This window comes from Ursus americanus, chromosome 29 (genome assembly GCF_024610735.1).
Source record: "Ursus americanus isolate L20-20 chromosome 29, mUrsAme1.1.p, whole genome shotgun sequence".
In the NCBI taxonomy this organism is placed as follows: domain Eukaryota; kingdom Metazoa; phylum Chordata; class Mammalia; order Carnivora; family Ursidae; genus Ursus; species Ursus americanus.
In genome coordinates, this window is record NC_142155.1 from 36,832,862 (window position 1) to 36,904,950 (window position 72,089).

At 38.1% G+C, this 72,089-nt stretch overlaps 1 long non-coding RNA gene across 1 annotated transcript; it reads right to left on the reverse strand.

Moving 5' to 3' along the window:
• Positions 1-25,971: 25,971 nt before the first annotated feature.
• On the reverse strand, positions 25,972-45,638 carry LOC148107532 (uncharacterized). Its single transcript, XR_015722210.1, has 2 exons — positions 45,572-45,638; positions 25,972-27,030 (listed from the first exon to the last, which is right to left on the reverse strand). It is a non-coding gene; the product is annotated as an uncharacterized LOC148107532 (long non-coding RNA).
• Between the last annotated feature and the right edge of the window lie 26,451 nt (positions 45,639-72,089).

Genomic DNA, 72,089 nt, shown 5'->3' on the forward strand with positions numbered 1-72,089 from the left:
ACCAATTATTTCTTTGGGGGACATGGTAAAATTTCTGCTTCAGTAAATGTTTTCACTTTCTTCATGCACTAGTTTTCCCTTCTTCTTCTTCTAGCTCTGTCTCAGTGGGCAGAGAGAGCAAGAAATGCTAGCTATCATAATGCAAGCACGGCAGAAGGGGACACAAAATTTCCCCTTGCAACAAAGCAAGCTTTGATACTCAATTCTAATATTTGCTGAATGGTTATAAATGCACCCATTATCTTTTTTTCTGGTATCCTATAGAGTATGTGCCCTCAAACAGTCAGGAAATGAAGGCATTACTGACTTTCTGTTCATGGTGCTAGGAATACAGGATTGCACTCTGTGGACAACCACTTATGTCTGCCCCCCTCAGCTCCTAGGAATCTGCAGATTTACCCCTTTCTTGATGCACTCAGTACTTCTACAAAGTCCTGGACAGGATCTTAGATGAAACTCAGACAAGCACACTATCTCTCTTCCCCTCTCCTCTGCCACATCTTGAGTCAAGATGAAGTGGTGATCACTGGTGAGGACTTCAAAAGCAAATCAAAGAACAAGGGCTATGATCAGAAAGAACGACTACCCAACATTTGCAGCAACATGGACGGAACTGGAGGAGATAATGCTAAGTGCAATAAGTCAAGCAGAGAAAGACAATTATCATATGGTTTCACTCATTTGTAGAACATAAGGAATAGCAGGGAGATCGGTAGGAGAAGGAAGGGAAGAATGAAGGGGGGTTAAACAGAGGGGGAATGAACCACGAGAGACTATGAACTCTGGGAAACAAACTGAGGGCTTTAGAGGGGAGGGGGGTGGGGCATTGGGCTAGGCCGGTGATGAGTATTAAGGAGGGCACATATTGCATGGAGCACCGGGTGTTATACACAATGAATCATGGAACAGTACATCAAAAACTAAGGATGTACTGTATGGTGATTAACATAATAAATTTAAAAAATAAATTAAAAAATTCAAAAAATTAAAAATAACCCCCCCCCAAAAAAACAAAAGCAAAAATAAACAAACAAAAAGAACAATGGCTATGGGCTCTAGGGACAGATGTCAGCAAGTTACAGCCAAGGATTAAATGTGACCAGTGGACATCCTCCAGAGTAGGTACTGACTATGCACAAATATTCATGACTTCCCAAAATTCATATGTTGAAGTCTTAATCCACAATACGATGATTTTTGGAGATGGGGACTTTGGGCGATAACTAGGTTTGGATGAGGGTCTAGGAGTGGTACCTCCATGATAGGATTGGTATAAGAGATTTTCATCTCTTAAGAGATGAAAAGACCTCAGTTCCTTTCCCTCTCACTCTACCATGTGAAGATTCAGCAAGAAGGCACTGTCTGTAAACCAGGAAGGATGTCCTCCCCAGACATCAAATCTGCTCACACCTTGATCTCAGATTTCCCAGCTTCTAGTTTGCTGTATAAGCCACCCAGTCTCCAGTACCTTGTTAAAGCAGCTCAAAGAGAACATCCAGGACTCTGGACTAATCCAAGGAGCCACCTACCTCCTGACATAGACGTCGAGTGGATCCATCCTATGTATCTTTGGCCCTCAAAAAATTCCTCAAAGCACAGTAGTGAGACAAGAGCATTCCAACATCTCTTCTTAAAAAAAAAAAAATCCTTTCTAATATTCTCTCCAACATTTTTAAAAGAATAGAGGCAGGTAGTCTTCTAAAGTTCCTGAAAATTATGACAAGGTCTGCTTCAGTGAACTCATATCCTCTTTTGCAATGTGGGCATGACTGACCATTACTAGCTTGAGGCCTCAGCCAAAACTGAGAAAAGGGATACTCATGTTAACATACACTACAACTAAGGTATCCGCAGAAAACACAGTTGTTACTCTCTAGCATGGCCATGCTCTGCTTATGAGACCACCTTTCAGCAGGTGGCTAGATTTAGAATTGCCAGTTAATAGAGTTTCTTTCAGTCTGAATTGTCTCCCTTCACTTTAAATATTGAACATTTTAAAAATACAACTCCCTATTAGATTTTAAATGATTACAGTGGAATAACTGATGTTTTTGCTTTCTTAGGTAAAATATTTAATAGTTTGCTTTTTTTCCTCACTTCCCTTTTCTGCCCTAGGAGGGTATCTGTGTCCATGAGGCAAACTCTATGTCCGTGGCGTAGTGGGTCCTGGTATACACCCAGCATCTTTGCCGGGGGGTGGGGGGGAGGGTGTTTACTCTTGAGTTACTACATTGGTATCATTTAATCCTTTGCTGTGATGTACAGGCATTTGCCCCAGGAGCTCACGGCCATACGTTCTTTTTTTTCCACATACATTTTAAGTTATTGCCAGTAGCATCTCTTCATCTTGACCCCAGGCCTTTGCTGGTTCAACCATGTGCTCATCAGGTCTGTATCCTTCAGGGGGACATCTGCGATTTTTTGAGACATTTAATATTTACCATCTTAACCATTTTTAAATGTGCGATTCAGTAGTGTTAAGTTTATTCACAGTGTTGTGAGGCAGATCGCCAGAACTTTTTCATCTTGTAAAACCAAACCAAACCAAATGAAAAACAAAACCAAAAACAAACCAAACAAAAATGCTCTATACTCCTTAGATAACAACAGTTTCCCCTTTCCTCCCTGACCCCTAGCCTCTGGTAACTACCATTCTACCTTCTGTTTCTAGAACTGGACTACTTCAGATACCCTGGATCAGCGGATCGTCCAGTAACTGTGTCGTTGTGAACGGCCTGTTTCACTCAGCACAATGCCTTCAAGGTGCATCCATGTTGTGCATGTAACAGGCTTTCTTTTTTGAGGCTGAAAAATATTCTGGTGTTATGTATACACTACATTTTTAAAATCCATTTATCTGCTGATAGACATTTAGGTTGATTCCACCTCTTGTTTATTGTGACTAGTGCTGCAATGAATGTGGGCATGCAAATCTCTCTTCAAGATCCTGTTTTCACTTTTTGTTTTATTTCTTGGATGAATACCCAGAAGTGGCATTGCTGGATCATACTGTGTTTCTATTTTTTAATTTTCTTGAGGAACCTACGTTGTTTTCATATGCATTATTTTACATTCCCATTAACAGTACACAGAGATTCTAATTTGTCTGCAGCCGTGCTGACACTTGTAATTCCCGGGGGTTTTGTCTTTTCCTTTTTTTTTTTAATAGTAGCCATTTTATTGGGTGTGAGGTGATATCTCAGTGTGGTTTTGATTTGAATTTCTCTGATGATTAATGATGTTGAGCATTTTTTATATGCTCATTGGTCAAGTGTAAGAATTTTTTCATTGTACGACAGATACCATTGCATTGGCAAAATTCCACACTGTGTGTAATTTCCTCTAAAACCAAACCAAAACAAACTGAAATCTAACTCCAAGTTGTCAGAATTACTGGTTTACATCCCAGTTCTTTATAAATCTCTGGAATTAATTGTGTCCAAGCTTTCTTTTCCTTCAAGTTGACCACTCTCCTCACATTGGTAGCCTCTTTCTTCACTTTGTTAGAGGCTAAGGTTTCAACTGAGATATGAAATTATGTCACAGGCTTTCCCTTGGAGTTGAATTCCTTAATTCACAAATAGAAATACGAGCGGGCACCCAAGAGGTGAGAGGAAAGAATTCTATTTCTAGAGCACTAGAATGTGGAATCTGTTAATATATGAATTGGGACAACAAACATCCTGTCAATCTCAGTTGTTGTAATATTTAAAAAAGGAATAATCAAAGTCCTACAATAACAAATAAGAATAACAAATAACAAATATATCACAAGTTTCTTTAAATCGCTGGTAAAATATGTGGAGTGCCTTCAAAATCTTGTAAAAATCCCATGGTGTTTTATAATTTACAAAGAACCTTCACATGCAGATTGCTCGTATGATTTTTACAATAATGTTTTCAGGTAGGCAGAATGAGAAATTATATTTACAAAGTACCTATGCATATATCAATAGTGGTAACTGATATCCTCATTTTACATTTAAAATTATGACTTTTCCTAGATCTCAGAGTTTGTAAGTGAGCCCATATCATCGTATAAGTGTTTTGCTTTCTTGTCTGGTGTGCCTCACTATTTCCTTGGTCTTTCTATACATTTTTTTAGTTCTTATCATTTGTTATTCAAGTAGAAAGGTACTGCTGGGGTCACAGGGAATATAAAACTTAGTTTCATCTCACTGAAATATATATATTTTTAAATCTGCTTTAAAATAATCAGCATTATCTGAATTATTTTTGTCCTTTTTCATTTTCCTGTTACCAACTTTTTATTAAGCAATAGGTCTGTGGTAGGCAGAATAATGGCCCCAAGGATGCCCACATCTTAATCCCTGGGATGTATGAATACGATACTCTATATGGCAGAAGGAACTTTCAGAGATAATTAAAGTTATGGACCTTGAGATAGGAAGATTATCTTGGATTATTTGGGTGAGCCCAATGTAACCACATGGGCTCTTAAATGTATAAGGAGGCAGAAGACAGAGTCAGAGGGAAATGTGGCCATTTGAGAATGGCCAGAAAGATACAACATTGGTGGCTTTTAAGATGGAAAAAGAGGGCCAGGAGCCAAGGAATGTTGGTGGCCTCTAGAAACTGGAAAATGCAAGGAAATACTCAACCCTATAGTCTCCAGAAAGGAATACAGCCAAACTAACATGATGATTTTAACCCAGTGAGATCCTTGCTGACTTCTAACTTATAGAACTCTAAGATAATAAATTTTTGTTGATTTGAGCCACCAAGTTTGTGGTGATTTGTTATGGTAGCAATAGAAAACTGATAGAAGGACCACTCATGTAAATTTAATTATATACAGGAATACGTAATACATACGGGAATAATTATCTATTTCTCTTTTGCAGTCAAATCTTACTTCTAACTTCTCAGCACATCTTTTTGGTTTTTTTAGGGCTACTGTACCAATTCCCATAAACTCATTTTTCCCACCTGTTACCTCTCTCAGGAATCCGGAAAGAATTGTATGTGCTTTGAGACACATACCCTAAATGCACAACCCATAAAGTACAAAATACTTTTTAAAGCTGTCTAGATGAAATATTTTACAGGTAATATGAGCTATATGAAATGCTCTCTGGAAAACACTCTAGCGAGTGGGCACCACCAGGTTAGAAGACGCTCTGGTAATCAAAACTGCTAAATGTTTACCCACCAATAAAGGAAAATAACCTCTTGGGGATTCTAGACTTGTTACCACGGATGTTGTTTGCTAACACTGATTGTTTTCCTACCTGCTTATAGAAACTCCGTGCTGTCACCCATCTGTTCTCTCATCAAAGCAGCTTTGTGGTGGCAGTTATTTTAGACATTTTTTTTTATGATTTCAGATGTCTCTGCATTGAACTATACATTCTACTTGAGAACATGATGATCAGAGCTTTAATGCAGGTAGAAACACACAGCTCCTACTTTTCTCCATTTAGTAATAGGAGAGAAAGTTATAATATCTGAATTATTTAAAAATTGTTAGAAACCTTGATTTCCCCTTTGGGATACTCATCACACCAAAGGTTTCTTATTTAAAAATGTTATTCTTCATTATTAATTCCTCAATTTTATAGGTGACCTTTTAATTGCTACTTCCAACTGGCTGACACAATGTCTAGTACACAGTAGTCAGTGAATGTTGCTTGTAAATGTTTTAATGACATGCCTCTTATCACTGTCACTTATTTTAGTTTTAAAACTTAGAAAACATTCTTTTACCCTATACTGCTAAATAGTTAATCCTCGTCCTTGAAGACTATCTCCATTCTTCCACACATCACTGCCAATTGTTCCTCTGGCCTGAGAGAGATTACCATTCTTCCCTTCGTTCTTGGCTCAATCCCAACTCCTCCAAGCTGGATATTACATCCTGCTTCCTTCAGAAACTTGACTCGTTCATTATATTCTTTCTTCCAAATCTTCTATCTTTCCTTCATTGCTAGATTATCCTACTCAATAAAGAAAGATAATTTTTTAAATATAAAAATTTTGTCTTTCAACTTTTTACCTTACCAATTACAAACAAGCTGAAGAATAACCTGTGATGCCTCGCTTCCTCATTTTTCATTTAATCCAACTTCCAGTCACTTACAGGAAGTCCCCTTTCCAAGGTCACTGATATAATGTCCATCTATTCCAAAGAACATGTGGCAGTTTACATGCTACTCATTACATTTGATACTGTTTGTCACTCTTCTGAATACTCTCATCTTGTTTGACCTCCCAGATCCTTCTTTATGTTCCCTTTCCTTTGCCCATACTTGCAAAGTTTGATGTCCGGAATTTCTCCTCTGCTTATTCTATGCAATTCATCTAAATGGTTTCATCTGTTGCCATGGTTTCAACTACTGCTAACATGTTCATTACTCCCAACTGTCTTTCCATAGCCTCAGAGATTGAGCTGCTTTTTAGGGAATTGCCATCCGGTATCCCAGAGGCACTTCCATCTCAATAGATACAAACGGGATACCTTGTCCTTAGGTTATGATGCTGGCTCCTTCTTGTATATTTTCTAAATCAATAAATGATACCATCTCCTGTTCTGTTGTTGTAGGCAGAGTTGTGGTTGATTAATCTTTTCTTACTCCTCCATGTAAAAAGCACCATCTCTCATTCACCATCCCCCCTACCTACATCATAAATATCTTTCTAATAAATCATTTTGTCTTTTCTACCTGTCATTAACCATATGGTGTCCTACCTACTCTGGGGCACTGAGTAGGACAGGACTAGCTGGAGAGCACATACACGTCATTCAGAAGATAATGCGTATGGGGCAAAGACAAAGCCAGGAACCATGTGCAGCTAGGTCTGGGGAGAGATGCAGCAGCTGCGCATGAGCTAACAGAGAGAGACGGAACAGGCGGGGTGTGAGGGCAGGGCAAAGCACACTTACTTACAGGTCCAGAAAGCCCACATGCGCTGCTTTCGTGAAGTGCACAGCATGGCTATCATATATATCGAGGGAGTGTGGACACTTAGATATTTTTCATTCTCCACCTAGCTCCTGGATATCTGATGATGTTTACAACTTTTCTTCCTGCCTTCCTAATTGGTCTTAGCCTTTTGATACTCTCACTGTTCTCTGAATGACATTTCAAATACATTTCACTCAGTGCTGGTTTTACAATCAGACTTTTTTTTTTATAATGATTTTTTATTATATTATGTTAGTCACCATACAGTACATCCCCGGTTTCCGATGTAAGGCTCGATGATTCATTAGTTGTGTATAACACCCAGTGCACCATGCAATATGTGCCCTCCTTACTACCCATACCGGCCTGTCCCATTCCCCCACCCCCCTCCGCTCTGTAGCCCTCAGTTTGTTTCTCATAGTCCATAGTCCCTCATGTTTCATTCCCCCTTCTGATTACCCCCCCTTTCTTTATCCCTTTCTTCCCCTACTGATCATTCTAGTTCTTATGTTCCATAGATGAGAGAAATCATATGATAGTTGTCTTTCTCTGCTTGACTTATTTCACTTAGCATTATCTCCTCCAGTGCCGTCCATGTTGTAGCAAATGTTGAGAACTCGTTCTTTCTGATAGCTGAGTAATATTCCATTGTATATATGGACCACAACTTCTTAATCCAGTCATCTGTTGAAGGGCATCGCGGCTCCTTCCACAATTTAGCTATTGTGGACATTGCTGCTATGAACATTGGTGTGCATATGGCCCTTCTCTTCACTATGTCTGTATCTTTGGGGTAAACACCCAGTAGTGCAATGGCTGGATCATAGGGTAGCTCAATTTTTAACTTTCTAAGGGACCTCCACACTGTTTTCCAGAGTGGCTGTACCAACTTGCATTCCCACCAACAATGTAGGAGGGATCCCCTTTCTCCACATCCTCTCCAACATTTGTTGTTTCTTGCCTTGTCTATTTTTGCCATTCTAACTGGCGTAAGGTGGTATCTCAGTGTGGTTTTGATTTGAATTTCCTTGATGGCTAATGATTTTGAACATTTTTTCATGTGTCTGTTAGCCATTTGTATGTCTTCATTGGAAAAGTGTCTGTTCTCATCTTCTGCCCATTTTTTGATTTATTTGTTTCTCGTGTATTGAGTTTGAGAAGTTCTTTGTAGATCTTGGATACCAGTCCTTTATCTGTAGTGTCATTTGCAAATATCTTCTCCCATTCCGTGGGCTGCCTCTTAGTTTTTCTGACTGTTTCCTTGGCTGTGCAGAAACTTTTAATCTTGATGAAGTCCCATAAATTCATTTTATCTTTTGTTTCTCTTGCCTTTGGGGATGTATCATGAAAAAGGTTGCTTTGGCCGATGTCGTAGAGGTTGCTGCCTATGTTCTCCTCTAGAATTTTGATGGATTCCTGTCTCACATTGAGGTCTTTCATCCATTTGGAGTTTATTTTTGTGTATGGTGTGAGATAGTGGTCAAGTTTCATTCTTTTGCATGTAGCTGTCCAATTTTCCCAGCACCATTTATTGAAGAGACTGTCTTTTTCCCACGATGTTTTTTTCCTGCTTTATCAAATATTAGTTGCCCAAAGAGCCGAGGGTCCATTTCTGGGCTCTCTATTCTGTTCCATTGGTCTATGTGTCTGTTTTTGTGCCAGTACCATGCTGTCTTTGTGATCACAGCTTTGTAGTACAGCTCAAAATCCGGAATTGTGATGCCCCCAGCTTTGTTTTTCCTTTTCAACAGTTCTTGGAGATTCGGGGTCTTTTCTGGTTCCATACAAATTTAAGGACTATTTGTTCCAGTTCTTTGAAAAATGTCATCGGTATTTTGATTGGGATAGCATTGAAAGTGTAGATTGCTCTGGGTAGCATGGACATTTTAACTTTTTAAATGCCTTCAAAGGATCTCTAATTAGGTAGAGGTTAAGTCTTAAATCTTTGCAAGTCTTGCAAGGGAGTCTAAGATTGGCCCTTGACTTAATTTCCAACATGCTTTTCTCAAATCATTTTTGGAACTACCCTGAGCAACATTAAACACCTTTCAGTGCCTCTGCTGTACTGTATTTTCTCTACGTTTTTGTAATTTCCACCCTTTCTCTCTGCAATGCTGTTATCATCCTACGAACCTTGCTGGGATCAACTCTTCTAAAAGAAAGCCATACCCCATTCTCCCCGGGTCCCACCCCAACTGGGTTAGGTTCACTCTTCTGAGTTCTCATTCCTCATTCTATAATCTAATCTATTCTCTAGCCATATTGTACATTATTTGAGGACAAAGATTATATTCTGCTACCTATTTATCATCTATTATTATTTGTATTTCTATTGCCTTTTACAATGTGTAATGCACAAAAGGCACTCAATATATGTTGGTAAATGGTAATTAAATATCCTTAAAATTTTTCTATTTAGTTAGGTCTTCAGGGAATAGCAAGTTAAGTTTTTGGAAGGCAGGGATGGGTCTTCATTGCATTTTTCCTTCTTATAGAACTTAACAGGACTTCATGCGTAAAAATTACTAAATAAATAAAAATATTAAATGTAATGCTAGAATACGACAGCTATTAGAGTATAGGCTTCAGTGGCAGAAATCTGAGTTCAAATCCTTTTCTTCAATCTTTGGAAGATGAATCAGAGCCACAAATCCTCCATATAATAATCTCTATCTCTTTCTTCCATATAGGCTTCATTTTTCTTCTTTACTTCTACTTAGCTAAATGCTTTTTTCTGTTTCACTGCTTTTTGTTTTTGCTTTTGTTTTCATCACTTGTCTCCCCTTTCTCTCTCTTCCTCTGAGTACATGTGCAGATTCACATGTGCACCATGTGTGTTTGGGAGTACGTTAAGTGTGGGTGGTTTGCCAACCACAAGACCCTGTGAGTGTAACAGAAAAGCTATAAGCCAAAACTAAGAGTGAATACAAATGCAGACCAACAATGCAAACATAAATAAAACCATGCAAAGCATAAGAGCTGCACAGAGACAACACTAAGATTGTTATAATTTAACTTTTTCTTCTTTTAACCTTTGCACATTCTTATTGTCCTATTTTATTCTTTGCAGTTTCCTCTGCTCCCCCCTCTGCTTTTTCACCAAGGAGGAGAAAAGGAAAATGTGAAGAGCAACTTTCTTTAAAGAGGAAATACACTAAAGCCTTTTAACCTTAGAGGGAAATTCATTATTTAAATTGGGAACTACATGGACTCCCAATACCCTGTCTGCTCTTCAGCCAGTCACCTTATAGGTGAGACCACTATGATTACCCCTGCTCATTTACAGAGAGCGGCTACCATGGTCCTCATTCTGGGAAAGTCCTGTGAGGAAGCCAACCTCTACAGTAGCCAAGGAAACCTCTACCAGTTACATATACTGTAGATTTTAATCACCTGGTAGTAAATGTGACCAACTGGCCAGGAAACACCAAGTGCTTGAGAAAAACCAGTGGTATTAAAGAAAGAATCAATATTTTAAAAAATGGCACAGCACATAATCACCTAGGCGATTATTTCCTACCTTGAGTTGAAACTGAATAGTTTGATCTAAAAGCAGATTTCACATTCTAGGGAAAAATAACCACAACAGTTCAGTCAATCCCTTTTCTCTTAGGACTCCTCTGATGATTCTGATTATCAACTTAATTCCAACCAAGCCCCCAGACAAGGTGCCAGCTTCCTGGGGCACTTAATTGCATTCATAAGAGTTTATGAGCAAGGGGAATTTTCAGCCTAATGCCAAGTAATTGACAACTAAATTTTTTCCTGGTTTCAACCCAAATATTTATTCTTAACATGGCAAAAGTTTAGGATTTGTAGTATTTCCATAGCTTCCAATTATCTCCATTGCTGCAGGACATGGACCATATATAAGTCTCATGTGGTAATCACTAACATTTATCTTTGTTATTGTCACCTGGTATCTTCCTCAATGTCAAAAGAGTCTTAGAAAATGAAGCTCTGCAGTTTTACTGGCCCAACAACAGAGGTCTTACTGAAGAAACCCTATCTCTGTATGACAGAGAATGGGCAGCAGAAACATCTCTGACAGCTGTTGCATGATGGGGTACGATAAAGGTCATTTCCTGCAAATGTTAGGGGTTTTTAAGAATCCCACAGGCACTGGAGAAATAATTGGACTCAAGCAATCAATCATACTTGAAGCATGTGAAGTATATCTAAGGACCAAAGGTCAGGATTTAATGCCCAAATTCATCCAATTGTCTGGAAATAAAAAAAAAAAAAGATTTAACTTCACAGAAGGTTATATGGAGGAATTTAATTGAAGTTAAATATAAATTAATTAAATATAGATTTTTTTCTTTCTTTGAAAATCTTTGTTGATAAGGACTAATATGATAAATTAGAACCTAAGTGATCTCCCTGAAACTTTATTATTCAAGTAATTAATAAAAGCATACTGAAGTTTTTAACTGATTTTTCTTAAGAAGTGTTACTTTTGTCATAAACTAAAAGTAATTTAACATATTGGTTTTAATTGACATTAATAATTTTAAGAATGAAATTTAAGAATATAACTATGGTTTAACATCCTAAGATGTTTAGCTGGAAATTTAATTTTAAATCACCTGGTTCTCTTCTAGATTCATATGTTATTAAATGCGGTTTTGCTTAAGCTATGATAGTGTTAGGAAAATAATGAAATTTAAAAACTGTAATCCTGTTCAAGACCTTAAATCTTTTTATTGAGTGTGACAGACTTCTAATTGTCCCTAAATACCCAATTCCCTCTTCTTTCTTTTAAATGCAACTTTTTATTTTGAAATATGTTGGCTTCCTGAAGTTTCAAAATAGTAATGATCATTCTGGTATATTTTAAAGCAGCTTCACCCAATGATCATATCTTCCATAACCACAGTACATGGTCAAAAGCAGGAATCTCACATTGGTACAATACTCTTTTTTTTTAATTTTTCTTTTCAGAGAGAGTGCACATGCACGAGTTGGGGGAGGGGCAGAGAGAGAGAGGGAGAGAGAATCTCAAGCAGGCTCCACCCCCAGAGTGGAGCCCAATGCGGGGCTTGATCTTATGACGCTGAGATCACGACCTCAGCCTAAATCAAGAGCGAGACACTTAACCAACTGAGCCACCCGGGTGCCCCAACATTGGCACAATACCCTTAACTTGCAAATATACTTTATATAGATTTTAAATGCACTCTTCTTTTGCTCTCTTTTATGTGTATAGTTCTTTGAAATTTTATACCAAGTGTAAATTTGTTGAAGCATCACCACATGGTACATATTACCATTAGGGTACAGAACGGCTCCATCGGCACAAAGACACTCCCTTATGTTACCCATTAACAGTTCTGTCCTCCTCCCCAACCCTAACCTCCGGCAGCAACTGACTACTTATCACTATGATTTTGCCATTTCAAGAATGTTATAGAAACAGAATCATATCATATCCAATTTTTTCAGATTGGCTTTTGCACTCAGCATAAATCCTTGACATCCTTCTAAATCATTTTTTGTATCATTAGTTTGTTTCTTTGTATTTGTTGTATCACACTTTATTTACCAGTTGAATTTTGGGTGCTTTCCAGCTTTTGGCTACTATAAACTGACTGTGAACATACTTTAGTTCACTAGGATAGAAACCCAGGAGGGCTGGGCTGTATCGTGGTTGTTAACTTTAAGAAACAGCTGAGTTGCTTTCCAGAATGGCTATGACATTTTACGTTTTCATCAACAATGTTTGAGAAATCCAGTTGCCCTCTATCCTTGTCAACACTTGATACTGTATTTTTAAATTTTTTTGCCGTTTTAATAGGTATGCAATGGTATCTTACTGTAGCTTTAGTTTGCATTTCCCTAATGACTAATGATGGTGAACATCTTTTCTCTCGTGTGTATTTGCCATCTCTATACCCTTTTGGGAGAAATATGTTAAAATGATTTGCCTATTTTCTGATTTTTTTTTTAATTGCTGAGATTAGAGAATTCTTTATATATTCTGGATAAAAATTGTTTCTCAGATATGTGATTTGATAATATGTGTCAATGACAAACTTGATACTCTAAATAGACCTTGATCCTCTTAATAGGGATCACACAACAGAGCAAAAGTTTTTAAGTTTGATGGTCTATATTATTTTATTTCTTTTATGGATTGTACCTTTGGTGTCATGTCTAAGAGCTCCTTGTCTAACCTAAGCAAAGGAAAAATTTTTCCTGTGATTTCTTCTAGAAGTTTTATAGCGTTTTTTTAAATGTCTCATTTAGATCTATGATCCATTTTGAGTTAATTTTTATATAAGATGTTAAGTTTAGGTTTGGTTCTAGAGAGTTCTGTTTGGATATTGATGGGAGAAGGACAAATTTCAGAAGGAAGAATACTGATGACTGAAAAATGATGTCAGTGTGTACTGAACAAAGTTTCAAGATAGTGACAGAGGAATAAGGAAATTGGACAGTAGTCAAAATCAAACACACTAGAATACAGAAAGAAGAGTGAAGAGAATGACAGAGTTCTGAAAGAAAATGAAAAATTTAAGAGTAGGTTCAAAATATCAAAAAGCTTTCTAGTTCTTAGACTTGCCCACAGTTGGACTAGGCTATCTTGGTTGAGAGTTTATAAAGATGTTCCTATATATATTATCGATAATACTTGAATAATAGCATTCTGGCTATAAAACCTCTTACTTGCTCAAAAGAGTCATCCCGATGGTGAAATTTTAAATCTGTTAAGGAAGTTTATTATAACTTGAAAACAGCATAATAATTTAAGGTGTATTTCTATGCTTCTGAAATTCTTTTGTATGGCTTTTTGTTCAAGTGAGTATAACTCAAAAGCTAAAGAAGGACAACATTTTTCTGATATTCCGAAGATACTTAGTAGCATCAGAAAGGCAAAGGATAGCTTACAAAATAACAAGTCTTAAAATTGGGCTAAAAGGCAATCTTAAACAATGAAATTTAACAGAGAGGCCATGAAGAAGTCACATTTAAGAGGAAGATAAAGCACCACGTAAAACTTGGAATTTCTTAAAATAACAACAAATAGAAAAATGAAGTAAATATTTCATTTCAATTTTAAGATTTCCCAAGACCCATTAGCAACATGGCAAGTGTAAATTGAGAACTGGTTTTTATGGGAAAAATGATAATAATTTCTACTTTCACTATCTTTTCCCTAAGTAGATTTACAATGATGTGTGTATTTCCATGAAGAGTTGCTTAATCCAATAAGCTTTCCATTGACATCCCATGTCAGATAGGAACACCACTGTATCACTTACTGATTTCACCAGTATTAGCTTTTTCCTAGAAACTAAAACCAGATGTTACTGAAATTTACACACATGTACATGCACACAGAGTCTATTAAAAATCAATTATTCATCTTTCTGCCTATAATTTTCAGAAGGAAGAAAAGAAAGATGTGCTCAAAGACAAACTATTATTTATCAGAAAAAGCATAAAGATAACTCTCAACCTGAATATTTCCAGTAAGTGTCTTGCTGAAAATTACTGAGGTGATTCTACAAAAATATCTTAGTTTTTAGAGCACATAGAAAGCCATTTCCACAAATTTGATTTTTTTTAGTTTTATCAAGATAATTGGCATACAGAACCGTATAAATTACATAATGACTTGACCCACATATATTACAAAATGATTAGCACATAAAGCTTAGTTAACATCAGCTCACATAGATACACAAAGAAAAGAAAAAATGTTTTTATCCTTGTGATGGGGTCTTTTAGAATCTAGTCTTTTAGCAGCTTTCAAATATACCGTACAGCAGTATTAGCTATAGTCATCATGTTGTATATGTTACATTCCTAGTATTTATTTATCTTATAGCTGGAAGTTTGTTTCTTTTCATTAACTTCCTCCAATTCTCCTCATTCCAACCCCCCCATCCCCACCTCTGGTAACAGCAAATCTGATCTTTCTCTGTTTTGTTTTTGTTTTTGTTTTTGTTGTTGTTGTTTTTGCTGTTGTTTTAGATTCCACGAGTAAATGACATCATATAGTATTTGTCTTTCTCTGACTTATTTCACTTGTCATAATGCTCTCAATATTCACCTATGTTGCCACAAATGGCAGGATTTTCTTCTTTATGGCTGAATATTCCGTGTGTGTGTGTGTGTGTGTGTGTGTGTGTACATTTTCCAGATTTTGCTCATCCATTCACCTCTGATGGACATTCCATTATTTCCATGTCTTGGCTGTTACAAACAATGCTGCAATGAACATGAGGCAGATATCGCTTCTACAGTGATGTCATTTCCTTCAAATGTATACCGACAACTGGGATTTCTGGATCACATGGTAGTTCTAGTTTTGATTTTCTGAGGACATCCATACTGTGTTCCAGTGCCTGCACCAGTTTACATTCCCACTAACAGTGCACAGAGGTTGCCTTCTTTCCACATCTTCACCAGCCTTTGTTACTCGTCTTTCTGATGATGGCCATTCTAACAAGTATGAGGAGAAGATAGTTCACTGTGGGTTTGATTTGCTTTTCCCTCATGAGGAGTGATGTTGAGCACCTTTGCATGTGTCTATGGCCATCTGAATGTCTTCTTTGGAAAAAAAAGTCTATGTAGGTCTTTGGCCCTTTTTTAATTGGAGGATTTTTGTTATTATTGAATTGTATGAGTTCTTTATATACTTTGGATATAATTTGTAAATATTTTCCCCCATTCTGCAGACCGCCTTTTCATTTGGTTGATCATTTCTTTTGCTGTATGGAAACTTTTCGTTTCTATTTATTTATTTTTAAATATTTATTTTAGAGAAAGAGAGAGCATGACCCCGAGTGTGGGAGGGGGTGGAGGGAGAGAGAGAGTCCTCAAGCAGACTCCCCACTGAGCATGGAGCAGATCCCAAGACCCTGAGATCATGACCCAAGCCGAAACTAAGAGCTGGCCGCTTAACCAACTGAGCCACCCAGGCACCCCAGTGTGGAAGCTTTTTAATTTGATGTAGTCCCACTTCCTTATTTTTTATTTTGTTGCTTATGCTTTTGCTACCATATCCAAAAAAAATCATTGCCAAGATCCATGTCCAGGAGTTTTTTTCCGGTTTTCTTCTAGCAGTTTTATGGTTTCAGATCTTACATTTAAGTCTTTGATACATTTTGAGTTAGTTTGTGTGAGTGGTGTCCACAACTTTTTAATGTTCGTAATAAATTTGAACATACAACATATCATCCAAATTTATTAGACAGCTTGAAGTATAGTAGTCAAATATCTAGCATAGATTAGTTGAAATGGGTAGCTCTCTTAAGACTTTAAAATTTGTCCTTCTCATAGATCTGAACTCCTAAATGTGTAAAATGAAGCATTAATTAATGTTAGCAACACTTTTCAAAATACTATTTAAGTTCCAGAACAACCACAATGCTCAGAAATGGTCCCTTTCCAGGTTATTTCATGCTCTCTGTAAGATTCCTGGATTGGGTATGAGTTATGTCAAATATGAGTTAATATTGATATTATTTCTGTCTTTTTCACAAACCAAGAGCACACTTCTAAAGTTGTCAATAGTATGAAAAAAAATAAGCAAATTTTGGAATAGGTGACTTCCCTACATTAACTCAAGTTGACTTTGTTCTTCTGAATGATGACAAATACTATCTTGCAGTAGAATAACATGGAAATTCTGTAAACATGTTTAGTTGAAAGTATCCCAAAGATACACAATAATTCAATGGAAGATATAAAAGTAGATCTCAGAAACAGATTTTAGGTTCACTTCTATTTAATTATCTTAATTTTTCTAGTATAATTAAGATTCTGCCTTGACTATGGAAGTGGCTTATGAAAGAGTTATAAAAGTAATATGTAGGGACATTTGAAATATTTTCTTTTTGCTCACTTTGAAAAGATTTCCAGTTTGCTTCTAAATGCATATCAAATTTGAAAGGCCAAGTGATTTAAGGCAGGTATATCATTACTTTCCTCTATGGTTTGTTCAAGCAGGTAAAAAGTATGCAAGAATCTGAATGTTCCTTGCAACAGTAGCTTCAATTTTCATCAGCCAAGACCCAATTTGTGTCAGAGGGTAAAACTTGCCTGATTAGATCTGTTCAAAAAGCCATTAAACAACTTTCAATGTTCTTGCTCTCTCACATTTAGGACACTAAACTTTTACAGAGATAGGCTGTTTGAAGCCTTCCTAATTATTTCCATTATTATCCAAGAAGGATTACTGATGTTCAGCCTCCATTGGAATTCTCAAAAGTTCTCAGTGCAAATTATATGGCAATCTAAAATGCCTTTCTCTGGCTTTATGGCCTGATTATTATTTAGAGTCTCTCCAGCAGTGAACTTGAAGATCATGCAAATGTGCTCTTTGGGAAAGTCACTGTATAGCTGAATAATTTGTTTTGTAGGAAGCCAGCTCAAGTTTATCATCAACCACGAAAATTCTTTATCAATGCTTTTCTATAAAGTAGGCCTATTATTATACCGGTTCCACTTTAACTCTGACAGAAAGCTGATCGGGAATGCTATTATTAAGTCATAAATGCCTATTTTAAAATATGTTGCCTCATATTATTACACTGTATCGTTTCATTAATTCGTGTAATATTTCCTTTGGTTTTTAGTATCTTCTATGTCATAATCAAAACTAAAATAACTCTAAAAATGTAAAGTCTATAGCATAGATTTAGTCAAGAGTCCGTATGCGTCTACAACTTAATATGTATAAATACATACAAATTTAACTAGACAGAAGTGACCATGTTCACTCACTACATGCAATATTTACAATGCTGAATAACAACTGTATTTGCCAAGATATTCACAGTTCATAATATTGTGAGATAAAATGTAGCTATAAACATTAATCAATGGCATGTTTATTAAACCTATATTTCTTAGATCATAAGATATACTGATGAACAAATTTCACTGTGTAATAACAAGGAGCCTAGAGCCAAGTGGGAACAAAAATACCTAAGTAATTTTAATTTGTGAGATAAACTATCAGTATAGGGATTTATTCAGGATACCACTGGCACACCTTACACCCATTCAGGAAAGTTGTTAACAAGCGATATTCAAATAGGACCTAATTAGGCATGAGGTCCTAGAATAGAGAGAGTGTGCCAGTCAGGAGAAGACATGTCTACATGGACAGTAGGAATATGTTACAACAGAGGTTTAAAGTCATATTAAATCAGACTTAAAATGGAGTTTGGTCTTCATCTTGATGTTGAGATAGATCACTGAAGGAGAGTGATATAATCACATTTCAGTTTGGAAAGATCATCCTGGCTCAAGTATAACGAATGTTTTAGAGGGAATAATGGAATTAGACCAGTTCAGATAAGAAATGATACTGTCTTACCCTGTGGTAGTGATGGAAAAGAAAGAAAAAAAAAAACATAAAATAAACTTACTTCTCAACTTATTCTGTTATGACTATTGTTTTGTAATAGACTTTACAGATGTTACTTTTAAAATATTCTGTTAGTCTGAGGAGCCATTTATTTATAGATCTCCTTGTATTATTTGTAACAATATTGTATTTATTTTTTTAAAGGTTTTTTATTTTTATTTATTTGGCAGAGAGAGAGACAGCCAGCGAGAGGGAACACAAGCAGGGGGAGTAGGAGAGGAAGAAGCAGCCTCCCAGCAGAGGAGCCTGATGTGGGGCTTGATCTCAGGACCCCAGGATCATGCCCTGAGCTGAAGGCAGACGCTCAACGACTGAGCCACCCAGGTGCCCCTGTATTTATCTCTTAAGCACAGATTCTCTACACATCATCTCAAGTTCCCAGATTGTTTTATTAAAACATTTATCTTCAATCATCCAAATGTGACTAAACACTATCTGAAAAGTCCCATAGTATTCCATACCTGTGAACACATTTACATTTTTGTGCTGAAAGATACATAAAAACAGAGGCTTAGATAATTGATCTTACTGATTTGAAGAAATGATAACATGAAAAGAGAGGTAAACGGAGGCTAAGAAAATGTAAAGTGTGTATTGTGGAAACAGACATGTTATCTGAAAAGTGAATTGTCTGAGGGAAATATAGATCTAAGAGGCATGCATGAAAAATGCAAAAGGAGAGACGTGATTGCATACAAATCTAAACTATTTTAACTAGTGCCTACTCATAAAAACACCATCATTTGAATCATATTATGGATTTTTTTTTATAATTATTTTTTATTATGTTAGTCACCATACAGTACATCCCCGGTTTTCGATGTAAGGCTCGATGATTCATTAGTTGTGTATAACACCCAGTGCACCATGCAATATGTGCCCTCCTTACTACCCATCACCGGCCTGTCCCATTCCCCCACCCCCCTCCGCTCTGTAGCCCTCAGTTTGTTTCTCATAGTCCATAGTCTCTCATGTTTCATTCCCCCTTCTGATTACCCCCCCTTTCTTTATCCCTTTCTTCCCCTACTGATCATTCTAGTTCTTATGTTCCATAGATGAGAGAAATCATATGATAGTTGTCTTTCTCTGCTTGACTTATTTCACTTAGCATTATCTCCTCCAGTGCCGTCCATGTTGTAGCAAATGTTGAGAACTCGTTCTTTCTGATAGCTGAGTAATATTCCATTGTATATATGGACCACAACTTCTTAATCCAGTCATCTGTTGAAGGGCATCTCGGCTCCCTCCATGATTTAGCTATTGTGGACATTGCTGCTATGAACATTGGTGTGCATATGGCCCTTCTCTTTACTACATCTGTATCTTTGGGGTAAACACCCAGTAGTGCAATGGCTGGATCATAGGGTAGCTCAATTTTTAACTTTCTAAGGGACCTCCACACTGTTTTCCAGAGTGGCTGTACCAACTTGCATTCCCACCAACAATGTAGGAGGGATCCCCTTTCTCCACATCCTCTCCAACATTTGTTGTTTCTTGCCTTGTCTATTTTTGCCATTCTAACTGGCGTAAGGTGGTATCTCAGTGTGGTTTTGATTTGAATTTCCTTGATGGCTAATGATTTTGAACATTTTTTCATGTGTCTGTTAGCCATTTGTATGTCTTCATTGGAAAAGTGTCTGTTCATATCTTCTGCCCATTTTTTCATTTGTTTATTTGTTTCTCGTGTATTGAGTTTGAGAAGTTCTTTGTAGATCTTGGATACCAGTCCTTTATCTGTAGTGTCATTTGCAAATATCTTCTCCCATTCCGTGGGCTGCCTCTTAGTTTTTCTGACTGTTTCCTTGGCTGTGCAGAAACTTTTAATCTTGATGAAGTCCCATAAATTCATTTTATCTTTTGTTTCTCTTGCCTTTGGGGATGTATCATGAAAAAGGTTGCTTTGGCCGATGTCGTAGAGGTTGCTGCCTATGTTCTCCTCTAGAATTTTGATGGATTCCTGTCTCACATCGAGGTCTTTCATCCATTTGGAGTTTATTTTTGTGTATGGTGTGAGAGAGTGGTCAAGTTTCATTCTTTTGCATGTAGCTGTCCAATTTTCCCAGCACCATTTATTGAAGAGACTGTCTTTTTCCCACCGGATGTTTTTTCCTGCTTTATCAAATATTAGTTGCCCAAAGAGCTGAGGGTCCATTTCTGGGCTCTCTATTCTGTTCCATTGGTCTATGTGTCTGTTTTTGTGCCAGTACCATGCTGTCTTTGTGATCACAGCTTTGTAGTACAGCTCGAAATCCGGCATTGTGATGCCCCCAGCTTTGTTTTTCCTTTTCAACAGTTCCTTGGAGATTCGGGGCCTTTTCTGGTTCCATACAAATTTAAGGACTATTTGTTCCAGTTCTTTGAAAAACGTTCTCGGTATTTTGATCGGGATAGCATTGAAAGAGTATATTGCTCTGGGTAGCATGGACACTTTAACTATGTTAATTCTTCCGATCCATGAGCGTGGAATATCTTTCCATCTTTTTATGTCTTCCTCAATATCTTTCAAGAGTGATTTATAGTTTCTAGAATATAGGTCCTTTACGTCTCTGGTTAAGTTAATTCCAAGGTAACGTATGGTTTTTGGTGCTATTGTAAATGGGATGGATTCCCTTATTTCTCTTTCTTCGGTCTCGCTATTCGTGTACAGAAATGCAACTGATTTCTGAGCATTGATTTTGTATCCCGCCACGTTACTGAATTGCTCTATAACTTCTAATAGTTTGGGAGTGGCTTCTTTTGGGTTTTCCATATAGAGTATCATGTCATCTGCGAAGAGAGACATTTTGACTTCTTCTTTGCTGATTTGAATACCTTTGATCCCTTTTTGTTGTCTGATTGCTGTTGCAAGGACTTCTAGTACTATGTTGAATTATAGTGGTGAGAGTGGGCATCCTTGTCGTGTTCCTGATCTTAAGGGAAAGGCTTCCAGCTTTTCCCCATTGAGAATAATATTTGCAGTAGGCTTTTCATAGATGGCTTTTATGAGATTGAGAAATGTACCTTCTATTCCTACACTCTGAAGGGTTTTAATCAGGAAAGGATGCTGTATTTTGTCAAATGCTTTTTCGGCATCGATTGAGACGATCATATGGTTCCTGAGTCTTTTCTTGTTGATATGATGTATCACGCTGATTGATTTGCGAATATTGAACCACGCTTGCATCCCAGGTATGAATCCCACTTGATCGTGGTGGATAATCCTTTTAATGAACTATTGGATTCTATTAGCAAGTATCTTGTTGAGGATTTTGGCGTCCATATTCATTAGGGCAATCGGTCTATAATTCTCCTTTTTGAGGGGGTCTTTGCCTGGTTTGGGGATCAAGGTAATATTGGCCTCATAGAATGAGTTTGGTAGCTTTCCTTCTGTTTCTACTTTTTGAAATAGCTTTAGGAGAATAGGTATTATTTCTTCTTTGAATGTTTGGTAGAATTCCCCAGGAAAACCGTCCGGGCCTGGAGTTTTGTTATTTGGAAGGTTGTGTATCACTGACTCAATTTCTTCATCATTAATTGGCCTGTTTAAGAAATCAATTTCTTCCTGTTTCAATCTTAGTAGTTTATAGGTTTCCAGGAAGGATTCCATCTCTTCCAGATTGCTTAGTTTATTGGCATATAGCTGTTGATAAAAATTTCTAATAATCCTTCCAATTTCAATGGTGTTCGTCGTGACCTCTCCTTTTTCATTCATAGTTTTAATAATCTGGGTCCTTTCTCTTTTCTTTTGGATAGTCTTGCCAGTGGTCTGTCAATTTTATTGATTCTCTCAAAGAACCGGCTTCTAGTCCTGTTGATCTGCTCTACTGTACTTCTGGTTTATGCTTGATTGATTTCAGCTCTAAGTTTGGTCAACTGCTTCCTCGTGTGTGGATTAGGCCTGTCCCTCTGTTGCTGTTCTAGCTTCTTGAGGTCAGAATATAAAAACTGCATTTTAGATTTTTCTATTCTTTTGAGTGAGGCTTGGATGGCTATGTATTTCCCCCTTAGGACTGCGTTTGCAGTATCCCATAGGTTTTGGACTGTTGTATTTTCATTCTCATTGGTCTCCATAAATTGTTTAATTTGATTTTTGATTTCCTGGTTTATCAAGTCATTCCTGAGCAGGATGGTTCTTAGTCTCCAAGTGTTTGAGTTTCTTCCAAATTTTTCCTTGTGGTTGAGTTCCAATTCCAGAGCGTTGTGGTCTGAGAATATGCAGGGGATAATTTCAATCTTCTGGTATCGGCTGAGACCTGTTTTGTGTCCCAGAACGTGGTCTATTCTTGAAAATATTCCATTAGCATTAGAATAGAATGAGTATTCTTTGGTTCTGGGGTGTAGTGTTCTCTATATATCTATGAGGTCCAACTCGTCGAGTATGGCATTGAAAGCCTTTGATTCTTTGCTTAGTTTTTGCCAGGGTGTTCTGTCTATTTCTGATAGTGGAGTGTTGAGGTCCCCTACTATTAATGTATTTTTTTTTTATATGTCTCTTTATTCTGGTTAAGAGTTGCTTCTGTATCTTGCTGCTCCCCTGTTGGGGGCATATATATTTATAATTGTCATATCCACTTGTTGAATACTTCCTTTAAGAATAATATAGTGCCCTTCTGCGTCTCTAACTATAGTCTGTAGTTTAAAATCCAATTTATCTGATATGAGAATTGCTACCCCAGCTTTCTTTTGAGGTCCATTTGCGTGAACCATGGTACTCCATCCCCTTACTCTCAGTCTGAATGCATCTTTGGGTTCAAAATGAGTCTCTTGTAGACAGCAAATGGATGGGTCATTTCTTTTTATCCAATCTGCAACCCTGTGGTGTTGTAAGGGAGAATTTAAGCCATTAACATTAAGACTGAGTACTGAGAGATAGGCTTTTAATGATGCCATGTTGTCAGTAAAGTCTTTGTATTGGCTGTGACTTTCTGTTTTGTATCACTCTTGGGGCCTTTTTACTTTTATAGAACCCCCCGTAATACCTCCTGTAGGGCTGGTTTCGTGGTTACGAAATTGGCTAGTGACTGTTGATTCTGAAATGTCCTTATTTCTCCATCAATTCTGAATGACAGCCTTGCTGGATAAAGGATCCTTGGCTGCATGTTTTTCTCTGAAAGAGCTTTAAAAATGCTCCCCCAACCCTTTCTCTCATTCCAGGTCTGTGTAGACAGGTCTGACGTAATTCTGATGTGTTTTCCTTGGTACGTGAGAAATTTCTTTGCCCTGGCCGCTTTCAATACTGTATCCTTGGATCTAATATTTGCAAATTGGACCATGACGTGACGTGGTGTAGGTCTGTCATGGTTGAGCTTGGGAGGGGTCCTCTCTGCCTCTTGGACACGAATTTTTGTTTCCCTTGCTAGATTAGGGAAGTTTTCAGCTACAATTTGTTCAAATATCTCTTCTAGACCTCTGTTTTTCTCCACCCCCTCGGGGATGCCGATGATTCTAACATTGGATCGTTCCGTTGAGTCAGTAATCTCCCGTAGCCAACATTCGCGGGCATGGATTTTTTTAAGACCATCTTCTATTTTTATTTTTTCCTCTATTAACCCATCCTCCAATTCACTAACCCTTTCCTCTGCTTCGGTGACCCTGGCCGTCAAAGCCTCTAGTTTTGCCTGCATTTGGCTCATAGAATTTTTAATTTCTGTCAAATTCGCTCTCATTTCCGCCCTTAGGGATTCTATATTCTCAGTAACATTTTCCTTAATACTTTTTTCAAGTCTACTCATTATCTTGACCATTGTTACTCTGAATTCCATTTCTGATAATTTGGTTACATCCATGTCCGTTACTTCTGTGGCAGAGGCCACAGACTCACTGTCTTCTCTTTGCTGGGGGGGGGGGGCCTCTCCTTCTTGTCATTCTGATGAGGAGAGGTTGCGGGGTTGTCCAGAGCCCAAATTATTGACTGGGTCCCAGGCCATGCCCCTTGTTTTGTAGGGATCTTAGAGATGTAAGCTTCTTCTTTAAAGATTTTATTTATTTACTTATCTGAGAGAGGGAGACAGACAGTCAGCAAGAACGGAACAGAAGCAGGGGAGTGAGAGAGGAAGAAGCAGGCTCCCAGCGGAGGAGCCCGATGAGGTACTCCTTTCTGGAACGCTGGGATCATGCCCTAAGCCGCAGACAGGCGCTCAATGACTGCGCCACCCAGGCGCCTCAGGTTGTGGGCTTCTTGATTTTTCAGCCTGCCTTCTGTGTTCTGGGGGAGGGGCCTGCCACAATGATACTCAGGCAACCCTGTTTGGTTAGAGTCTCCGTGTCCCCTGCGAGGGAGGATGGGGATGGGCACTCTCTGAGCCGGTATTTCCAGGCTTTTGTTCTCTGGCGGCTTTCCCTGGCGCCCGGCTATGCCTCTTCTGAGAGTCAGAGCAGCAGAGGCTGCATTGTCACAGAACAGAGGGATTGCGGCCCGTTCTCCACTGATGTTCTGGCCACTTTAACTCTATTACTGTTGGTGCTGCTCAACCGTGCAGCGTCCCGGGATGTGCGCACCAACCCAGCGTCCTTGCCCTCACTTCCAGGGCCGGCGCGTCTCTGTCCTTTGTGTTTCTAATGCCGCCAGCCACCGGCCGCCCCGCACGCTCCCGGGTCTCCCGGTCTCAGTCTATGCCCGGTGAGCACACCTCAATTCCGGAGTTTCGTGAGAAGCCTGGTGGCGCGTGCACCCGGTTCAGGGTCTCAGTCTGCTGTTTCGCAGGTGCCGACCACGAGTCTGCCCGCTCCCCCGTGCAGGTGGCCCGCCAACCGCCAGCCGCCCTGCGCACGCTCCGGGAGCTCCCGGTCTCAGTCTGGATCCCGTGAGCACACGGGATTCCCGGGTTCCGCGAGATGCCTGGTGGCGCACGCTCCTGGCTCACCCTCACCGGTCTCAGTCCACTCTCTCGCGGGTGCCCTCTGTGAGTCCGCCCGCTCCCCCGTGCAGGTGGCTGCCGCTTCCCGGCACCCAAACGCGGCGGCTCCCTCCCCCTTCCGTTTATCTTCCGATATCTGTGCACGGTTTACAGCTCCCCTTTTCGTACCTCAATACTCAGCGCTGGAGATGTTCATTTGTAGAGATCCAGATGCATCATCCTGCGTCTCAGGCTGATTCTGTGGTTATTTAGGCTGGTCTGGTACCTATCCAGCTCGACTCAGGGGACCGGCTGAAAAAGGGGCCCCCTACTCTTCCGCCATCTTAACTCCGCCCCCCCGCATATTATGGATTTATGATCTTCCGAAACTGAAATGTGATACCGCTCTCCTTCAGTGGTATGTCTCAGCATCACGACGAAGGCCGTATATGTAGATACACACACATACACATTTATATACATACACAGATATATGAAAACTTATGATCTCATCACTGTAACACTATATGTATATGATGAGACTGTTATTCTAGAAAGCAATAGAACACAGACATTTTAGTCAATAGAAAAGAGAAAATGAGGTTCAGATACCAATTTCCGGGTTTCAGGCAAGACACGTAACCTCTTTGGGCATCAATGTCCTTATTTGTAAAATGACAAAACATACCCTACTATGTATCTCTTGTGTAAATGTATAAAAAGGAGATGGTAGTTTTGAAAGTGGTTTTGGAAAACATGTGCAAGGGGTTCGGTAATGATTCACTGTAGGGTGTGACATTTCTGAAGGAGTCAGAAAGATAGGGGTAACAAAATTCATTCAAACTTAATAGGAAAAGTAGTATTTACTAACTGGCAGGCTTTTAAGATTACGGAAAGAACCAATTTTACATGAATACTATATCTATTCCTCTGAAAATGCTACAAAAATATAGGAATCCATAATGTTAGATATGTTCAAGTTTTGTAGTCAAAATAACTTCCTTAATATTTCTTACACATTTCTCATACACATATGCTTCACACACGCTCCCTATTTTTCAGACAAGGTCAATGTTTTCACTACAATTCATTTACATTGTTATTAGAACTATTTTCTAGGTCTGTTGATAAAATTTGGCCTCACACATTGATAACACATTTTTTCTAATTACACTGTAATTTTCACTAGTAATTCTAGCTTTTTTGAATATACAAATCATTTCAACTTATTATATCATTGCTTTAACACTTCATACACATCTTGAGACATTTAGGCCACAAAAGATTATATTTAATATTAAAAGGATCAAATGTCAATAATTCTCAATTACTTATCCAAAGTGAAAACTTGAATAACGTGTATAGTCTAAATGTGCAAATAATCAGAAGATACAGATTTTTTACCCTCCTGCTACCGAATGTTTCCCTGAGTTGTTGTCAGAGACAATGTTTACAGTGTTGTGCTTTAATTCCTACTCTCTTGTCAAGACACCAATTGAAAGCAGAATGCTAAGAACTCAGTGAGAACTAAGAGTGATAAATGAAGTGCCAGCATAATTTGGAAATTGGAAAATGTGCCCTTGAAAACATATTAGTTCGCTCAGTTTGTAACGTGTAACAGCAGTATTGGTTTTCTCTCTTCACTGCTAGGTCAAGACACTGATGGAAGTAGGAGTCGGCCGAGCCAGAAACAGATCTTCAGCTGGGGTCCAGTAAAGAGTGTGGGAAGGCTTCCCCGAGGCTGGCAAATATCTCGCCCCAGTGGCTAACACCCCTTGCTCTGTCGTTCTGCCTGAGATTTCACCCAAAATGACATTCGCTTATGTGGTTAAGCTCAAGTATTTCCAGGAAGCTTAAGCAAGGTACGGTAGCCATTCCAACTTCCAGAAAGTCTCCCTCTTTGCTGTGATTGATAAAAAAAAAAAAAAGAGGTAATTTTTGGTGGAAAGCAGAAATGAATTTGGAGCACTGGGATATTTTTCAGAGAAGAGAGGCCTGGTAAATTTTAGTAGCCAACAGGAAACATGAAACATAGAAGTCAGGGGAGAATGAAAAAGGTGATACCAGGACATAAATAAACACAGAAATGGGCAGAGTAATAAAATAAATAAATAAATAAATAAATAAATAAATAAATAAATAAATAAATAAATAAATAAATAAAAACAACAATAAGAACAATTATAATAACAACTCTCATGTCTTAAACTTTGCCCAGAGCAGTCCCAAAATATTCTATGTGGAGAAAGTGTAGGAACATGTCCAATGTGTAACTAAGATCAGTGCTCCCCTTGTGCGATGCCATGATCTTGCCTGGCTTGTGGCCTAAACAACTGGGTGAATCCTGAAATCTGCTCCACTCAGGAGAAAAGCTGGAGTGGCACATCGAATGTGCACATCTTCACAGCCTGGAACCTCAGGGTGGTTCCAGAACACTTTTCTCCTTTGCTTCCACGTTGGTCCAGTTATGTAGTTCTATCAATACGGATAACAGAATGTACTCAGAGAATCAGATGAGAATGGACTCTCCACCAGGAAGGTAAGTCAACGTAACACAAAAACAGATATGGCTGTCAGAGTGGAACACGTGTCTTTTCCTAGCTGGGTATTTTGTCTCTCACAACACAACCTTGCAGACTATCAAGGATATAACAATTTTTGAAAGGGTCATGTTAGGAAAAGAAAATTATACACAGATGCAGCATTTTCCAATCTCTGTGCCATAGATAAGGTAGCTCTGAGAGTAACCAGGAAGGGGCTCGAATAGCGTGAGCCACTGGATCACTGTCACACACACTATAAGAAGCATGTCCTTTTACAGTAGGTTGTCTTACAAAAATGTCCATTTTCCGGGAGTGGCATAGTACCAACAAAAGATGTTTTTGTTCTCCATTCCCACACTGTTTAAGAAAAGGCGAGAAAACATGGGTTACTTAAATTATAGCACATCCATAGCACACCATGGAATACAAACAAGGACGAAAACATCCTTGAGGGGGCTTAACTAAAATATGTGTGCCAACAATGCTGCCATGCCTGTACAATAAGCACATAAAAATACCAAAACTAATTTATTAAATTAAAACACACAGAACTGTACACAGTACAGAACTTTTGCCAAAGTTCAAGGGTAACACACGTGAAGAGTTAACACCTTCCAGAGAGTCTTTCAGTAAATCCTGAAAATTCCTATCCTCAAGTCCCCTGCCTTTGAGAGTGCTTACTTCTAACTTCTGCCTTAGAATCTCCAGCCACCATTAGCACAATCTCCTCCTTACTAGCGAGGTTAGACCTTCCCTGACACAAATCCCTCTTGTCTTTAGGATGTAACACTAGGTCTGCATTATCAGTCTAGAAGGACCCTCTGGTGGCAGTTGTGGTGCAGGCTCCTAGTGGGTCATTTTGTGGTTATCTCTGGTCCTTCGCGTACCTCCAAATAATATTAGCCGTGAGGCGATGGGTTTGACACTGCTAATTTCACAGAAGCATCTAAGGCATGAAAGGCTTCTCTTTGAGTATAAGGGTAAGTTACAGACCTTTATCTTTTATTTATTGGTAACAGTTGAATCAGATGTACATGCATATATATTTACACACACACACACACACACACACACACACACACACACACACTCCTCTATGTCCCAAAGATTAACGCTGAGCCTTATCTTATCCTGAAGTCTCCAAACTGCTTACTGAAATCAGGCAGATGAGATGAGAAGAGATGAGAAGGGGAGGGGAGGGGAAAGAGAGGACAGGAGAGAGTGGAAAGGGAGAGAAGAGAAAGAGGAGAGGAGAGGAGAGAAAGAACACCACAAATCTCAGTGGAACAGGCCATGCGTAAGAAGCAAGCTATGTGGTGAGAATGAAGAAGTGAGCACTAAAATTCCATCAAGAAACGACTCTTCAGCTCCACTGCCTGCCGCCACATGGGAACGAGGACCAGGTTTCCAGAGCTTCCAGTTCTTACACAGAAGCCAGGAATCCTCATGTACAATTTCTTATATGTTGACTTAAAATAGTTAAGTCTTGTGCAGACCAAACAAAAAATTTCCGTGAGAAGGATTTAGTCAATGAGCAGTGAGCGTGACCCTCAGTCTAAACAAATAAGAAGATAGGGAAACATCTGCCTAACTTCTTGATCACTGGCCGTTATTTCTCAACACCCGAGTTAGTACTTCTGGATTCTAGAGCATTGTTTCTTCCCCTTCTTCAATCAGACACTTTCAAATCATGCTGCCTCCCCTACACACACACCCCAACACACAAAGTGAGACTAAGAAAGGAGTCTACTGCTGAGCCAGGAACATATCTCTAAAAGTTACCCTATCCCAGTTACAAAGAACCCTGGAGGAAACTTCCTCCACCTGACCTGTTCGGACTTTTTATCTTATCCAAGACCCATTTCCCTGCCAGGCTCACTGGGGAAGTAGAAGGAGGATTCCTCTATTAAGTGTGTACTAAAACTATTGTCTCCTCCCTCGATCTACTCTTTCGATAGGAGTTCAAGCTCTCATCACTTCTCATCCGGCCCACTTGTCAATTTACATGAAGTTCATCGCCGCCCTCTAATCCAAACTTCCCACTGTTGACAATATCCTTGCTTATGCCTTAGACACCATCAAAGACACACCAAAGTCACTGTGCATTGCCTTGGACTTTCTTATGGTTACCAACTGTGACCACAGGCTCTCATGTACGTTCTGTCCTCCTATTATACTCATCCCCAGACTTAAATCCCCCTTAACACTGATCCTTGAAATTGGTGTTTCAATCAAAATCCATTCAACCACAGTCAGGATTATTTAAATTGAAAATAATGTAATAATGACAATTTAGTGAAACATGTTAGAATCAGAGACTTGATGAAAGACAGAAGGTAAGATTTTTAAAATGAGAGATGACTCAACATTCTTCAAGCCACATTTCTTTATTTTTTATTCTCATTCACATAGGATTGATGTTATACCTAAGATAGTTGTAAAGATTAGAACTTAGAAGGAGGAATATATGCATGTATTCTTTTAGGAGTTATCTTCTGAAACCTTTGACTATCACCAATATTGAAGATAAAGAAATGTTTTGACAGGCTCTTGGATTTCTCATGTTGTATTTCTATCAAGAATTATGCTTAACTTGTATGCTCATGCTACAAGTTAACTGCCTTTTCAACATTCTTTACAGTCTTCTGCATGACAAAAGATACCATAAAGGAAATCAAAGACAAGCAAATTAATAAGGAAATGACAAAACAGTAAATAAGGTTAAATGGATAAAGATACAAATAGCAAATTCACAGAAAAACCTATACAATGGGACACAAAATTATGAAAAAATCCTTATGAAAACATGTGCAGTCCCATTAATAATCAGGATTGTACCATAAAACAGCAATGGGATTTTTTTAAAAAATCAACTAAATATTATTTATTGTTGGATAATTTTAAGTGTAAGTGAGAGTATAAAGAAATGGACATTCCTAAACTGGGGATGAAAATGCAAATTGGTATACAACCTGTTTGGAAGGAAAATTAATTAGGGAAATTAAATATGCACATACTTTGTGATGCAAGATTCCATTTGCCAGCATGTACACCAGAGAAAAGTGTGTTACATCTTCAAATAGGCAGACACTGAGTGCTCTGCATGGCTGTCTGTAGGAGGATAGTGCATTTAGAAAAAAATGGGGCAGAAACAGATAGGGAGTGATAATGTCAAAAATCCAGATACAAACTATGGGTGATTTGCTGCCATTTATGTCACCAATATTTAGTGGAAGAACAAAGACTTAGGGTCACCTTAGAAACCATGAAATGTATGTAAATATCAATCTTAAAGCTTTGGGAATATTTATCGATCTTTATAATTTATAGGTAATGGGCACTGGATGCTTGATCATCTGATGATGTTAGTTCATCAGATTCTCAAACAGTTCATGACTCAGAAGATGAACAACGTTTTTAGAGTTAATAAAAAAGGATTACTGAATCTATTATATATATTTTGATTTTAGGATTTAAAATGCTTTTTGTACTTCTCACAGTTAACACCGAGGTCTATGATACAAAATACATTGATAATAATATTTACAATATAGGATTGTTATAGGGGTTTCTTGAGGTAATGTATGTAAGTACCCTACGGATATGCGAACCGCAAGGCTGGTCTGTGGGAGGGACTCATTATGTTGGTCAGTCATGCTAGTATTCCACTGACTCAGCATCTCTCTCTAAAATAACGGTATTTATGAATTCAAGACATACCTTTCATGAATAGCAAGAACTTGCTCTATGACAAAAATAAACATAACAATTTTGTTTCTGTTGAACACCAAGCCAACTCTTTCCTTTCAAACCATGTTTACAAGGGAAATACTCATAAAGCTGAGATGGCTGGTGGTTCTAAGGATCACCTAGAAAATGGATTGTCAGAGATTGATTAGACACTGACTGGAGACACCAAGTAAGACAACAGTAACAAAGTAAGCAAGCTATCTGTGATTCAGAAACTGATAATCAAAAGTGCAGTGATCAGCTACTATTACAGCAACCAAGTGATTTCCTCCAGTTCGGGCTCTATTTCTGATATAGCGTCATATGTTATCAATGAAAAAAATAATAACTAAATCTCCCTTCTCCTAATTTCCAGTTCCCTTCAAGGGAAACAATTTTATCGCCCCATTGCTAAAATGAAGTTGCATTAAATACATCTGCTCTCTAAACTTTCTGATGTGGTACTGTAAAAGTAGTTAGGTTTCCACTGTAAGACTGAATGAAATCAGTGGCCGTAATTAGGACCCAACTTACGTCATAACAGTACCTGAAGGGGGGGGGTATTTATCTCAGTGTTCCTGCTTTTCCATTCTTGGAAGCCGGTTTGGATGGATCCCAATGCCCTATAAGTCCTCCTGCATTTGACTATTATCGGTCTCCTCCCCAGGAATCATTCTGCCCAAACCAAAACTCCACTCAATAGATAAATGCTACCAATCACGGAAAGGGAAAATTGAAAACTTGTAAGTATTCCCCAATATTAATGTGCCTGAACAATCATATTTAATTGGTTCTCAGGTCTATTATTTGTTCTGTCTACCCAAAGAAAGTTCTATTGTAGTTATTTCAGTGATAAACTTGCTTCTTCTCAAAAAGTTTTATTATTCTGAGAAATTGCTTGAAAATAGCAGAAGTTGTAGTGGGGTAGTGAAGGCCTGATAATACATTCTAAAGGTTTTTTTAATAGTGTAATTTATGTTAAAACTTGTCCTAATACATTGCAAGATCACTTAGATATTTTATTTTAAATACTGTATGTAGCTTTCTCACAGCTCTAGTGCCATTTCCAGTAAAATGAGATTTTCATGAAAGACCTTAAAAATCATGTTGCACTTAAATGGTGATATTGTTTCAATCTTTCATCAGGCGAGGTCATTTTCGTTCAGAAATTTGACATTCATCTAGAACATTCTGTATCTAAGAAAAATGAAATGCCTACAGTTGCTTCAATTTCCAGACTTAACTACTTTTACATAAGAGTCGAGTTCCTCTTCAGCCCACTAAGGTACTCACACATCTTCCTTTATTCTTTAAGGCCAAACTGTCCTGAAACAGCTCCCCTGGAAATCTGACATAGTTACAGAAAAGAGCCATAAAATGTCTTATTAAGGGATTTAACCTCGCAATCATTAACATGTAGATATGTATTTCACTTGGGTATAGAAATTAACCTACTATGCTTTATTTATTTTTAAATTTTATACATTGATACCCCTTGTACATTAATACCCCTAATCTGGGATTCAGGGGAGCTAATAAACACACATTTCCTCCTGTTCCTTTTCTTCCTCCTCCTCACTCATTAGTTTTCTTCTCTAAGAATACACATTAAGAAGTTAAATGCTAAAAACTGAAATTCAACAGGAGACTTTTGCATGTTTGCAAAGACCTCTGACGTTTCTAGTTAAACACATACCTTATCTCCTTACTCTCACCTAATTTCTTTTTTTTTTTAATTTTTTTATTATATGTTAGTCACCATACAATACATCATTAGTTTTTGATGTAGTGTTCCATGATTCATTGTTTGCGTGTAACGCCCAGTGCTCCATGCAATACGTGGCCTCCTTAATACTATGCTTTTTTTAATACAAAAGGAGGCAGTCTGGAGAGATTTGAAGGAAACACAAAGGCACAATTAAATTATTAACAGTTCTTGATAGATACAGAAAGAGAAGCAGGTACAGTTAAACTTTCATCTGATACAGGCTGGGATGAGGATATCTGTGCCTAGAGGCAAAAGTAAGGAAATAGGAAAATGTACCGATTTTGCTGATGATGTATCCTAAATACATGCTTTATTTTGGTTTCCTTCTGAAAAAATTTACTTTTCCTATAATTTACACTTGTATTCCTTGTTTGATTACAAAACAATTTTACATATGTTATGTCTTTGGACTTTTACAGTATTGTATGTTAGAGCAAGTTTTGGCTATTTAACAATGAGGAAATGGAACTTAAGTGACCTCCCATAGGTATATATGTAATAAGTTGAAGAGCAGGGTCATATACCCTATGTCTTGTGTTTCACTAAGTTTTTTAGGCATCATGTTATTGTCTTAGGGGAAAAAAACCCTGCTTTATGAGCCTATAAAGAACATTTTGACACCCTTTGATTTATAAGATTTGTTAGTTGGGCATGCATCAGATTTTCTTTAGTGCGCAACAAAATAAATTTAGAAGAGTAAGAATAATTCAAATTCCTAAAGACAACATTGAGTATTTTTAAAAATCAAAATACTATCAAAGTTAACACACACACGCACCCACACACATACGCACACAGCACAAATTTCAAGATACACAGCACAAGAATTTAAAGTCTATCTCCCTTCTGTCTCTTGCTGCCAGAAGTATCCCAGCCAAACAATTATATCTCCCAAGCGAAGATATTGAAGCATGATTTCTTTTTGCTTCCCTGCCCTTTATTTTTAACACAATGATTCTGTCCTACAAATTAGTTTCAACTTTTATCACTTAGCTCCATGGACAAGTGTGCTTGCACGCACACACACACACCTGGGGACGCACACACTCTTCGTTCCGTATCAGCACAGGATCTTCCTTATTTTAATGGCTATAGAAATGTGTTATAATTTATTTGACCAGTTGGACATTTAAGTTATTTCCAAATAAATCTTGCACAGATGTCATTTAGATAGCATGTATGTCACTGGATAAATTCCTAGAAGGGGAATTATTAAACAAAATGAATTATACATTTCAATTTTGAGAAATATTGCCAAACTGCCTGTTGTATTGTATTAATCTCTATTTCCACCAGCAACGCATGAGAACGCATGCTTTCCTGACACCCCATTGACACATTGTGTCAGTAAATTTTTTTTTTTAACTATAGGAATAGGATAGGTATGTTACATAGCTGAGTTTCAATTTGTATAAGTGAGGATGAGATTTTTCCCCACATGCATGTCATCTTCCCAATCCTTCATTGGACATTGGTCTTTTCCCAACTGATTCACATGGATGCTGGACATGTTAAGAATATGAATCCTTAACTGTTAAAGGAATTATAATTTTTTCCAGTTTTATCTTTTGTTTGTAGAAGTTTATATGCAGTTTTACTTTAATGTAATTAAACACAGCTATTTATATATTTTTGAGCTTTTTGTCATTTTAAAAAAGCTTTCTCCAATCCAACACCATAGCATTTGAGTTGAGCTTTGCCTTGATAAGTTAACTAGTGGTATGTTTTATATAAAATGTATCATGCAGATGAAGGAATTATCCTATTGGGAAAAAATATCTCCTATTTAAATTTTGGAGTTTGAGATAGTCAACATTTTGCTTTTTGCATGGTTAATATTCAAATGCACAGGCATTGGAAAACAGGCCTAATTGTTTCTAAAGCTATTTCTGGTTCTAAATGATAAAACCACATCTTTGACACAAACAAAGATACTTTGTTCTCATTTCCGGTAGAAACTGACAGCCTCCAAGTCATCTAGTAGTTACCCTAAAGGATCCAACTATAATTAAGATGTAGGAGATGTAGTTTACATCCCTTTGACCAGAATTAGAATTGTATTTGTCAAAATATTTTTCTTATGTTTATTCTAGCTGAAACTAGAAGCTACTTCTCATGAAGTAGATGGTGTAAAAGCATTTGTGGTTTTGTATCTTTACTGAGATTTTACAGTTTTCTGGTGATATTTCTATCTGTGGACTCAAAGCCTCGTAATTAATCATATATGTTGAAAACGCCTTTGTTCTTCATGACATGAAACTGTATTTTTTGAGTGACTTAAATGGGAGTATCTACACATAAACCTATATGCTCTTTTTATATTGATATATACATTTAGTCCAAAAAGTATACAAGTATACTGTTGGATAACAGTAATATTTTGAAGGGATATTCTATAGATTCATGGCTTTGTTCTTTTGTGAGAAAAGATTTTCCCTTTTTAAAAAAGAAAACTATACTCACATTTCTCGGTAAGGCAATTCTGTGTAGTTAAATCAGAGAAAGAACGTTTTGTAAGGTTTAGAGAACTCTTTCAGGAGAGACTACAACATAGACTTGCAGTTAGTATACGTGAGTTAGTATAAGTGAAGTAATTATTTAAAGTCCAAGGACTTCATGTGAATCTCCAGAGCAAGTCAAAGCATACCAAGAATTCTCAACATAAAAGAGAGGAGTTGGGTTTGTACATGAATAAGATAATCAGATTTTAAAATTCCAATGTAGTTATCTAAACAGTCCGCCCGTACCAATTGTAAATTGTATTCACTTACTTAAAATGTGTAATTCTACCCAAAAGTTCATTTGTCCCTACAATTTACTTAAATGATGTACTTTTAACCAAGATTTCAATTTCATTGATGTCCCTATAATAACGTGGAAAGTAAAATGGAAAATTCGAACATTTATCCCACATGGAGCAATATGGAAGACTCTAAATAAGAGACTTCAAATAAATACCTTTTTATACAATGAATTGCTTTGAATGAACCAAATTTCCAGTGTTAGTGACATATAAATGGAGATGAAGGAAAATCTTGTCTTTTACTTCTATTTTTATTATTACATACAGAGATAAGATTTTAAACAACAGAAGGAATAAAATCAAATATTTCAGAAAAATAGAAAGTTTTGAGGAGTAATTGTATATGGCATTGTTTATCCATGAGTATGATTTGGTAGGTCTTTCAACCCAGGTGGGAAAAGCAGGAGAGCAGCACTGTGGGTGGGAGTGTGGGGTAGAGTGGGTGGGTGATTGGCACCTACAACTCCCAGACATATCCTGTGCAGGATTTAATACTGTAAGTGTGATGGAACTTCACTTTAACATTCCATAGCAGAGTGTAGCTTTGACATAAAGTGACTCTACCTTCGATCCACAGCAAGATGGTTAATTGCAAGTACAGAAGAACCCTATTAGGCAGTACTTCCTTAGACGATGACTACGGAGTAATTTACCTGCCTCTTGGCCACAACTTTTGTAAGCGAAAGGCCGCCTAACTCCCTAAAGTTGGCTAGTATCCATTGCTTGCTTCTAAGCCAGTGCATTTCTTCTGCTCAATTTCCCAATTAAATCTGATCTTTCTTTGGGATCAAGTAAGTGAGCTGTAAGTAATAAATAAAAATACTAGCTAGAGAACAGGTGGATAGGTAGTGAAGGTAAGAGTTTGCCTGGAAGGAAGAGAAAGAAAATACAAACATATTAAGAGTCTCTAAAAAGTTAATACACATTGAATGTGAATGTAACTACTCATTTTTTTAAAACTGTGACTCTATCTAAAATAAAAGAGATGCTTTTCTGTGTGACTTTGGGATAATTATCTTTTATTTAAAAAAAAAATCAAAATCTGTCCATGCGTTCCCAAGAACATGTACTTTGGCAATTAAATGCAGCAGTAGGGCTATCAGAATGGGAAGTATTTTAGCAATTATTAGTTCATAAAATAAACTTGATTTCTTTTTGAGTCAAGTTCATATGTTTTAAGTGGGATATGCATGGAGCACTTTACTGTGGTTTACAAAAAAAACTATTTCATATGGGAATCTGATCTCCATCAAAGCATTAAATCCTAGTCAATCACTAAAACCACTAGATCTCAATCACGACATCACCTTTTAGGTTTACAGTTCTTCCTCCTATGTTGGAGGTTCTCAGAATAACAAAGTTTTTCAACTAGATCCAGGAGAACTATGGAGGTCCTCATGTCAGACAGGTAGGTAGCAGAATTTCAAAAATCACATTTGGACAGTCAGGTGCCTTTCTCAGTTTGCTACATAAATTTGCCACAGCCTAACAAGTCTACTATTTTATGTTGCAACCATGTAAGTTATATACTATTTTCCAAACTGAACTTTTAAGAGTAAAAGGGACACCGATAATAAGGATACCAGGAAAACAAACATAATCTGGGCCTATTTCAGGCTAACTGGAACTTAATGGCCACCTTACCAGGGAAGTGTTAGGGTCCTTTGTCTGCTTCTATTTCAAGAATGCAAATATTGACTTTGATATTTATATTGATTAAAGCAGGAAAAACATTACATCTCAATTTCTTTTGATGAAATGTGGATACACCATTTAGAATGATGGCTCACCCTTTCACATCCTATGATCTACCAATCTCGTTACCACTTTTTAAAGCTGGTTCGTACAGAGAAAACCCAAAACACCACTTGTTTTAATATTGTAAATAAAAGACTTGAAACAGGGTAACAGGATCTCTGAAAAGCCAGGCCTTAAAAGGCATAAAATTGCAAGTCATTGTAATGTTGATCTTTATCCCCAAGATGATTTTGATGATGATAAGGTTTGTTATCATTCCTTGGATGAGTGCTGTATGCCAGGTGTTTTGCTATGTGCTTTTCATATATTAACTTTCCTCGCCTATCCAACATCACTCTCAATCTGTCCAGATTTGCTTTATTCCAAGAAGAAAAATCAGTCATAGATAAGTTTGATTGATTTGTTTAAAGAAGCCCAGCTAGTCACCCAAGGAAGCTTCTGTGTTCAAACTGGGATACAATTCCAATCCCCATGCTCTTCTTGAATAAGCTACAATACCTTTATGTTATCTTTCTTAGGAATTTTAGGATTCCTCCTGACATAGTACTGTGGTCAGCCTTGTTCCCACTGCTGACTTTTACATTAAGGAATTAGTGGAGACATTTGAGACCATCAGGAAACAGAACATGATGTACATTTGCCAATGTGTAAAGAAGGAAAATGTCCACATTACTAGCAAAATAATAAAAGCCACGTGTACCTAATCCACAGCAAATAATATTGACCGGAGACAATAAACCGTGGGAACTGACATGGGATTGGAAGATAAGAAATTCTTAGTAACTGCTTTGTCAACGCCAAATTCCCCATGAACTCCTCTTTGCAGCCCAGTAATAAGGGGCTCTTCTACCCTGCCACCTACCAGGCAGTCACATGAGGAGAGATGGGAGGTCTACCCAGTACACGTTCCATAGCAGGCACCAGAACACCTACGTGCTGGTAAATATCTGTTAATTGCAAGAAGGACTTAGAATTAACTAAATCAGGGCATTAGTCAAATGGATAGGAGTATTTCCCATCTGCAAGGCCTCTTTTTTCATTAAGTTAGTATTAATATATGACTATTATCATTTCCATCTCTCAAATCAGAAAACCAGGCACAGCAACGTTACTAATTAGATCACACCCTTTCTAAGTGATATAATCAATTAAAAGATCTGGGTATTTTAATTTGAATAAGACTGTAGGCTTAAGTACTATGACCCACTCTGCTTTTACTAACTTCTACAAATAAAAATTTAATTTGCAATACTGAAGAAAAATCATTAAAGTACAGATATGTTCGATTTTTAAAATGAAGTGCTTCTATTATTTCAATCCACATTATTATAAAGCTATATTTAAAAAAAAATTATCTTCAAAATGTTAACAAGGTTGCCCAAGGTCTACTCCTTAAATGATCTGAGCTAATCATCCTGCTTGGCCACTCCCTGACATCTCGATTTCAAGAAATAAAAGTTCTAGATGAAAACACATATTGAAAACATGTGCTGAAGTGGTGATTGGAAATCAGGCATATTTCACTTCATCAGGTACACGAAGTATCAGGGATTATGTGATGTTTCTACGTACACCTTGTCCTGGTAGAAATAAAGTTGCATTTTTACCTATATTGTGATTTTACGAAAGGATCACTATTTGTCTTCCTCTCTACTCTCAGCTTCATTCTAGCAACTAATACTAATTACAGGAAGGTTGAATCGCCATCACGTGTGATTAACTTCAATGGCGTCCCTTTCTCCTCTACTTCAGACATCCTCTCCTTTCATGGAGTTCTTCTCAAGGCCACTTAGGACATCGGTGACACCTACAGAGAATACTAAAACCAAACTCATTATGAAAAGTAGTAGGGAGAGCCACTGTAGACAGGAGGAGGCATCTGGGGAAACCCAACAATAACAACAAAGGTAGAGCTGGAGCAAATGAAGATTGCAGCTGTGTCCCTACATCCCTTAGCACTATGGGAAAGATGAAGTAGGAAATGCTTTAAAAAAAAATTACACCGAATTTTAAAAAATTGTTTAACACTGTTTAATCCTGTTTAAAGCATACAAGAGAGTATCATTAAAAACTTCTCGAGAAACAGCTGTGTTTTGATGCTTTGCTACTTACAAATGTAACAATGGAAGATGTAGGGTTGGAAGGGTTTAGATTTCATGTGAGCATTCAGGGTAAAGAGAGCGGAGCACTGGGATAAGGCACAAAGAGAAGCTGGAGAGAGAGACAGCAAGAAGATGGCGGACTTGGTATGACATGCCAACCTTAGTGGGCTCAGCTACCACCCTGAAGGGCAGCTTCTGAGTCAGATGACAGGAGAAGAATGAGACACAGCTCAGTCCCTACAGATTCAGTGAGGACTTGGTCTCAGTTCTGAGATTCAGAGGTAAAACCGGTACTGCTGTGCTCTCTGTGGGTGGGTTCTGGCACTTGGCTAACAGCAGAAGAACTACTGCATAGGGGAGAGAGACAAGACTTGCCCCAGGGCTGTATATAGCCAAGGTGTACTTGAAAGTAAATCTGTCTTCATAAACCAGTAAGAAAAAACAAACTTCACTAATAGTGGGCAAGTTAAAACTAGACATATATTTTTATTTTCACATCTTGCTTTCTTTTATTTTTAAAAGACTATTTGAGAGACAGAGAGAGAGTGAGCAGGAGGGGCAACGGGAGAGGGGGAGAAGCAGACTCCCCACCAAGCATGCAGCCTGATGTGGGGGCTCGATCCCAGGACTCAGAGATTGTGCCCGGAGCCAGTCAGATGCTTAACCAACTGCGGGGTGAGGCGCCCCTCACATTTTGCTTTAACGTCATTTTGTCTTGTAATGGAAATGTATATATGTTTTATCCATATTTGCCTTTATATTTAATAAACAGCTATTTTTATATAGGTAAAACACTTTGAATTTTAGTAAACTATGACCATATAAAGGACGCTTTCTCAGAGCACTGCTTTTGTCTGTCAAGCAGCTACGTCATTTAGTGGAAACTAAGCCAAACTGTAGCCATAAGCACAAGCATGGTACTCCAATATATATGCTCTTTGAATGCATATTAATCACATATTACACTCTCAAATGGCTACTTGGACCAAGCAAGTAATACACGAATGAAACGAGCCAAGATAAGAAAAATCATGATTGTTGAAATCTATGGTAAACTGATGTGTACTTGCCATGGCTAAAAGGACTCGACTCCAGAAGATTTCTTCCCTGTAGAAAGTGAACTCCATGTTGGCAAATCCCACAATTTTCAAAAGCCAGGTTACATGAAATTTCCCGATTTTTAAAAGTTATTCAATTAAAAAATACTACAGAGGTAAAAACAAAACAATACAACTCACAACAGTCATTGCAATAGAAATACATCTGCTGAATGAATTTGGCTTACAGGCTGCCAGTTTATGACTTCTGATCAAATTTTTGAAATTATCTTTGGGAGGGTGGGGAGGGGAAGACTCAATTTGAAAGGAGCCACATGTAGTTTTGCAAGAGAATTTGTAGACGTCAAGTATGCACTCAGAACATTGCCCAAGGGAAAACGAAAACTAAAATAAGACACATTAAGGTTAATACTCAAAGGAAGGAAAAGTCACTCCTTTGCTATCATGCAGACGTACATTCACACATGATTGCTGGCTGTAAGACCAAATCAGTCTGTGAGACTAAACCAGAAAAAGTAAAAAGAATATAAACAAGCAAAAATAAAAGAAATATAAAAATCTTTCAATTTCTCATAGACAAGGACTAGAAATCCAATGTCAATAAAAACAAACAAACAACCCCACCAAACAACTTCCCTAGGTATTACCTGGCAAACATGGGCATTAATCACAGTTTCACACTAAACTGCAGATTTTATAGCAGTATTTGCTGCAATAAAACTTGCTTAGTCTTAGCGCTAGTTGTAATTTATGTTTTGTTTAGATGAATTCATGAGATCTCTGTACCTAAATTAAGGAATGAAAATAAATAGTTTAGCTTATGTGCTTGCTTTGAAAAATAGATATAAATAAAAGGTAATAGTACATGGGTGATGGACACTGGGAAGGGTATGTGTTGTAATGAGCACTGGGTATTATATAAGACGGATGAATCACAGACTGTATCCCTGAAACAAATAATACATTACATGTTAATTAATTGAATTTAAATTAAAAATGTTTTAATAAAAAAATAAAATGTAATAGTACATTTAAAACCACATTTTGCATGGTAAGTATGTCCTATCTACTGGTGAGTTGATTACCAGAAAACATAGCAGGTGCCAATGGGGAATGTAAATATAGTTATTGACCTACTGTGTCAGTGACAAGAGATTAGTCTTTTTTTCCAGGAGGTTGTAATTAGCCTTGCAGAAAATATTCATTCCCTACCAAATTAGACTACACATTGTATTTCTGTCACCGAATGTTTTCCTTGATGGTTGTCTGAGTAAAACAAATTGGATGTAGGTTGAAGGTATATCATTCAAACACCTTCTTTCAAAAGTAATTAGGTTCTTACTCACTTGAAACCAGATAACTACATTTAATGTAATCTTAAAAGGGCCCCTAAGGATTGTTTTCCATTGGTAAATGAATGAGAAGTGGAACAAACTGACTTTCATGATCACTAAAGTTTAGAAGAACTAGGAAAAGAAAATAATGCTGAATCGAAAATTTAGTCTCATAAGACTAATAAAGGTAAAATACTTTTTTCCATTTATTCTCATGTAACCCCCAAGGGATTTTTGTCCAGTGAAAGTGGCACATGGAAGGATGTTCCACAGAGACTCATTCAGTGATCAGCTCAGCATGGTTCCACACTAGACCTCCAACCAAATGAGAGCTAGACACTCATCCCCTTGGCTTCAATTCATTTAGGAAAAAAAGTGTATCTTTGGATAGCTCACTGTACTCCATGCTAGCACACCAGGATGATAAGACTTCATTCCTGACTCAGAATATAGGTGGAGACCCATCACTGTCTGACCTAAACCAGGCCACCTGTAATTAGAAAATAAATTCACTACCAGACCAAGAACTAGGTTAGTAGATACACAAAGATTTTAGGAGTAACATCATAAAATTAGAACAGAGGAGATCTTGAAGGGAAAAAAAGGGTTTGGTAATTATTAATGGGCAGAAATGCTAATGATTTTAAAAATTCAGCAATTTTCAGAAGAAATCTTTCCCCAATTTCAAGTATTTCTAGAAAATGAATCTAGATGCAGTTTTGAATAGGTTTGTATACCAGAAAACATAATTATATTTGATTTTTCTTATTTTTCTATGTCCAGTGTAAGAAAAAAATTGTACTAAATTACTGCAGGTACTGTCTAATTAAGTCATATTCAACAATATATTTTAGTCTTCGAATGTACCCTACTAAAAGAAATACAATTTTTGAATCAAATAAAAGCTATTTTAAATTTCACTCTGCCAATTTCTAAAATGTATTCAGAAATTTATATGAAAATTATTTCAATGGCCACCGTGCTTAAATCTCTTATTTTAAAATATACATTTTCTTATTAAATCTATTTATTTGAATTTTAATTAACATTTGAATATGTTAATTTGTAAAGATACTTAAATATGCCAATGCTCCTATTTCCTTCCTCTGGGTGGGTATTTGAAACACATTTCTGTAAATTTAAAGGACCCTTTAAACTTTGAAAACATAGCTATTATTTTGTACTTTCAAAACTTGGTGTTGCCTATGACCCTTTTTAACTGAATGTCTTCTAAGCAGTAAGCCTGCCACACTTCACCCATGTAATGGACACCCTGTGGATAAAATCATGATGCTTCATCTTCCTGACAGCATTCTCTTCTCTCCTGAGGGAACTTCTAATGGGATGACTCCGGGGTCTTGAATGTTTCTTTCAATTTCCTTCATATGATACACAGCCTATTCTTATTATGCTGTTTTTTGTTTTTTGTGTTTTTTTTTTTTGTAAAAATTCTGATCTAGAATTTGGCCTACTGTAGTGTATTGCTTATAGGACTCTCTTTTCAGCAACTTTGAACAGATTATTGAGGTTTAATTGACATACAATTAACCACACATGTTGAAGGATACAATTTGATAAGTTCTGAGTATGTAAATAAACATATATTGGTCAAATTCTAAAAAGATATGTTGAAATATTTGTTTCTTCAGGATGTGAACTTATTTGGAAATAGGGTAACTGCAGATGTAATTAGTTAATATGAGGTCGTATTGGAATTCCAATATGACTAGTGTTTTTTTTTTTTTTTTATGTTAGTCACCATACAGTACACCATTAGTTTTTGATGTACTGTTCCATGATTCATTGTGTATAACACCCGGTGCTCCATGCAATACCTGCCCTCCTTAATACCCATCACCGGGCTAACCCATCCCCCACCCCCCTCCCTTCTGAAACCCTCAGATTGTTTCCCGGAATTCATAGTCTCTCATGGTTCGTCTCCCCTCTGATGCCCCCCCCTTCATTTTCCCCTTCCTTTAAGAAGTGGGAACTTTGGAAAAAGACACAGATGCAGGGAAGATGGCCATATGAAGATGGAGGCAGAGACTGCAGGGATGTTGCCCCAAAGCCAGAAACACCCAGGACTATTACAGACTGGAAGAAGCAAGGAAGGATCCTCCCGTAGAGACCTCAGAGGAAGCATGACCCTGGAACACATTGCGTTTGAACTCCTAGTCTCCAGAACTGACGTCATAAAATTCTGTTACTTCAAGCCAACCAGTTTGTGGTAATTTATTATAGTTGCCCTAGGAAACTAATAAAATTTGCAATCAGGAAACTGACAACAAAAATAGCAAACAAATGCATCACCTCAAAGAGTTACATGATCCCCTTGCCATTGACATTTCCCTAACACTCACCCCATCCCCATGAAACCACTGAACATTTTTCTGTCATCCTAGATTGCATTTTCTACAATTTTACATATATTTTACATAAATTTATAAGAATTCTAGAATTATATGAAATATAGACATATGGCATGCACTGGATTCTTTCAGCGTAATTATTCTGAGACTCATTCATGGTGTTGTTCATTCACGTGCACATTCACTTGTTGCTCCTTTGTGTTAACAAACAGTATTCCATTACATGACTTTACCACCATCAGTTCATTCACTCACCTGCTGACATACATTTAGATGGTTTACAAAATCCTGGCTATCCGAAATACACCAGCTATATACATCATCCGAGTGTACAAATATCTGTATGGAGTTACACTTTCACTTCCCTTGGGTAGAGAGACCCCTAACTGTGGAATCACTGGGTCACAAAGCGGGTAAATGTTTACATTGTAAAGCAACTACCAAACTGTCTTCCCAAATGTATGAGAATTCCAGTTCCTCCACACCCTTGTCAACACTCGGTATGTGTATTAATTGTTCTTGGTTATTTTCTGTATATTATGACGTTCTGACCTCTCTTGGGAGCCTTCAGACCCGGGAAGAGACTGCCCTTCCCGGAACTAGAGGATATCTGAAGATAATGACAACCTTCCCACAAGCACGTTTTCACGTACACACCAAGCAGTGCACTGTCCGTGCCCCAACTATGTCTTACCCAGCTCTCCCTCCCACGCCCGTACGGTCGTGTCCCCTTGCTGGGGAGCACACGTGCCAGGACCGCAGCGGTGCCGGAAACCGTGGAGAGTACCGAACCCCGTGGACATGACGCCCTTTCCTATGCCTAAGCCCCTCTGACAAAGCTTAATGCCTACAGGAGGCACTGGAAGAGACACAGCAGTACCCAGTAATAAAATAGCATCATTATAGCAATATACATTCACAAAAGCTCATGAACGAACGTGGTCCCCCTCTCTCCAAATCCCTTATTACAACGCACTCACCCTTGTCTCTGTGACGTGCTACGAAACATCCACAGCAGGACAGGAAGTGGGACGAACGAGCCGGGTGCGCCCTGTGAAGCAGCTTCAGCAACCGGCTATTTACGCTCCGACCGGAAGGAGGCGGAGCCACAGCTGCTCCCTGATGCAGGTGCAAGTGCGGAGCTGAAGATGCAGAGTCCGGTGCTTTCTCTGCCCTGAATGGGTTTCAGGCAACTAGAGACCACCTCTGTGGCCCCAGACGCACCAGAGTAATTCGAACCAGCTGAGCCTAAAGTGTTGACTCCTTCTTGCCTTGTCTTTCCTGGGGGAATTCCAAGGCGGCTCTGGCACAACTGCCTTCCTGGTTGGGTTTACACTCTATTATTAAAGAAAGTCTTTCGTATTGATTTGTTTTTTCAAAAGTCTTCCCTAATTCATCTGTCTGTTCTGCCTCATCATTCCTTTTTGATAGGCATCGAGCATTCTCGCATCTGCAAGGATGAAAATACGGTAGCTATTTATGAGACCGCCATGAAATTGGAAAGGTTGAAAATCAGTTTTTGATACAGATTTCCATAAATAATTTTATTATTATATTCCTAATCTCTAACTGCTGAATGCTAGATGAATCTCTTACTTTGTTTTCTTGAAACAGAACATAATTTAAACTATTTTCGGGTTTTTTTGGTTTTGGGGGTTTTTTTGTTTTTGTTTTTTGTTTTTTTTGTAGCTGGTCTGTGATGTCTTTTAGCTTGAACGAAGTTTTGTTTAGAGAAAACATTTCTTCCTTTATCTGTATAGTCACACAGATTATAGTTTTAAGGGTGGGGGAGGGGCATAGGAAGAAGGAGACCGAGAATCTCAAGCGGACTCCATGCTGAGCACAGACCTGTCACAGAGCTTGATCTCACAAGCTTCAGGTCATGACCTGAGCCCAGATTAAGAGTAGGACGCTTAACTGACCGAGCCACACAGATGCCCCTCTTAGTAGATCTTATTAGGAGTGTATCAAATCTATTAGTCTATAATTTATAGAGAAATCAACTTTTGGCTGTTTAATACTTTTATTGACTATTTAGTGTTCCATAGATTTTAAATTTTAATTTCTGCTCTTTATGTTTTTCTTCCATTTTCTTAGAATTGATATTATCTAACTCCTTTAGAATAATCATTTTTAGCCTTTCTTTTTTTGTATATACACATTTAATGTAATACCTTCTGTCTAAACAATTTTGCCTGCCTCTGCAGGCAATACTAGATTTTTAAAAAATTGTAATTCAGTTCAAAATATTGTCTGTGGATTATTTAGTAATATATAGCTTTACTGTATAAAGCTTGATCTGTGGATTATTTAGTAATATATAGCTTTATTTTCAAATATAAGGACATATTCTAGTCATCTTTTATGACTGAATTCCAGTTTAACTACATTGTGATCAAAGGACTTTCTGAATTATCTAGTACTTTAACATTTGTTGAGATTTTCTTTTTACTCCAGTCTATATAAAATTTTTTTACAATACTCTTTGATAAATGTTCATGTGAATGTCAAGAGAATCTGTGCTTTCATCTATTTTGTTCTGCAGCACTTCATATATATCAATTAGGTAAATATCTTAATAACTTCTATAGATCATCTATGTGCTTATTGAATTTTTTTCCTGCTTGGACTTAGTTATGAGAAATGTGTGTTAAAATCTTCTTCATTGTGGATTTTTGCACTCCACCTTTTATTTTTGCCACTTTGTTCTGTATATATTTGGAACTTAAATTGTTGGATGCACACAATTTTAGAATTATTAAATCTTCTTGGTAGATTGACCTTTTTCATTATGAAATGTTTTTCTTCTATTTATTTTTTTGCTCTCTCTTTATTTCTAGTGATACTTCTTGCCTTAAAATATTCCCTATTTGACATTGGCATAACTACATAAGACTTCTTTTGGATACTGCTGAAATAACATGTTTTTCCATTCTTTAGTTTTTTTAGCACTTTTACTCTTTTCTGTATTTATTTCTAGGAGTATTTTCCTTCTTCTTGAAGACTTCCTTTTAGTATCTATCTACTACTAGTGAATTCTCTTCGCTATAATTTTGTGGACATGTCTTTATTTCACCTTTACTTTGAAGGATATTCTCAGTGGGCATAGAATTATATATTTTAAATTATTTTGTTTAAAATGATAATTGCCATTTTTAAAAAAAATTTCTAGTAAGAATTCCACTGTCAGTCTTATTTTTAGTCTTTTGGGTTGCGGTTAAGAAATACACCCTTCCTATAACACTAACTTGACTACTAAGATAAGGAAAAACTGAAAAGTGGGAAAAGTTCATAGTGAGGAAAAAAAACAACTATAAGGGGAAGAAACACCATAGAAAATAATTTATTAGACAATTAAGTGACACTTACTTTTGACCAAAGTTTGTAGACTGGCTGGAATTTGATTATTAGCGGTCAGATGAAAACAAGTAATGCTCCACTCTTTGTCAGAATACCTTCCAGAATGTCCTTTAGTAGAACCTGGATGTTACATGAAACTAATTGCCACAAATGAGGTTATAGTTTTAGTAAAATCCAGCATGGATGTAAATTTTGACTCATACTCCAAACCTAAAATGAAAGTAGAACTATGTTAATAACAGTCATATTTGATGAAAATAATTAATTCACTTATTCATTGATCAATATCATATACCAATGAGGTGACAAAAGTTAATTTTCTTTCATTATAATTCACTTGATATATTTTGTTAAAGATATTTATAATATCAGTCAATAAAAATAAATACTGACTTTCAGTGAAGACACGATGCAGACATGGGTATTACATGAGAACATAAACCCTATGAGACTGTGAACTTTGTGTATCTTGTTCTCTGTGGTATCTCTTGCACTGAGATTAAGGTTTATTTCATAGTGCTCAAAAATATGTGTTGAGGGTGCAGGAATGCATTACACAGGTGATGGGGATTAAGACATGCCCTGGGGATAAGCACCAGGTGTTGTATGTAAGTGTTGATTCACTAAATTGTACACCTGAAACTAATATTACACCGTATGTTAACTGGAATTTCAATAAAAATTTAAAAAATATATATGTGTTGAACAAATGGATCAGTTTTTCTCTAAAAGTTGACTTAAAAACATTAAGGGTGATGATAATAAGCAGTATAATCTAGTTGGAGAGGCATCTAACAGAAGTCTGTAAACATCAATCTCTTATTCACTCTAAACACATAGTCCAGATAGTATTTACAAATGAGGCAAATCTTGAATGTCCCCTGAGATTGGCTCCGTCACTATTTTTAGGGGATACTGAAGTTACCACGTAGTGTGATCTGAGATGTCTTCAGGCCTAGTTTGCTCTAAAAATTATTAACACCTTTCAATGGTATAAACCACCTCTTGAAACTTTGAACTCTTCATCGTTTGCAGCACTTCTGGCGAGGCTACCAAGCTCTGTATATATTCAGTATGTTTTGATGGTAACAATAGTTTGAAAAGAAAAATATGGAAAATAACTACATATATTTGGATGAGAAAGATAACTCCAAGTTTAGACATATGAGACAGGCCTACGTTTCTCACCAATAGCATTTCATGATTGTCTACAGTTCCTGCCTGGCTTGAAGATCTTTAATGTAAAATACTTATTTGTTTAGATAGTGGTGAGGCTCTTGCCTCCAGACTTATTTAGCAACTACCATAACTTTTACTCTCTTAGCATATTATTAGATTCTATGAGTGGTATAAAAAGTGCATAACACAGTCTGTTTTTATGACCATCACAATTTTGTTTTCTGCAAGGAAAAAATAAAGATATCTGCATTTGCTTGAACATGTATTAGAAATTCTGAAACCTCATATTAGAAGTCTGAAACTTCATAGTGGGATTATATATTTGAGGTCTAAATCTTGACTTAACTTTCCTAAAGATATCCATGGTTGGCAAAGCTGGGAAGTTGTGTTATGTAAAACCTTCCTGGTCTACTACTTCTGGGTTAAATTGAGAGTGTTATCACCCATCCTTGGAAAGAGAAAAGTTTCCTTCCCCCCCCCCCCCGGAAAAACCGGATTACTTTAACCTTTACAAATGTAAAATAATGCCACCTGAAGGAGCTCCACTGATACAAAACAGAATTAGCATGCAGAATCTACTTTCATGTGAAAAACAGAGCAAAGAAACTATAGTCTGCGTCCTTCACCACTACTTCCCTGGAATAATGGAAAGATCACAGGCTTTTGAATGAGATAAATCTGGATTTGAGTCATGTTTGTGAATTAGCACAGGTTTCTTAGTTTCTCACCTACAAAATGGCCTTAATAATGTCGCCACAGAGCATTCTTGTGAAGATTAAATAAGAGAATGCATGTGAAAGCTCTCAGCAATTAGATTTTCAGTAAAAATGAAGTCTAGTCTTCTGTTGTTCTTATAGTTGTTTCCACAGAGTTTAACAGAAATTGTCTTTCATTTCATACATTAGCGTTGTCTTTCTATTGGGTTAACATATAATTGAGGAAATGGCCAAGAGTTACGAGGAAAAAAATCACTAATCATCAGGGAAATGCAAATCAAAACCACAATGAGATATTACTTCACATCTGTTAGAATGGCTGTCATCAAAAAGAAAACAGGTAACAAGTGCTGGTAAGGATGTGGAGGAAAGGGAAGCCCCCCATACACTGTTGGCAGGAATGTAAATCGGTTCAAACACTATGGGAAACAGTTTAGAGTTTCCTCAAAAAACTAGAAATAGAACTACCATATGATCCAGCAATTCCACTTCTGGCATGCAGCCAAAGGAAATGAAATCTCTATCTTAAAGAGATATTTGCACTCCTGTGTTCATAGCATCCTTATTTACAATAACCAAGATATAGAAACAGCCTAGAGCAATGAGAGATGAATGGATAGAAAAATAGCAAATATACATATATATTTATACATTCCATATATATTCCATATAAATAGATGAATGGATAGAAAAATAGCAAATATACATATATATGGAATATATATATATATACACATATATATGGAATATAAGTATATTCCATATAAATTGATCAATGTGCAATATTATGCAAACATAAAAAGGAAAGAAATCTGGCCATGTATGACAACCTATATGGACTTTGAGGACATTATGCTAAGTAAAATAAATCAGACAGGGAAAAACAAATACTCATATGTGTAATCTGAAAAAGCCAAATTCAGAATCAGAGAATAGAATGGTGGTTGCCACAGGATGGGAAATGGGAAGAGTTGGTCAAGGAGTACAGACTTCTAGTTATAAGATTAATAAATTCTGGGCATCTAATGATGATTACAGTTAGCAATACTGTGTTATACACTTCAAAGTTGCTAAGAGAGTAGATCTTAAGTGTTCTCACCACAAAAACAAAATGGTAATTATGTGAGATAATGGAGGTGTTAACTAACTTTATTATAGTAGTCATTTCACAAAATATGTGTTCAAATAATCACCTTGTACATCTTAACCTTATACAATGTTATATGTCAATTATATCTCAATACAGTTGGAAAAAATACAATAATAAGGTCTTAGTCTTCTCCTTAGTACCAGTTTTCAGTCAGTTATAACACTGTGGTCTGGAAATACTACTTACCAGTTTGAGAAATAGACTGGTTCTCTCATTGTTTCATTTATGCCTATCTGCCTATCTATCATCTATCTATCTATCCATCCATCCCAGATCTTCTATACCTGATATGGATACAAGTGAACTTCAATATTTCTGTATTTATTGTGAAATTTGGTATTTTATTCCTTAAATACTTGAACAAAATTATCGTAAGTGCTATGTAAATAGTAGATGCCATTATTATAGCTCACTCAGTAAATACTTCATTTTACAATAATTCATTCAAAAAATTATAGGAGAAAAGATATAAATTTCTTCTGAAAACATGGTTAAAATCAAAATTCAAGTTCTAAGCTGATAAAATTCTTAGTAGTAACAATAAAGCTGACAATACTTACTCAACCAGAAAAGTAGTTGACTTATCCCAATCTTACTCAAAGATTTCTGTTAGGTGACTTTAAATATCTCTTCTCACATACAAAAATGTGTACCTCATTTAATTGAGATAAAGATGCTTTCAATTTCCATTTATAAAATAATGGCCCTAAAGACTTTAAAACAAATAGTTAACACCAGTATGATTTATGGTGGGGATTTCAACAAAACTCCATCACAGATAAAGGTCAAAGCGATAAACTTATATTCCTAATGACAGAGAGTTCCAGAAACAGAGGTAAATCGAAGGTCTGTATACATAATCATGGAATGATAATGTACTAGAGAACACCTGCATTATAACTCTGGCAGAAACCCTGCATCCTAAATGGCTAAGCAGGGAGCAGAGAATGAAAAGATGTTGATCACAACATAGTTACCAACAGTCCCTTCACTGCCCCCCCCCCCACCAAAAAAAGGAGTAATCCAGATTTATCAGGCAGTCATGGACATTTTTTTAAAAGGAAGTTTTTTTTTGTTTTTTGTTTTTAATTTATTTATATTGCATTTTCTTTTAATTTCTGGAAGGATGAATGCACTTACAATAAGTTTTAGCAAACGTATATGATATTTGTAATTCTGTCTTCTTTGTGTAGACCACTCATTATACACATTGGCATTGCCCAGGTGTGTCTTCTTCCCTTGACTACTTGTTTTTCCCATTCTGTGGATTTAACTATCACTTTAGCCATGTGTGTGTGTGTGTGTGTGTGTGTGTGTGTGTCTATACATACAGATATAGAATATATCAGAATCCAGTGTCTCTGTAAGGTATCATTCACAATGTTGGATATAATCCCATATTATTAGCTATACAAAGAAACCTTAAAATGTAACTAATACTCAGAATAAAAGGCAATCAATGAACAACTCTATAAATATACTAAAAACCACTAAATTATAGACTTTAAATGATAAATTCTATCATATGAGTAATTTCTCAAACTATTTCAGCAATAACAAGCAATCACTGGGGTTTCTGAGATGATCCATATGTAATTAGCAGACAAGATTTTAAAAGCATTTATAATAACTAGGCTCAGTATGTAAATTAAAATACACACATAATGATTAAACACAAAAATCTTAGCAGATAAACTGAAATGTTCATTGAAGAACCAAATGGAAATTCTAGAAAAAAGTATAGATACATAGATCTTATGTATATGTATACTCCATGTACTTATATCTACATTTATAACTATCTATAGTAAAGTTTTCAACCATAATCATTCTCTACTTGAGACTTCTGTAATAGATACAAGGGTCCAATGGCCATCTTCACTTTGTCTCATATACACCTTGAAGTCAACACATTTAAAACTGAGCTTAACATCTTGTCTAAAACTCCACCTTCTGTATACCTCCACAGAAACAACAGATTCCACCCATCCCATCCAATATGGAAACTGAGATTTACCTTTGAACTCACATTTTTCTTCTCCACTCACATCTAAACAATCACCCAGTGAACACAGATTTTACTTTCTTAGTTTCCCTTTTCTTTCTTCTGCATCACTACTAGATCTATCATGGGTAATTGGGGGGAAAATCTCCTTTGTTCTCTTCTGCCTCTGGTCTTATTTCTTTAAATCCATTCTCTAAACAAAGCATAGTTACAAACTGAAATATAACTAGGGGCGCCTGGGTGGCGCAGTCGTTAAGCGTCTGCCTTCGGCTCAGGGCGTGATCCCGGAGTTATGGGATCGAGCCCCACGTCAGGCTCCTCCGCTATGAGCCTGCTTCTTCCTCTCCCACTCCCCCTGCTTGTGTTCCCTCTCTCGCTGGCTGTCACTATCTCTGTCGAATAAATAAATAAAATAAAAAAAAAAAAGAAAAGAAATATAACTATACTACGGTTATGATCAGGTATTTTCAATGACTCTACATATCCTTTGAATTAACTCCAATCTTCCTATATTATGTGCAAAAGAGAAGATACTTCCACATCCCCTTCTTCAACTGGAAGAAAAAGATGGGAAAGGGAAATTTTAACTTTAAATCAACTAGGAATCTTGACTATTTTATGGGACTGGGCATTTTAATAATTGACTGAAGGAACTGACTGGAAAAATCATGAGGGAAACACCATCTGAGTTTCAGCTGGAGAAAAGAGAAATGATTAGCCTCATCAAATGAATATAAAGAATAATAAGAGGAGGATCAGGGTCATGTATACTTTCATTCCAAGGAGGATGGATTTGATACACTAGTTATATGTGCAATTTTTTATACTCGATACAAGCTCTGTACTTCATGTTCATTTAAAAAAAGAGAAAGAAAAGCTTTATCCTTAGTTTAGAATGCCCTATCTCCTTCTGCCTTACTTGAATAATTACTCTTCATTCTTTAAAACACAACTGGTGATTTTACTTAGCAATTCCTGATTATTCAAATCTTAGTTTGTATTCTGCATCCTTGTTCCCATCATACCCCTTGATCTACACATGCCATCATCCTTACAGTATTGGATTTTGACCATGTGTTTTGGTTCTGACTATTCCATGAATTCTTTAAAGCCAGAGAATATGGCCCATTCATCTTTGTGTTTTCAAAACTGCAAACTGGACCTGAAATATTAGGTTATCGATAAATAAATGAAATGATGTTGCAGAGAAGGAGAGACAAATGGAACTATCAACAACAATAGAGAAGTAAGTATGATTATTTTTGAGAGGGGATGAAGAACTCCATCTGGGGAAGTTCATACTGGAATGGCAAAGGTCGTTTTTAAAAATAGAGCTTCCTACAGACCTAATAAGCACTAGTTGAAGTTAAAACAGCACAAAAAGCTAGTTAGCACAATATCATTGGGATGCTTTGAAATTGCACTCTCTTTAGATACAGGAATCTGAACTGGAAATTCTGGGAGTTACAAAAAATAGAAGGTATGGTCCCTTCACTCCTTAACATCTCTGTAACCATGCACCACCTTTGGGGAATAATCATCTTCTGAGAAGATCCATCTGATGACTGAGATACAGAGAATACAAGTGATTCTCTCAATTGCTTAATAACGAAACTAAGACAAAACAAAAAACCTATCTTCTCTAAGGAAAATAACCCAATGCTTTGTGTGAGAGAAAATAGAACTAAGGAATGATTTAGCTATAGAAAACACAAGTATGATGATTATTTCAGTTCCTCTCAGAAGAAAGGAATATCTTATGATACCACATACAGAAAACCCAAAAGACTACCAAAAATCTATTGGACTAATAAAGGAATTCAGTAAGATCACAGGATATAAAAATCAATATACAAAAATCCATTACATTTCTATACACAATAAAGCAGCAGAAAGAGAGATTGAGAAAATAATCCCATTTACAATTGCACCAAAAATAATAAAATATCTAGAACTAGGGACCCCTGGGTGGCTCAGTCAGTTAAGCATCTGTCTTTGGCTCAGGTCATGATCCCAGGGTCCTGGGATGGAGGCCCACATCGGGCTTCTTGCTCAGTGAGGAGCCTGCTTCTCCCTCTACTTCTGCTCCTCCCCCTTGTTTGTGCTCTCTCTCTGGCAAATAAATAAGTAAATCTTTAAAAAATATATCTAGGAATAAACTTAACCAAAGTGATGAAAGTCTATACTCTGAAAACTAGAAAACATTGATAAAAGATATCAAAGACAACACAAATGGAAAGATATTCCATGTTCATGAATTGGAAGGACAAATATTGTTTAAATGTCCATACTACCCAAAGAAATCTACACATTAAATGCAAACCCTATAAAAATACCAACAGCATTTTTTACAGAAGTAGAACAAACCAACCTAAAATTTGTATGGAACCACAAAAGACCCTGAATAGCCAAAGCAATCATGAAAAAGAAAAACAAAGAGGAAGTATCACAATCCCAGATTTCAAGTTATACTACAAAATTGTAGTAGTCAAAACAGTATGGTATCAGCATAAAAATAAACACATAGATCAATGGAACAGAATAGAGAGCCCAGAAATAAACCTGTAATTATATGGTCAATTAATCTTTGACAAAGGAGGCAAGAATATGCAAAGGGTAAAAGAGAGTCTCTTCAACAAATGATGTTGGGAAATCTCTATGCAAAAGAATGAAACTGGACCACTTTTTTACTTGGTACACAAAAATAAACTCAAAATGGGTTAAAGACCTAAATGTGAAACCTGAAACATAAAAATTCTAGAAGAAAGCACAAGCAGTGATTTCTCTAACACTGGCCATAGCAACATTTTCTAGATATTTCTCCTAAGGCAAGGGAAATAAAAGCAAAAATAAACTATTGGAACTACATCAAAATGAAATGCAAAGGAAATGACCAACAAAACTAAAAGACAATCTAACGACTGGGAGAAGATATTTACAAATGACATAATCAACAAAGGGCTAGTATCCAAAATATATAAAGAACTGATACAACTCAACACCAAAAAAACAAATAATCCAATTAAAAATGGGCAGAAGACATGGGAGGTTACTCAAAAAATTAAAAATAGAAGTACCATATGATGCAGTAATACAAAACCACCAATTCAGCTAGATATATGTACCCCTATGTTTATTGCAGCATTATTTACAATAGCCAAATATCCTAAAGTGTCCAACACTAGATGAATAGATAAAGAAGTGGGATATATATACAATGGAATATTACTCAGCCATAGAAAAGAATGAAATCTTGCCATTTGCAACATGAATGGATCTAGAGAGTATAATGCTAAGTGCAATAAGTCAGACAGAGAAAGACAAATACCATATGATTTCACCCATATGTGGAATTTAAGAAACAAAACAAAGGAAAAAAGTAACTAACCAAAAACAGACTCTTAACTACAGGGAACAAACTGATGGTTATCAGAAGGGAGTTGGGTAGGGGGATGGGTGAAATAGGTGACAAGGATTAAGAGTACATTTATCACAATGAGCACTGAGTAATGTATGGAATTGTTGAATCACTATATTGTACACCCGAAACTAATATAACACTGTATGTTAACTATATTGAATTAAAATAGAATAAAATAAAAAGTCACTTTCATATTAAAAGAAAGGGGATTTCTTAACATGGGTTTTAACTATTTTTTTTACTTTATTTTTATTTTTTTAAAAGATTTTATTTATTTGAGAGAGAGTGAGAGAGAGAGAAAGAGAGAACATGAGCAGCGGGAGTGGGAGAGGGTGAAGCTGACTCCCTGATGAGCAGAGAGACTGATGCAGGGCTCGATCCTGGGACTCCAGGATCATGACCTGAGCTTAAAGCAGATGCTTAACCAACTGAGCCACCCAGGTGCCCCTTAACTATTTCTTCTGAAAAAACTCTACAAAAAAAACCCTATTACCTTTTCACCTAATATAAAAAAGTGAAAAATTACCATATAAATAAAATTAGGTGCATATGTTTCTATTTTCTTTTGAAAATATATCCCAGGGTAGAAAATGTTGCTTTAATAATGTTATGACTATCTATCATCTATCTATCTATCATCTTTGTGTATGTATGCACACATTATATATCAAGGATTATCCCTTTTTTAAAAATTTTCTTATGCTACCCTTTAGTTACTTATTTTGAACATTAAGATACTAAATTTTTAAGAACTTCTTTTAATGAAAAGTTTCAAGTTTATTAATTTAGTTTTTCTAATAAAAATGAAGAAAACAAGGCATTTTACAGAACTGACTATAATCACTGTTATATAGCCAATGGAAGGGAAAGGGGATAAAAAAAAATATCTTATGGAGTTAACAATGGTTAATTAGTATTTCATGTTAAAGTAAAGGCATTCAATTTAAAATAATATTAAATGGCTCAAGTGGCATAAAAATGCTCCCAAGTTTGAGTAACAAAATCTAACAGATTGATTAGAGTTGGTTTGGGTCTTCAGAGTTCAACTCTAGAGGCCTTGTCTCTGCCACCTTACTTTTACAATGACATTTTCAGTGCACAGTGATTACTCATTGGGTTTTCCTTTCCCTCTGAATGGTTTATGGCAACAGGAGTCATCGGCCATGAAATTGCAGGAGGTCTCCGAATAAATACTATCATTGACTGAAGGGAAACAGCTGCACACATTTGTAAAGATTTCTATAACACTTAATGTAAAACAAGGCATCACACTGGACCTGGCGAGGTGGTTCTCCTCCTTCTTCTTCCCCTTCTCCTCCTTCTTCTAATGGAAATATCCTGATTTAGGCAGGCAAAGGCTGGATATGTTTTCTTAAGTGAAAAGCAATGGAGACATCCTGGAACTGCTGCAAAGATTAAGCCCCATTCATATAAACACCCATTTCCTATTCCTCAAAGTAAAAAAAAAAAAAAGCTATAAATTAACTTACTGAAGAAAACCACAGGCAAGTATATGCATATACATATATGCACATATATCTGCATATTTAATTTACCTATTGGAAATCTTTTCCCCATTTAAATTCAAACAAGTCCCTTAATGAGTCTTCATCTGTCCCTTCATTTGTTCATTTGTCACGAGTCCCCAGAAATGAAAGACTCCATTTTATGAATGAAGATAAAATGTTCCTTGAATAGTGAATCTTTCTTAATAAAAGGAGAATTCAGGTTAAAGCAAGGGGGATAATCAGTACTTGAGGGCCTTGGGTTATTTTTTCTAAAGTTTTAATTCATTTATATCTTCACTAAAAAGAAAAATGTAAATTAATCTCTGGGTTACCATTTAGCACACAAGTGAGTTCTAAGATATTATCTGAGGGAATTAAGACAGCCGAAATTATCCTGATATAAGAGAAAATCAATAGTATTCAGTAATGTGTAATTGCATTTTATTTTAGTGAATGTTAGAATAATGACATATACGTGTTAAACCACAAGCATCTTATGGGCTTTAAAATATGTGGTTAGGGGATTTTCCAGCTGCCACATATCCTGCCAGATGCTTCGGGTTTTTGGTCTATTCCACAGATTTGGAATGAAGAAACTTGCTCTGCAGAAGTGCCAGGGCCTGCATTCAGATGCTTTCCTCCAGCCATGGAGCTTCCTGCAGTTCCCGCCCTCAGGATCTCTGCCCATCAACAACTTTGCCTCGAGTTTCAATGTGCTGATCATAATAACAAAGACGAGGAGAGCTACTTTCAGTCACATGAATTTAGAGCTGAAGAGCTCTAATTTTTTTTTTTTTGGCGTGGTTATTCAGATGAAATTGTATAACACGGTAATGAAACTTACAAGGTTAAAAATTAAAGGCCAAAATAACATTTAAATAGGATGTGAACCACACAGCATAATCATAAAGCGGTAGACTAGTTTCCAAAAGTCACTACAGAACACTAATCTCATAAACTTATGAGTACTATGTATATAAAGATATGTGTGCATAATAAAAGCTTAGATATCTTTGACGCAAACATTTGTAATATAAATAACCTTCTCAGCAAACATGTGCACAGGGATATTTTGAAACTTACAACACTTGTCAAGGGGAAATTAATTTCCACTTGAAATAAGGTAATGTGAATGTCAAAAATGCCCTTTGGAAGTTTAATCACAAAACAAAAGATCATGCCTAAGGAGTAAATTTACATACAAAAAAATGATCTATCACATGGCCTAAATGTTGCTTTATTGCAACCCAGTTTAGTAAGTAATCTAGCTGTGTGATCTTGGGTGAGTCAGTTTCAGTGTGCGCATATAAATAACTGACTTGTGAGGGTACAGTGAGGCATGTATTCAACAATCATAAAAATAACAAAGCAAGTCCATGATACCTTATTTTAAAAATTGTAAGATATCTTTATATCCATACATCTATATGTATAGACAGGAGTTATTTACATAACTAATGATGGCTATACTTTCCTATTTCCATCTTAAACACAAGTATACATGTACTTATAAAAAATTTAATTTTTAGATTTGATAATAGTTTATAATATTATGAAATATTCTTCATATTAAAGGAAGAAAAGTCCTATAGGATCATCTCTTCCAAGAGTAATAACAAGAGGCAGATTTGTTCAAAATTTTAAAATGACTGTTGAAAAATGTTGAAAAGCTATCAGAGAATTTTTTTTAATGATTTTTTATTATATTATGTTAGTCACCATACAGTACATCCCCGGTTTCCGATGTAAGGCTCAATGATTCATTAGTTGTGTATAACACTCAGTGCACCATGCAATACGTGCCCTCCTTATTACCCATCACCGGTCTATCCCATTCCCCCACGCCCCCTCCCCTCTGAGGCCCTCAGTTTCTTTCTCCTAGTCCATAGTCTCTCATGTTTCATTCCCCCTTCTGGTTACCCCCCCCCTTTCTTTATCCCTTTCTTCTCCTACCGATCTTCCTAGTTTTTATGTTCCATAGATGAGAGAAATCATATGATAGAGTCTTTCTCTGCTTGACTTATTTCACTTAGCATTATCTCCTCCAGTGCCGTCCATGTTGTAGCAAATGTTGAGAACTCGTTCTTTCTGATAGCTGAGTAATATTCCATTGTATATATGGACCACAACTTCTTAATCCAGTCGTCTGTTGAAGGGCATCTCGGCTCCTTCCACGATTTAGCTATTGTGGACATTGCTGCTATGAACATTGGGGTGCATATGGCCCTTCTCTTCACCACGTCTGTATCTTTGGGGTAAACACCCAGTAGTGCAATGCGTGGATCATAGGGAAGCTCAATTTTTAACATTTTAAGGGACCTCCACACTGTTTTCCAGAGTGGCTGTACCAACTTGCATTCCCACCAACAGTGTGGGAGGGATCCCCTTTCTCCACATCCTCTCCAACAATTGTTGTTTCTTGCCTTGTCTATTTTTGCCATTCTAACTGGCGTAAGGTGGTATCTCAGTGAAGTTTTGATTTGAATTTCCTTGATGGCTAATGATTTTGAACATTTTTTCATGTGTCTGTTAGCCATTTGTATGTCTTCATTGAAAAAGTGTCTGTTCATATCTTCTGCCCATTTTTCGATTTATTTGTTTCTCCTGTATTGAGTTTGAGAAGTTCTTTGTAGATCTTGGATACCAGTCCTTTATCTGTAGTGTCATTTGCAAATATCTTCTCCCATTCCGTGGGCTGCCTCTTAGTTTTTCTGACTGTTTCCTTGGCTGTGCAGAAACTTTTAATCTTTTTTTTTTTTTTAAGATTTTATTTATTTATTCGACAGAGATAGAGACAGCCAGCGAGAGAGGGAACACAAGCAGGGGGAGTGGGAGAGGAAGAAGCAGGCTCATAGCAGAGGAGCCTGATGTGGGGCTCGATCCCATAACGGCGGGATCACGCCCTGAGCTGAAGGCAGACGCTTAACCGCTGTGCCACCCAGATGCCCCAGAAACTTTTAATCTTGATGAAGTCCAATGAATTCATTTTATCTTTTGTTTCTCTTGCCTTTGAGGATGTATCATGAAAAAGGTTGCTTTGGCCGATGTCGTAGAGGTTGCTGCCTATGTTCTCCTCTAGAATTTTGATGGATTCCTGTCTCACATCGAGGTCTTTCATCCATTTGGAGTTTATTTTTGTGTATGGTGTGAGATAGTGGTCAAGTTTCCTTCTTTTGCATGTAGCTGTCCAATTTTCCCAGCACCATTTATTGAAGAGACTGTCTTTTTCCCACCGGATGTTTTTTCCTGCTTTATCAAATATTAGTTGCCCAAAGAGCCGAGGGTCCATTTCTGGGCTCTCTATTCTGTTCCATTGGTCTATGTGTCTGTTTTTGTGCCAGTACCATGCTGTCTTTGTGATCACAGCTTTGTAGTACAGCTCAAAATCTGGCATTGTGATGCCCCCAGCTTTGTTTTTCCTTTTCAACAGTTCCTTGGAGATTCGGGGCCTTTTCTGGTTCCATACAAATTTAAGGACTATTTGTTCCAGTTCTTTGAAAAATGTCCTCAGTATTTTGATCGGGATAGCATTGAAAGAGTAGATTGCTCTGGGTAGCATGGACATTTTAACTATGTTAATTCTTCCGATCCATGAGCACGGAATATCTTTCCATCTTTTTATGTCTTCCTCATTGTCTTTCAAGAGGGATTTATAGTTTCTAGAATATAGGTCCTTTACGTCTCTGGTTAAGTTAATTCCAAGGTAACATATGGTTTTTGGTGCTATTGTAAATGGGATGGATTCCCTAATTTCTCTTTCTTCGGTCCTGCTGTTCGTGTACAGAAATGCAACTGATTTCTGAGCATTGATTTTGTATCCCGCCACGTTTCTGAATTACTCTATAACTTCTAATGGTTTGGGAGCGGCTTCTTTGGGGTTTTCCACATAGAGTAACATGTCATCTGTGAAGAGAGACATTTTGACTCCTTCTTTGCCGATTTGAATACCTTTGATCCCTTTTTGTCGTCTGATTGCTGTTGCAAGGACTTCTAGTACTATGTTGAATAATAGTGGCGAGAGTGGGCATCCTTGTCGAGTTCCTGATCTTAAAGGGAAGGCTTTCAGCTTTTCCCCATTGAGAATAATATTTGCAGTAGGCTTTTCATAGATGGCTTTTATGAGATTAAGAAATGTACCCTCTATTCCTACACTCTGAAGGGTTTTAATCAGGAAAGGATGCTGTATTTTGTCAAATGCTTTTTCGGCATTGATTGAGAGGATCATATGGTTCCTGAGTCTTTTCTTGTTGATATGATGTATCACGCTGATGGATTTGCGAATATTGAGCAACGCTTGCATCCCAGGTATGAATCCCACTTGATCGGGATGGATAATCCTTTTAATGAACTGTTGGATTCTATTAGCAAGTATCTTGTTGAGGATTTTGGCGTCCATATTCATTATGGAAATCGGTCTGTAATTCTCCTTTTTGAGGGGGTCTTTGCCTGGTTTGGGCATCAAGGTAATATTGGCCTCATAGAATGAGTTTGGTAGCTCTCCTTCTGTTTCTATTTTTTGAAATAGCTTTAGGAGAATAGGTATTATTTCTTCTTTGAAAGTTTGGTAGAATTCCCCAGGAAAACCGTCCGGGCCTGGAGTTCTGTTATTTGGAAGGTTGTGTATCACTGACTCAATTTCTTCATCATTAATTGGCCTGTTTAAGAAATCAATTTCTTCCTGTTTCAATCTTGGTAGTTTATAGGTTTCCAGGAAGGATTCCATCTCTTCCGGATTGCTTAGTTTATTGGCATATAGCTGTTGATAAAAATTTCTAATAATCCTTCCAATTTCAATAGTGTTCGTCGTGACCTCTCCTTTTTCATTCATAATTTTAATAATCTGGGTCCTTTCTCTTTTGTTTTGGATAAGTGTTGCCAGTGGTCTGTCAATTTTATTGATTGTCTCAAAGAACCAACTTCTAGTCCTGTTGATCTGCTCTACTGTACTTCTGGTTTCTGCTTGATTGATTTCAGCTCTAATTTTGGTCAACTGCTTCCTCGTGCGTGGATTAGGCCTGTCCCTCTGTTGCTATTCCAGCTTCTTGAGGTGAGAATATAAAAACTGCATTTTAGATTTTTCTATTCTTTTGAGTGAGGCTTGGATGGCTATGTATTTCCCCATTAGGACTGCCTTTGCAGTATCCCATAGGTTTTGGACTGTTGTATATTCATTCTCATTGGTCTCCATAAATTGTTTGATTTTTGATTTCCTGGTTTATCGAGTCATTCCTGAGCAGGATGGTTCTTAGTCTCCAAGTGTTTGAGTTTCTCCCAAATTTTTCCTTGTGGTTGAGTTCCAATTTCAGAGCATTGTGGTCTGAGAATATGCACGGGATAATTTCAATCTTTTGGTATCGGTTGAGGCCTGTTTTGTGTCCCAGAACATGGTCTATTCTTGAGAATGTTCCATGGGCATTAGAATAGAATGAGTATTCTTTGATTCTGGGGTGTAGTGTTTTCTATATATCTATGGGGTCCAACTCGTCGAGTATGGCATTCAAAGCCTTTGATTCTTTGCTTAGTTTTTGCCGGGGTGTTCTTTCTATTTCTGAGAGTGGAGTGTTGAGGTCCCCTACTATTAATGTATTTTATTTATATGTCTCTTTATTCTGGTTAAGAGTTGGCTTGTGTATCTTGCTGCTCCCCTGTTGGGGGCATATATATTTATAATTGTCATATCCACTTGTTGAATACTTCCTTTAAGAATAATATAGTGCCCTTCTGCATCTCTAACTATAGTCTGTAGTTTAAAATCCAATTTATCTGATATGAGAATTGCTACCCCAGCTTTCTTTTGAGGTCCATTTGCGTGAAAGATGGTACTCCATCCCCTTACTCTCAGTCTGAATGCATCTTTGGGTTCGAAATGAGTCTCTTGTAGACAGCAAATGGATGGGTCATTTCTTTTTATCCAATCTGCAACCCTGTGGTGTTGTAAGGGAGAATTTAAGCCATTAACATTAAGACTGAGTACTGAGAGATATGATTCTAATGATGCCATGTTGCCAGTAAAGTCTTTGTTTGTATTGGCTGTGACTTTCTGTTTTGTATCACTCTTGTGGCCTTTTTACTTTTATAGAACCCCCCGTAATATCTCCTGTAGGGCTGGTTTCGTGGTTACAAAATTGGTTAGTGACTGGCGATTCTGAGATGTCTTTATTTCTCCATCAATTCTGAATGACAGCCTTGCTGGATAAAGGATCCTTGGCTGCATGTTTTTCTCTGAAAGAGTTTAAAAATGCTCCCCCAACCCTTTCTCTCATTCCAGGTCTGTGTAGACAGGTCTGACGTAATTTTGATGCCTTTGCCTTGGTACGTGAGAAATTTCTTTGCCCTGGCCGCTTTCAATACTGTATCCTTGGATGTAATATTTGCGAAATGCACTATGACGTGACGTGGCATAGGTTTGTCGTGGTTGAGCTTGGGAGGGGTCCTCTCTGCCTCTTGGACACAAATGTTTGTTTCCCTCGCTAGATTAGGGAAGTTTTCAGCTACAATTTGTTCAAATATCTCTTCTAGACCTCTGTTTTTCTCCACCCCCTCGGGGATGCCGATGATTCTAACATTGGATCGTTTCATTGAGTCAGTAATCTCCCATAACCTACATTCGTGGGCTTAGATTTTTTTAAGAGAAGCTTCTATTTTGTTTTTTTCCTCTATTAACCCATCCTCCAATTCACTAACCCGTTCCTCTGCTTCTGTGACCCTGGCCGTCAGAGCCTCTAGTTTTTTTTTTTTTTTTTAATGATTTTTTATTATATTATGTTAGTCACCATATAGTACATCCCCGGTTTCCGATGAGAGCCTCTAGTTTTGCCTGCGTTTGGCTCATGGAATTTTGAATTTCTGCCAGATTTGCTCTCATTTCTGTTCTTAGGGATTCTATATTCTCAGTAACCTTTTTGTTAATAGTTTTTTCAATTCTACTCATCATTTTGACCATCGTTACTCTGAATTCCATTTCTGATACTTTGGTTACATCCATATCCATTATTTCTGTGGCAGAGGCCACAGACTCACTGTCTTTTCTTTGCTGGGGGGGGCTTCTCCTTCTTGTCATTCTGATGAGGAGAGGTTGCGGGGTTGTCCAGAGCCCAAATTATTGACTGGGTCCCAGGCCGTGCCCCTTGTTTTATAGGGATCTTAGGGATGTGGGCTTCTTCTTTAAAGATTTTATTTATTTATTTATGTGGCAGCCAACCAGCAAGAGAGGGAACAGAAGCAGGGGAGTGGGAGAGGAAGAAGCAGTCTCCCAGCAGAGGAGCCCGATGAGGGACTCCTTTCCGGAACGCTAGGATCACTCCCTAAGCCAAAGACAGGCGCTGAATGATTGCGCCACCCAGGTGCCCCGGGTTGTGGGCTTCTTGATTTTTCAGCCTGCCTTCTGTGGTCTGGGGGAGGGGCCTGCCGCGCCGAGACTCAGGCAACCCTGTTTGGGTAGAGTCTCCGTGTCCTCTGCGAGGGGGGATGGGGATGGGCACTCTCTGAACCGGTATTTCCAGGCTTTTGTTCTCTGGCGGCTTTCCCTGGCGGTTTGCTATGCCTCTTTTGAGAGTCAGAGCAGCCGGCCGAATTTCAGCCTCTGTCACAGAGCAGAGGGATTGCGGCCCGTTCTCTACTAATGTTCTGGCCACTTTAACTCTGTTACTGTTGGTGCTGCTCAACCCTGCAATGTCCTGGGATGTGCGCCCCACACCCGGCGTCCCAGCCCTCACTTCCAGGGCCGGCGTGTCTCTGTCCTTTGTGTTTCTAACGCCGCAAGCCGCCAGCCGCCCCACACGCTCTCCGGAAGCTCCTGGTCTCAGTCTGGTTCCAGCGAGTGCACGGGGATTCCGGTGTTCCGTGAGATGCCTGGTGGCGCGCGCACCCGTCTCACGGTCTCAGTCTGCTGTTTTGCGGGTGCCGTCCGCCCGGCGCCCAAATACGGCGGCTCCCTCCCCCTTCCGTTTATCTTCCGATATCTGTGCACGGTTTCATGGCTCCCCGCTTCGTACCTCAATACTCAGCGCCGGAGATGTTCATTTGTAGAGATCCAGATGCATCTTCCTGCGTCTCAGGCTGGTTCCGTGATTGTTTAGGCTGGTCTAGTACCTATCCAGCTCGACTCGGGGACCGGCTGAAAAAGGTGTCTCCTACTCCTTCGCCATCTTTGACCTCTCTGAACTTCTAAAACCTGAGTTTGGATGAGCTGTTCCCTTTTGTGTGCTCGGTCTTGCTAGGTATAAATTAGAACTGCAACTTTTGTTCTGCAATTCCTCAGAGTGGATGAGAATATAGGTTCAGATTTTTAATAAATCCTAGAAGCCTTCTTGGAGGTTCATTTCCTTCCAACTTAATGGTCCTTTGTTATTTGGTGTCTTTTCTTTTCCAATTTTCAAGCTCTGCCCAGACTCGTCTGCTCTGGGATCTGGCACATCCGTGTGACCAAAACTAATCATCATCCCATTGATTAGTGGAGGTAGGCATGTGACCCAGGTGTCCCCAATGCCACGGGAGGTTTGCTGAGGAAGCAGGATGCTGACTCCGGATTCCTGGGATTGAATGCTGGTATTCTTCCATTAAATGGAAATAGTAATGCTGTTATAAGTGAGAGTTTCCAGTGAGGTCATCTGGGTCAGATATGCAGAGCACCAATCAGGAAGGAGTCAAAGAACATTTCCAGTTTCCTTACAGGTCCCAGAAAGAGAAGGCCTCTTTTAAGTTTTTGATGGTTTCTTTTGCCGTTTGGAAGATTTCAGTTTAATGTTGTTCCACTTGTTTATTTTTGCTTTTGTTGCCTTTGCATTTGGTGTCCGATCTGAAGACTCTTTGCCAAAACCAATGTCGAGAGACTTAGTACCTGTGTCTTCTTGGAGGTTTATGGATTCGGGTCTTATGTTCAAATCATTCATCCATTAAAAATTTTGTGTGTGGTGTAAGAAAGTGACCCAGTTATATTCTTCTGCATTTAGTGTCCAGTTGCCTGCTACCGTTCACTGAAGAGACAGTCCTTCCCTCATGGCATATCTTCTGCCGCTGTGTCGTAAGTTAGGATCATCTACGTGTGGGTAAGTTTCTGAGCTTTCTGTTCTTTTTTTTTTTTTTAAGATTTTATTTATTTATGTGACAGAGAGACAGCCAGTGAGAGAGGGAACACAGCAGGGGGAGTGGAAGAGGAAGAAGCAGGCTCACAGCGGAGGAGCCTGATGTGGGACTCGATCCCGGCACGCCGGGATCACGCCCTGAGCTGAATGCATACGCTTTAACGACTGCGCTACCCAGGCGCCCCTGAGCTTTCCGTTCTGTTCCACTGACCTGGTGTCTGTGTTTCTGCCAGTACCACCCTGTTTTGATGACAACAGCTTTGTAATCTAGCTTGAAATCCAGGAGTGTGTTGACTGCACCTTTCTTTCTCCAGGTTGCTTTGGGTATTTGGGGTCTTTTGTGATTCCATACAAGTTTGAGGACTGTTTTCTATTTCCTCGAATAATGCCACTGGAATTCAGATGGGGATTTCATCACATCTGTCGATTGCTTTGGGTACGATGGACATGTTCACATAATTAACTCTTCCAGTTAAGGAGCATGGCGTATGCTTCCATTTGTTTGTGTTGCCTTCCAAATCTTTGGCCCATACATTCTGCCCCCCTCGACACACATGTTTTTCATTTCTTTTCTGCCATGTGTTGAGTGTACTATGTCTTTCTCATTGTTGGTTACTTTTATTCCTAGGTTTTTTTTTTGATGCAATTGTAAATGGCATTGCTTTTTAAATTTCTCTTTGCGAAAGTGTGTCATCAGTATACAGAAATGCAAGAAGTTGGGTCATCTGGGTGGCTCCATAGGTGAAGCGTCTGCCTTCTGCTCAGGTCATGATCCCAGAGTTCTGGGATCGAGCCCCGTGTTGGGCTCCCCGCTTAGCGAGGGTCTGCTTCTCCGTCTTTCTGACACTCCCCCGGCTCGTGCTTTTTCTCTTCCTGTCAAATAAATAAATAAAATCTGAAAAAAAATAAAGACAACAGGTCTCTGTATATTGACTTTATATCCTGCAGCTTTCTTGAATTTGTTTATTCTAACAGGTTTTTTTTTTTTTTTTGTGGAATCTTTTGGGATTTCATGTCATTTGCAAATAGTGACAGTTTTCCTGTATGGATTTCATATCTTTCTCTTTTTTTAAAATGATGTTAGTCACCCTACAGTACTTCATTTGTTTTTGATGTAGTGTTCCAGGATTCATTGTTTGCATATAACACCTAGTGCTCATTATGACACGTGCCCTCCTTAATACCCATCACCAGGATAACCCATTCCCCTACCCCTCCCTTTCTGCAACCTTCAGTTTGTTTCCCAGTGTCAATAGTCTCTCATGGTTCATCTCCCCCTCTCATTCCCCACCTTCACTTTTCCCTTCCTTCTCCTAATGTCCTCCATGCTATTCCTTCCATTCCACATAGGAGTGAAACCATATGATAATTGTCTTTCTCTGCTTGACTTAATTTCACTTAGCATAATCCCCTCCTGGTCCATCCACGTTGGTGCAAATGGTGGGTATTCATCCTTTCTGATGACTGAGTAATATTCCATTGTATAGATGAACCACATCTTCTTTGTCCATTCATCTGCTGAAGGACATCTTGGCTCCTTCCACAGTTTGGCTATTAGGGACATTGCTGCTATGAACATTGGGATACAGGTGCCCCTTCTTTTCATTACTCTGTGTCTATGGGGTAAATACCCAGTAGTGCAATTGGTGGGTCGTAGGATAGCTCTGTGTTCAACGTCTTGAGGAATCTCCATATTGTTTTCAAAAGTGGCTGTACCAGCTTGAATTCTCACGAGTAGTGTTAGAGGGCTCCCCTTTCTCCACATCCTCTCTGACTTTTTTTTATTTCCTGTCTTGTTAATTTCTTTTCAAGATTTTATTTATTTATTCCACAGAGATAGAGACAGCCAGCGAGAGAGGGAACACAAGCAGGGGGAGTGGGAGAGGAAGAAGCAGGCTCATAGCGGAGGAGCCTGATGTGGGGCTCCATCTCATAATGCCGGGATCACGCCCTGAGCCGAAGGCAGACGCTTAACCGCTGTGCCACCCAGGTGCCCCCTGCCTTGTTAATTTTAACCATTCTAACTGGTGTAAGGTGGTATCTCATTGTAGTTTTGATTTGTATTTGCCTGATGGCAAGTGATGTGGAGCATTTTTTCATGTGTCTGTTGGCCATTTGTATGTCTTCTCTGGACAAGTATCTCTTTGTGTCTTCTGCCCATTTTTTGGGTGTCGAGTTTGAGGAGTTCTTTATAGATCTTGGATACCAGCCCTTTATCTGTAATATCATTTGCAGATATCTTCTTCGATTCCATAGGTTGCCTTTTTGTTTTGTTGATCGTTTGCTTTGCCGTGCAGAAACTTTTTATCTTGATGAAGTGCCAATAGTTCATTTTTGCTTTTATTTCCTTTGCCTTTAGAGACGTGGCTTGCAAGAAGTTGTTGTGTCCAAGGTTGAAGAGTTCTTTTGATTTTGATATGAGACAGGAATCCATTATCTTTCTTTCCTGATTGTATTCGAGTGCTCTGTCTTTCTTGGTGCGTCTAGCTAAGTTTGTCAATTTTATCTTTCCAAAGAAGGCAGCTCTTATTTTCATTGTTTTTTTTTTTTTTTTTTTTGTCTTTTTAGTCTCTGTTGGATTTATTTATGCGTTCCTTTTTGTTATTTCCTTATTTCTACTAATTTGGGCTTTTTTTTTTTTTCTACTTCTTTACCACAGAAATCAGGTTGTTTATTGGAGAGCATTCTCATGGATTGATGAAGACTTGAATTTCTATGAACGTCCCCCCCGTAGAGCTACTTTTGCTGCATCCCATAAGTTTTTGTAGGTTGTCTTTTTCATCAGTGTCAAGGTATTTCTAAAAATTTTTTTGATTTCTTCTTTGACTGTTGGTTGTTCAGTAGCATGTTGTTAAATCTCCACATATTTTTTTAAGATTATTTAAGTATCTGGCAGAGAGTGAGACAGCGAGAGAGGGAACGCAAGCAGGGGGGTGGGAGAGGGAGAAGCGGGCTTCCCACTGAGCAAGGAGCCTGATTCGGGGCTAGATCCCAGGCTCCTGGGATCACGACCTGAGCTGAAGGCAGATCCTTAATGACTGAGCCACCCAGGCCCCCCAATCTCCACCTGTTTTTGACTGTCCCATTTTTTTTCTTGAGACTGATTTCTAGTTTCATATCATTGTGGTTGGACAAGATTTGTAGCAGAAGGTGAAGAGAGCATTCAGATGAAAGGTTTGTTTCCTGGAGGGTTTTCTGAGGGCAGACCATGAGTTCCGTGGGGACGGAGGAAGGTTTTGTGAGACGGGGGGTGGGGTTAACCCTTGTTAGAATTACTGACTACTACCATGCAGGCTGTGTGCTACCGTTCACACCGTAGTCCTGATGGGCTTGTACTTCATTAGAAATATTTTCTAGGAGGTGTAGGCATAGGCTTCTCTAAAAGAAAGGTGCCATGTGGGTTCATGGCATGACCCCAGGTCAGCAACCAGGATGTATGGTATTGTGGGGGATCAGAACCAGGCTTTCTGTGGGAAGTGACGGAAATAGGGTATGGTGAGCTCCATGACCTCATAGGTGAGGTCCCGAGTGACCCACTGGGTGTTGGGTTCCGTGGATCTGTTTCATCAGGTGCTGTGGAATTCAGGGACACCCTCCTGTCTGTGGATTTGTGTGGAGACAGGTAGACATCAGTGTCTGGCCAGGCACGAGGGTCGCACTGGACCACCCCCAGAGGTGCAGCATGCGGGGGAGCCACTGCTTGGTTTCCACGAAAGCTGACCAGGGTCTGTGACCGTGATTCCTAGCAGCTGCAAGGGGAGAGGAGGCCGGGGGTGGTGCACACTTCCTAGACTTGTGGTCAGGACTAGTCTGGAGCCCACTGAAGTCAGCCACACCTGGCACAGAAGGCCCCCCAGTCAGTGTAGCTGTGGGCACTGCTCCCATGGCACTTTCGGGCCGGCTCCATGCTGCCACCTCCTGCTTTTCATCATCATCTTCAAGGTCGTGTGCCTCTGCTCTTGCCCCATGGCCTCCGGGGTATTGTCCGTCCTCCATCTGGCCCTCGTCCCTGGTGCCCTGTGCAGTCCGATGCCAGGGTAGCCTTCTCGAGGCAAACATCTGGCCCTGATGGAACACTTCCATGGATCTCGTGTGATGCGAGGATGATGTCCTGCCCTGGAAGGGGGCTGCAGGTCCCCAATCAGGAGAGCCATGTCTCCCTTTTCAGCATGGCCTGCCCTCCCCTCAGTCTTCTTCAGGGAAGCTCTCCCCACTTCCTGAGATGACAGCTCTGAACTTAAAAGTGAATGTTATTTTACATATCTCTATGCCTTAGTTCATCCATGGCATGTCTTTCAACGCCGTTAGTGGGTTTTTTTTTTTTTTTTTTTTAGCAGTTCTGAAGGGCTGTCTGCTCAAGGAGGGGATGACCTGGGTGGGGCAGCTTTCCCTCTCATCTCCCTCAGCCTGTCTCTGAGCCCTGGGGCCAGCTGTCCCACTGAGGATTGAGGGACCCGAGCCAGCCCATCCTGAGCCCAGGCTGTGTGTCAGCTGTGTAGACGGATGCGTGTCGGAGCGGTGGGCAGCTGGCATAGGCCAGGGGCAGGCAGTGTCTCCCCATTCCTTCCCTCCCTTCCTCCCAGAGGTAGCTCAGAGCAGCCTTCAACCCCTGCATCTCCAGATCCCTTGACCTATGCCTCCTGTGTTCAGCTGGTGACCTTGGAGTTTCGCATGGATTCTACCTCCCATACCCTCTCCTGTAGCAGTTCCTGGATCAGGGGAGGGGTCGGACCCTTGTCTGATTTTGGTCTTCTTCCTGTCCCGCACCAAGCCCACTCACCTTTGCATCTTCCATGTATGTGCTTGGAAGCAAGCCCATCCACAGGGAACCTATTAGCCAAATGGATCCAGGTAATGAACATTGAAGTAGAGATCCAGGATCCATAATAAACCTGCTCTGAAACCTGTCCCAAAGTCTGCGACTCTCTCACACTGAAACAGAAACAATAATAGCTTTCTGGACTGTGAAGTGATATGTGTCTCTACTTCCAATCTTGAATGCATAGGTGCTGAGCCTGGACAGAAAAGGACCATGGCTCCCGTGGGCTGGGATCCACAGTAAGAACTCAGTGAAAT